This window comes from Oncorhynchus tshawytscha, linkage group LG16, assembly GCF_018296145.1.
Source record: "Oncorhynchus tshawytscha isolate Ot180627B linkage group LG16, Otsh_v2.0, whole genome shotgun sequence".
NCBI classification, from domain to species: domain Eukaryota; kingdom Metazoa; phylum Chordata; class Actinopteri; order Salmoniformes; family Salmonidae; genus Oncorhynchus; species Oncorhynchus tshawytscha.
Genome location: NC_056444.1, coordinates 17,309,745 through 17,374,618, shown reverse-complemented (window position 1 = coordinate 17,374,618; position 64,874 = coordinate 17,309,745). Strand labels below are relative to the sequence as shown.

Below are 64,874 nucleotides of genomic sequence, written 5' to 3'. Positions count from 1 at the left end.
CCCATCAGCCCCTGCCACCATGCCTGGATCTGTTCGCGGAAACACTATGTGTGTGATCAACTGGGTTCAAAACCCCAGATCTCCTGTGTGCCACAAGACTATGTTCACCCTTCAGTTATTTACATGCACCTGTACGTGTGTTTGTATGTTAGTAGTATCTGTATGGCCTTGCGGAGCTTGTATCCAGTCTCCTTTAGGTAGAGTTGTATAGCCCTGAGGCATAACTTCTACCAGAGGGTTGTAATTCAGCTGTAGAACCACCAGGTGTCACAGGAGAGGCATATATTTGGGCAGAGCTGATATCCTGCTATCCTGTGTATACAACTCTTTTAAAGCTGGGGGGAAAGGAGAGGAAAGAGGTAGGTGTGTGGTTACCAGGTGGCGAACATAGTGGTCAGTCCCCTCCTGTACTCCCTGTTCACTCATGACTGCACGGCCAGGCACGACTCCAACACCACTATTAAGTTTGCAGATGACACAACAGCAGTAGGCCTGATCAACTACCAGATAGCCTATAGGGAGGAGGTCAGAGACCTGGCCGTGTGGTGCCAGGACAATAACCTCTCCCTACAGGAAAAATAGGACAGAGTATGCCCCGCCCCCATTCTCATCGACGGGGCTGTAGTGGAGCAGGTTGAGAGCTTCAAGTTCCTTGGTGTCCACATCAACAACTAACTAATGGTCCAAGCACACCATGACAGTCGTGAAGAGGGCACAACAAAACCTATTCCCCCTCAGGAGACTAAAAAGATTTGACATGGGTCCTCAGATCCTCAAAAGCTTCTACAGCTGCACCATCGAGAGCATCCTGACCGGTTGCATCACTGCCTGGTAATGCAACTGCTTGGCCTCCGACCGCAAGGCCCTACAGAGGGTAGTGCGAACGGCCCAGTACATCACTGGGGCCAAGCTCCCTGCCATCCAGGACCTCTATACCAGGCAGTGTCAGAGGAAGGCCCTACAAATGGTCAAAGACTCCAGCCACCCTAGTCATAGACTGTTCTCTCTGCTTCCGCACGGCAAGTGGTACCAGAGCGCCAAGTCTAGGTCCAAGAGGCTTCTAAACAGCTTCTACCCCCAAGCCATAAGACTCCTGAACATCTAGTCAAATGGCTACCCTGACTATTTGCATTGTTCTCTCCCCCTCTTTACACCACTGCTACTCTCTGTTGTTATGTATGCATAGTCACTTTAATAACTCTACCTACATGTACATACTACCTCAACTAACAGGTGCCCCTGCACATTGACTCTGTATCGGTACCCCCCTGTATATGGTCTCACTATTGTTATTTTATTGCTGCTCTTTAATTACTTGTTACTTTTATCTCTCATTCTTTTCTGTATTTTTTGGAAACTGCATTGTTGGTTAGGGGCTCGTAAGTAAGCATTTCACTGGAAGGTCTACACCTGTTGTATTTGTCTGATTCTGCTCCAGCCATTACCATGAGCCCATCCTCCCCAATTAAGGTGCCACCAACCTCTGTGTTCCATATTCCCTAATATAGTGCCCAACTTTTGGCCAGAGCTCTATGTGGCAGCATATGAATCTTTGGCCAAAAGATCTGCACTATATTAGGGAATAGGGAGCCATAAAGTAGTGAATATGGTTTCATTTCAGTTTTGCTGAAGGTTGATGACATCACTCTCCAAGTGTGTAAAAATCGTCTGTCCTCGGTTGCAACACTCACTACCGAGTTCCAAACTGCCTCTGTAAGCAACGTCAGCACCAGAGCTGTTTGTTGGGTTCTTCATGATATGGGTTTCCATGGGCGAGTAGCCGCACACAAGCCTAAGACCACCATGCTCAATGCCAAGCGTTGGCTGGAGTGGTGTAAAGCTTGCCGCCATTGGACTCTGGAGGAGTGGAAACGCGTTCTCTGGAGTGATGAATCACACTTCACCATCTGGCAGTCCGATGGATGAATCTGGGTTTGGCGGATGCCAGGAGAACTCTACCTGGCCCAATGCATAGTGCCAACTGTACCGTTTGGTGGAGGAGAAATAATGGTTTGGGCCCCTTAGTTCCAATGAAGGGAAATCTTAATGCTACAGCATATAATGACATTCTAGAGTCTACACGATTCTGTGCTTCCAACTTTGTGGTATCAGTTTGGGGAAAACCCTTTCCTGTTTCAGCATGACAATGCCCCCGTGCACAAAGTAAGGTCCATTTAGAAATGGTTTGTCGATATCGGTGTGGAAGAACTTGACTGGCCTTCACAGAGCCCTGACTTCAAATCAAAAACCTTTGGGATGAATTGAAACACAGTCAGTGCCCGACCTCACTAATGCTCTTGTGGCTGAATGGAAGCAAGTCCCCGCAGCAATGTTCCAGCATCTAGTGGAAAGCCTTCCCAATAGAGTGGAGGCTGTTGTAGCAGCAAAGAGGGGACCAATTCCATATTAATGCCTAGGATTTTGGAATGAGATGTTCGAGCAGGTGTCCACATACTTGTGTGTGTATTGTATCTGACCTGCAGACAGAGTAGAGCTCCCTGTGTCTCTGGTACATTCTCCAGTGGGTTCTGGGTAACATACAGCTCCCTCAGCAGTCCCAGGCTGATGACCTCAGCAGGCAGGGTAGTCAGGCTGTTCTTTGATAGGCCCAACAGCTCCAGGTTGTAGAGGTTCTGACAGAGGCCATTAGATAGCCTCTCCAGCTCATTACCAAGGAACTGCAGCACGTTCTGCAGATGATCTCTTCCAGTCTTCCGTACCAGGCTGAGGTCCAGTGGGTTGCGGCTGAGGTCTAGAGAGCGTAGTTGCGGCAAGCATCCCAGCTCTTGGTACACGGTGCCCAACCGGTTGTAGGTAGAGAACCCACAGGCAGGTAAGGCAGGAGATGTCAGGTGGGATGTGTTGGAGCTGGTCCCTGTCCAGGTGGACTGGCTGGAACACCGGGGAGGGGAATGCCGTAAAGGCCCCATCCAGAACAGTCCCGGAACAGGATTTTAGCCCAACCGCCCGTCTCGCACCACCAGCTCTACGATTTCATAGAAGTGGATAGAGAGCATGATGCTACCTTTCATGATACCACAGAGGGGAGTTGGCACTATCTTTGTTAGCACCAGAGTTACAATTGCTAGAACTCAATCCAATACAGGTCAACGTTACGTGGTGGCTGAACAGGCTTTGAGGTACAACAAGGAACATTCAATGGATGTCTCCTTGGGAACGTTCAGGATTCATTGTGTGCTTTATTAACAACCAACCAACATATGAAAGTTAATGATTGCCATAGTAATTACCAGAGCCATAGCATTGTTCTATAGAGCAATCGAAAAGTATTCAAACTCCTTTTCCTTTTTCCACATTTTGTTACTTTCCAGCCTTATTCTAAAATGGATTAAATAAAACATTTTCTTCAATACTCCACACAGAATAATCCATAATGACAAAGCAAAAACAGGTTTTTAGACATTTTTACAAATGAATAAAAAAATTTAAAAACAGTATTCAGACCCTTTGCTATGAGACTCAAAATTGAGCTCAGGTGGATCCTGTTTCCAATGATTATCCTTGAGATGTTTCTACAACTTGATTGGAGTCCACCTGTGGCAAATTCAATTGATTGGACATGATTTGGAAACGCACACACCTGTCAATATAAGGTCCCACAGTTGACAGTGCATGTCAGAGCAAAAGCCAAACCATGAGGTCGAAGGAATTGTCCATAGAGCTCAGAGACAGGATTGTGTCGAGGCACAGATCTGGGGAAGGGTATCAAAACATTACTGCAGCATTGAAGGTCCCCAAAAACACAGTGGTCTCCATCGTTCCTAAATGGATGAAGTTTGGAAACACCAAGACTCTTCTGAGAGCTGGCCGCCTGGCCAAACTGAGCAATTGGGGGAGAAGGGCCATGGTCAGGGAGGTGAGCAAGAATCCGATGGTCACTCTGACAGAGCTCCAGAGTTCCTCTGTGGAGATGGGAGAACCTTCTAGAAGGACAACCATCTCTGTAGCACTCCACCAATCAGGCCTTTATGGTAGAGTGACGAGACGGAAGCCACTTCTCAGTAAAAGGCACATGACAGCTGCTAGGAGTTTGCCAAAAGGCACCCAAAGGACTCTCAGACCATGAGAAACAGGATTCTTTGGTCTGATGAAACCAAGATTGAACTCTTTGGCCTAAATGCCAAGCGTCATGTCTGGAGGAAACCTTGCATCATATCTACGGTGAAGCATGGTGGTGGCAACTTCATGCTGTGGGGATGTTGTTTAGCGGCAGGGACTGGGATACTAGTCAGGATCGAGGGAAAGATGAACAGAGCAAAGTACAGAGAGAATCTTGAAGAAAACCTGCTCCAGAGCACTCAGGAACTCAGACTGGGGCGAAGGTTCACCGTCCAGCAGGACAACAACCCTAAGCACACAGCCAAGACAACGCAGGAGTGGCTTTGGGACAAGTCTCAATGTCCTTGAGTGGCCCAGCCAGAGCCCGGACTTGATCGAACATCTCTGGAGAGACCTGAAAATAGCTGTTCGTTGCCAAAGGTGCTCCAACAAAGTAATGAGTAAAGGGTGAATACTTATGTAAATGTAATTTTTCTGTTTTTTTAACTGTTTTTGCTTTGCCATGATGGGCTATTATGTGTAGATCGATGGAAAAACGTTTTTTAATCCATTTTAGAATAAGGCTGTAACGTAACAAAATGTGAAAAAGTCAAGGGGTCAGAATACTTTCCGAATGCACTGTAGATGGAGAACATTGAGCAACCTAAACTTTTCTTAGTGTTCTATGCAAAAATGGTCATTACCATGGCAACTATATCACATCAACATGTCGGCCATATTTGTGGTACCAGCCATATTGTAAATGTATGAAAAGGATAATTTAGTTTTTATTTTATTTAACCTTTATATAACAGGAAAATATATTTTTGAGGTTACAAAACCTATTTTGGAAGTAGGGCCAGACAAGCGGTCAGCGTTAACATACAACACAAGAGCATGATACAAATAGGACATGAACAGAGAAGTTACTTAAAACAGTTTATTAGATATTTATTAGAGTGCATGTATGCATCAAGTTTAACTGAATGTGTGCCAGGTGGGTAGTATTATTAAGGGTTTAGGGTGTGTGTGAGGAGTTAGGATATAGTTGTGTATTTGTGAGGGCCACAGCTGCATTGCTAGCAGGATTTACATCCTGTCCGTAGCTGGGTGTCCAGTAGTAGTGCCTCTTCAGCCCATGGAAGACCTCAGCCAGACACACACACCCGTCCACCTCATACACACACACATCGGTCTGCTCCGACGACAGACGACCACTGGACAGCAGATCACTGAAAGCCTGGTGGAGGGGAGTAAGAGTGTGGCTTCGAGTGTGATTTTGATTTGTGTGTTTTATTATTTTATTTGATTTATTTCACCTTTATTTAACCAGGTAAGCTAGTTGAGAACAAGTTCTCATTTACAACTGCGACCTGGCCAAGATAAAGCAAAGCAGTTCGACACATACAACAACACAGAGTTACACATGGAGTAAAACAAACATACAGTCAATAATACAGTAGAAAAGGTCTATACACAGTGTGTGCAAATGAGGTAAGATAAGGGAGGTAAGGCAATAAATAGTGGCGAAGTAATTACAATATACCAATTAAACACTGGAGTGAATAGATGTGAGAGAAGATGAATGTACAAGTTGAGATACTGGGGTGCAAAGGAGCAAGATAAATAAATACAGTATTGGGATGAGGTAGTTGGATGGGCTATTTACAGATGGGCTATGTACAGGTGCAGTGATCTGTTATCTGCTCTGACAGCTTGTGCTTAAACCTAGTGAGGGAGATATGAGTCTCTAGCTTCAGTGATTTTTGCATTGGCAGCAGAGAACTGGAAGGAAAGGCGGCCAAAAAAGGAATTGGCTTTGCGGGTGACCAGTGAGATATACCTGCTGGAGCGCATGCTACGAGTGGGTGCTGCTATGGTGACCAGTGAGCTGAGATAAGGCGGGGCTTTACCTACCAGAGACTTGTAGATGACCTGGAGCCAATGGGTTTTGCGACGAGTATGAAGCGAGGGCCAGCCAACGAGAGCGTACAGGTAGCAGTGGTTGGTAGTACATGGGGTTTTGGTGACAAAATGGATGGCACTGTGATAGACTGCATCCAATTTGTTGGGTAGAGTGTTGGAGTCTATTTTGTAGATGACATCGCCGAAGTCGAGGATCGGTAGGATGATCAGTTTTACGAAGGTATGTTTGGCAGCATGAGTGAGGGAGGCTTTGTTGCGAAATAGGAAGCCGATTCTCGATTTAATTTTGGATTGGAGATGCTTAATGTGAGTCTGGAAGAAGAGTTTACAGTCTAGCCAGACACCTAGGTATTTGTAGCTGTCCACGTATTCTAAGTCAGAACCGTCCAGAGTAGTGATGCTGGACGGGCAGGCAGAGATCGGTTGAAGAGCATGCATTTAGTTTTACTTGCATTTAAGAGCAGTTGGAGGCCACGGAAGGAGAGTTGTATGGCATTGAAGCTCGCCTGGAGGTTAGTTAACACAGTGTCCAAAGAGGGGCCAGAAGTATACAGAATGGTGTTGTCTGCGTAGAGGTGGATCAGAGACTCACCAGCAGCAAGAGCGACATCATTGATGTATACAGAGAAGAGAGTCAGCCTGAGAATTGAACCTGTGGCACCCCAATAGAGACTGCCACAGTCCCTCCGATTTGACACACTGAACTCTATCAGAGAAGTAGTTGGTGAACCAGGCGAGGCAGTCATTTGAGAAACCAAGGCTGTTGAGTCTGCCGATAAGAATGTGGTGATTGACAGAGTCAAAAGCCTTGGCCAGGTTGATGAATACGGCTGCACAGTAATGTCTCTTATCGATGGCGGTTATGATATCGTTTAGGACCTTGAGCGTGGCTGAGGTGCACCCATGACCCATTCTGAAACCAGATTGCTGAGCGGAGAAGGTACGGTGGGATTTAAAATGGTCTGTAATCTGTTTGTTAACTTGGCTTTCAAAGACCTTAGAAAGGCAGGGTAGGATAGATATAGGTCTGTAGCAGTTTGGGTCTAGAGTGTCTCCCCCTTTGAAGAGGGGGATGATCGCGGCAGCTTTCCAATCTTTGGGAATCTCAGACGATACGAAAGAGAGGTTGAACAGGCTAGTAATAGGGGTTGCAACAATTTCGGCAGATCCTTTTAGAAAGAGAGGGTCCAGATTGTCTAGCCCGGCTGATTTGAAGGGGTCCAGATTTTGCAGCTCTTTCAGAACATCAGCTATCTGGATTTGGGTGAAGGAGAAATGGGGAGGCTTGGCGAGTTGCTGTGGGGGTGCAGGGCAGTTGACCGGGGTAGGGGTAGCCAGGTGGAAAGCATGGCCAGCCGTAGAAAATGCTTATTGAAATTCTCCATTATCGTGGACTTATCGGTGGTGACAATGTTTCCTAGCCTCAGTGCAGTGGGCAGCTGGGAGGAGGTGCTCTTATTCTCCATGGACTTTACTGTGTCCCAGAACTTTTTTGAGTTTGTGCTACAGGATGCAAATTTCTGTTTGAAACAGCTAGCATTAGCTTTCCTAACTGCCTGTGTATATTGGTTCCTAACTTCCCTGAAAAGCTGCATATCACGGGGGCTATTCGATGCTAATGCAGTACGCCACAGGATGTTTTTGTGCTCATCAAGGGCAGTCAGGTCTGGAGTGAACCAAGGGCTATTTCTGTTCCTGGTTCCACATTATTTGAACGGGGCATACTTATTTAAAATGGTGAGGAAGGCACTTTTAAAGAATAACCAGGCATCCTCTACTGATGGGATGAGGTCAATATCCTTCCAGGATACCTGGGCCAGGTCGATTTGAAAGGCCTGCTCGCTGAAGAGTTTTAGGGAGCATTTGACTGTGATGAGGGGTGGTCATTTGACCGCAGACCCATTACGGATGCAGGCAATGAGGCAGTGATCGCTGAGATCTTGGTTGAAAACAGCAGAGGTGTATTTGGAGGGCAAGTTGGTTAGGATGATATCTATGAGGGTTCCCGTGTTCTATGAGGGTGCCCCGTAGGTTCATTGATAATTTGTGTGAGATTGAGGACATCAAGCTTAGATTGTAGGATGGCTGGGGTGTTAAGCATGTCCCAGTTTAGGTCACCTAGCAGCACGAACTCTGAAGATAGATGGGGGGCAATCAATTAACATATGGTGTCCAGGGCACAGCTGGGGGCAGAGGGTGGTCTATAGCAAGCAGCAACGGTGAGAGACTTGTTTCTGGAAAGGTGGATTTTTAACAGTAGAAGCTCAAATTGTTTGGGTACAGACCTGGATAATAAGACAGAACTCTGCAGGCTATCTCTGCAGTAGATTGCAACTCAGCCCCCTTTGGCAGTTCTATCTTGTCGGAAAAAATGTTATAGTTAGGGATGGAAATTTCAGGGCTTTTGGTGGCCTTCCTAAGCCAGGATTCAGACACGGCTAAGACATCCGGGTTGGCAGAGTGTGCTAAAGCAGTGAATAAAACAATCTTAGGGAGGAGGCTTCTAATGTTAACATGCATGAAAGCCAAGGCTTTTACAGTTACAGAAGTCAACAAATGAGAGCACCTGGGGAATAGGAGTGGAGCTAGGCACTGCAGGGCCTGGATTAACCTCTACATTACCGGAGGAACAGAGGAGGAGTAGGATAAGGGTACAGCTAAAGGCTATAAGAACTGGTCGTCCAGTACGTTCGGAACAGAGAGTAAAAGGAGCAGGTTTCTGGGCACGATAGAATAGATTCAAGGCAAAATGTACAGACAAAGGTATGGTGGGATTGTCGTGGCAGAATCAGAATTATTTAGGTAACATTTATAAATAAGATGTTTTATTAATTTTCATTTGCATGCTTATGTGGGGAAAGTTACTTGGGCCCAGAGAGGGGAGAGGTCGGGTTAGTCTTATCTGTGAATGTGTCTGTAAACTATTTCTAAACCATGTGAAGGGATGGTGTGATTAATGGGGAACCAGTAAGGTGGCTCCACAATGTCTGTGTGCCAGTCACGTCTCTCTGTAAGCTTGTCCAGGAGGGGGTGTATTGTATATATGCCATTGGATGAGGTAATGTTTTTGGTTCTAAGTGGTACCAAGATAAGAGCTTTGGTTTAGGAGATCAAACTGAACGATAATTTATAGCTAGTGCTATAAATTATGGGATACTCCTTTTTCTGGTAAAAGGTTATTTGTATAATGTTCCTAAGATCTGTTATTCGTCATGTGAGTTTTGATGGGTGTGTCTTGGCTCTAAATAATACTAAGGACTGTTTTGTAAGCACTCTCAGATAATTAATTTACAGACACTGAATTGATCTGAGAGTCACAGGGTAGTGATGAAGCTCATATAATTAAAGATGGACTTTATGATAACTCTGACTTGTGTGTGGTTTGTTCTCTCATGATTTGGTAATACAGGAAATTTCCACGACAGGATGTGAATACATTGGAGGTAAACCTAGGCATTGCTGATGTCACCGCATGTGTGGGAGGTGGAACTAAAGGTTTGGCTAAGCCATATTGTGCAGGGCTAGAGGCTCTACAGTGAAATAAAACAATAATCACTAACCAGAACAGCAATGGACAAAGCATATTGACATTAGGGAGAGGCATGCGTAGCCAAGTGATCATAGGAGTCCAGTGAGTAGTTAGGCTGGCTGGAGACACGACGATTCAGACAGCTAGCAGGCCGGGGCTAGCAAGCTAGCAGAAGGGCCTTAGAGGGACGTCACGACAGAGGAAGTCTGTTATAGCCTAATCGTGCAGTTATATCGAATAGACCAGTCGTGATGGAGTACTAGGGTTCCGTGTAGCAAAGGGGTTCAGTCCAACTGGCAAAATAGGTATAGTGGCCGAAGAAATTGGCCAATGGATCTGTGCGTGTGCTTGCGTGCGTGCGTGTTACCTGACAGACCGGCTCCTCCAGTCTGTTCCCCCAAATGTAGATGTGTGTGAGAGTGTTGTTAGCCTGCATGGCCCGAGACAGAGACACCAGACCAACAGTAGCTATGTTATTATTGGGGATAGACAACCTGGAGAGACAGTAAGAGAGAGAGGGAGAAGAGAGAGTTGGATAAATCCTGGGTTGTGTTCAGTAGGAACAAAAATGTAGGAAAAGTTTTGAAACAAAGTGAAAAATGTAAGCACTAACTGAACTTGTCCAATAAGTAACACTCAAGGGTTGGGGGTGGGTTAAAGGTGAGGTGTGTGTGTGTGTGTGTGTATGAGTGTCTCACGCTTTGAGGTTGCAGGTGGGCAAGGCGATAGCCTGGCTGAGGTAGAGGGCACCATCGTCTTCGATGCGATTGGACGCCAGGTCCAGAATCTCCAAGGTTCCATTGTTCTTCAGGACCTTTGCTAGACACCGCGCCCCGTCACGAGTCACACGGTTACTGAGCAAAGGACAGACAGAGAGGAAGGGTGTATGGCGTGAGTAACTATGAGCGTGCTTATGGTGTATGTAAGTATGTGTATGGGCTTTGAGTGTATGACGTTTCTGTGCATGGTGCGTGTGTCTGTGTACGGTATGTGTGTACCAGCGTAAGTCCAGGTATTTGAGGGTGTAGTTGGTTCTCAGGGCATCAGTGAGTCTCTCCACTCCATAGTCAGTCATGCCCATCTTTCCCAGGTGCAGCTCCCTCAGACACTGATTAACTACCAACATACCTGACAGATGGACCGCTGTCTCCTCCTATGACAGAGAGAACCTGATGAAGGCAGCGTAGCTGTCGAAACATGGCTTTACTAAACGTATTGCATAGTAGCCATTCGAGTTTGCAGCTTTTATTTTCTCAGAAAGAGACAGAGCCACACAAAAGATGCAAATATGTTCTGACATGGTAGTCTTTCTGAAGACCACATCTTAGTACACGTTGTGTGCAGTGTACCTGGTGGCTGAAGAGTAGAGGTCTGCTGATGTTGACAGATCGGAGGCTCTTGTTGTTGTTCAAGACGATGGCAAACGCTATCACACTCTGAGTCCCCTATGCAGAGAGAGAGCACGAGACAGTGGCCATGGCCGAATACCTAAACTTGCATCCTAAATAGTAGGCCGTTTGAGCATGAGGAAAATTATGTTTAATAGTACGCCAAATTGTTTTAAAAAATTGAATATACTTTAAATACCCGGATGTCATACTCATTTTGGCTCTGACCACAGCTCATCAATTACATATGGAGATGCACTACTGAAATCAACAAATAGCGGGAAACAACACAATCGCGCATGACAAATTCTCAGTATGCGAAAATAGAATGTTTTATAGTATGTGAATTTTCAAAATTCATGTATGGTTTAAATGCCAGGATGTTATACTAATTTCAGCTCTTCATCTAGTAAAATTCAATGCACACGTTTCCACAATGCACAGGAAGATGTGGTCTGCGAGTGATAGGCCCTGGTTCTCTTCAAGTAACCAAACAACAAAACGAAGCTACTTAATTGGGAAGATGACGAATAGCAAAGCTTCTGCGGTGGTGTTCAAATGCAGGCTAAATATTTTTTGTTCTCCTTAAAATCTTACTTTTTGTTTTGTGGATTTCTGTTTTCTCATTTAAAAGTGTTGCTTGTTCTCTTGCCCTTCATCAGAGCTTTTAAAGTAAATACTAAACCATCTTTTGATTTGTGAATGTGTCGGCACTTGGGACGCAGGATGTGGCTGCGGTAATGATGTCCTGTTAATCAGGCTTTTTGATTTGTGAATGTGTCGGCACTTGGGACGCAGGATGTGGCTGCGGTAATGATGTCCTGTTAATCAGGCCTTTTGATTTGAACATATGGATTGTTTTAGTTTTGGGCAGATATCTAAGCTTGGACGTTGGCCCACCACCTTAAGCTTAACCTCGACAAGGTGGAGCTGCTCTTTCTCCCGGGGAAAGCCTGCCCGCTCCAAGACCTCCATCATGGTTGACAACTCCACGGTGTTCCCCTCCCAGAGCGCCAATAACCTTGGCGTGACCCTGGACAACACCCTGTAGTTCTCTGTAAACCTCAAAGCAGTGACTCGCTCCTGCAGGTTCATGGTCTACAACATCCGTAGAGTACGACCCTACCTCACACAGGAAGTGGTGCAGGTCCTAAACCTGGCACTTGTTGTTGGCTGTGCTCCGCGTTTGTACCGTCAAACCCCTGCAACTTATCCAGTACACTGCAGCCCACCTGGTGTTCAACCTTCCCAACTTCTCCCATGTCACCACACTCGTCCACACACTCCACTGGCTCGCATCCACCACAAGACCATGGTACTTGCCTATGGAGCAGCAAGAGGAACTGCTGCCCCCTACCTTCAGGCTCTGCTCAAACCCTACATCCCAACTCGGACACAGCCAGTATGTGTATGTGAGAGTGTGTGGCGCATGTGTTACCAGGTCAGAGTCGGCCACGTCCAGCTCCTGTAGTGTAGAGTTGACCTGCAGCATGCTGGCGAAGTGCATGGCTCCTCCGTTCCCTATCTTATTACCAGTCAGCCTCAGAGACAGGAGGGCATCATTAGACTGGAGATAGTGAAAAACACACACACTTTACATGGTGTATACAAATGGAGAAATCATGTATTGAAGACTTCCTGTATGTTCTTTTATGTGGTCTATATAGCTACTGCATAGTGTGTTTATAAATAATGTATATATACAGTTGAAGTGGGAAGTTTACATACACCTTAGCCAAATACATTTCAACTCTGTTTTTTTTTTTACAATTCCTGACATTTAATCCTAGTAACAATTAAGATCACCACTTTATTTTAAGAATGTGAAATGTCAGAATAATAGTAGAGAAAATGATTTAATTCAGCTTTTGTTTCTTTCATCACATTCCCAGTGGGTCAGAAGTTTACACACACTCAATTAGTATTTGGTAGGATTGCCTTTAAATTGTTTAACTTGGGTCAAATATTTCAGGTAGCCTTCCACAAGCTTCCCACAATCAGTTGTGTGAATGTTGGCCCATTCCTCCTGACAGAGCTGGTTTAACACACTTTTTCAGTTCTGCCGACAAATTTGCTATAGGATTAGGGTCGGGGCTTTGTGATGGCCACTCCAATACCTTGACTTTGTTGTCTTTAAGCCATTTTGCCACAACTTTGGAAGTATGCTTGGGGTCATTGCCCAATTGGAAGACCCATTTGCGACCAAGTTTTAACTTCCTGACTGATGTCTTGAGATGTTGCTTCAATATATCCACATCATTTTCCTTACTCATGATGCAATCTATTTTGTGAAGTGCACCAGTCCCTCCTGCAGCAAAGCACCCCCACAACATGACGCTGCTACCCCCGTGCTTCACGGTTGCGATGGTGTTCTTTGGCTTGCAAGCCTCCCCCTTTCCCTCCAAACACAACGATGGTCATTATGGCCAAACAGTTCTATTTTTGTTTCATCAGACCAGAGGACATTTCTCCAAAAAGTATGATCTTTGTCCCCATGTGCAGTTGCAAACCGTAGTCTGGCTTTTTTTATGGCGGTTTTGGAGCAGTGGCTTCCTCCTTGCTGAGCGGCCTTTCAGGTTATGTCGATATAGGACTTGTTTTACTGTGACTATAGATACTTTTGTACCTGTTTCCTCCAGCATCTTCACAAAGTCGTTTGCTGTTGTTCTGGGATTGATTTGCACTTTTCGCACCAAAGTACGTTCATCTCTAGGAGACAGAACGTGTCTCCTTCCTGAGCGGTATGACGGCTGCGTGGTCCCATGGTGTTTATACTTGCGCACTATTGTTTTTACAGATGAACGTGGTACCTTCAGGCATTTGGGAATTGCTCCCAAGGATGAACCAGACTTGTGGAGGTCTACAATTTCTTTTTTGAGGTCTTGGCTGATTTCTTTTGATTTTCCCATGATGTCAAGCAAAGAGGCACTGAGTTTGAAGGTAGGCCTTGATATACATCCACAGGTACATCTCTAATTGACTCAAATTATGTAATTTAGCCAAACAGAAGCTTCTAAATCCATGACATCATTTTCTGGAATTTTCCTGTTGTTTAAAGGCACAGTCAACTTAGTGTATGTAAACTTCTAACCCAATGGAATTGGGATACAGTGGGATACAATTATAAGTGAAATAATCTGTCTGTTAACAATTGTTGGAAAAATGACTTGTGTCATGCACAAAGTAGATGTCCTAACCGACTTGCCAAAACTATAGTTTGTTAACAAGAAATTTGTGGAGTGGATGAAAAACGAGTTTTAATGACTCCAACCTAAGTGTATGTAAACTTCAGACTTCAACTGTACATACAGTCAAACTCTTTGCAATGTATTCAGCTCCGTCTGTCTGAATGTCGTTACACGTCAGGTCCAGAAAGCGCAGACACACGTTCTCCTGACACAATATAACACACAACAACACACAGCTTAATACACACTTAACAACAGCATGTCCGGATTTTAGGAAATGGGACCAGTGTTCTAATCGACCTCCATTATATGTGACCAGGTTACCTTGAGGAGGTCAGCGAGGTGTCCCGCCCCCTCATCTGTGATGCAGTTGTACCTCAAATCCAGACCTGTCAATCAACAACACACCTGGATGAACAACAAGACACATGGACATAAGAGTGCATCTCAATATCTACAAGGGAAGTTCTCTCCTCTCCTTTATCTTCACTGATCTAAGCAGGATCAGCGTTATGGGCGGGCCTTTTGGGGGCCTGGCCCGCCCTACCGTACCTCTTTGCCCATCCAAATAAAACATTTTAATATTAATAATTTATTTCACAGAGACGCGCACCGACAGAAAGACATTAATTCAGTTAAAGAATCCAAGCGAGTGAAACAGCTCCCCTCTGTCTCAGTATGTGTCTGATGCTGTCTGGACAGTGAAACAGCTCCCCTCTGTCTCAGTATGTGTAGACCACGTATCTGATGCTGTCTGGACAGTGAAACAGCGCCCCTCTGTCTCAGTATGTGTACATATAGAGGAGTGCTGTTTTGCTCGCTCGGATGCTTTCTCCAGTGACATAGATTCAGCAAAGAGGAAGAGGCCAAGCGCGAGGGTTCACTCCTGTCAAAATCTGTCCAGAATAAGCCCAGAGTGGCGCAGCGGTCTAAGGTTTGATCCCGGGCTGTATCACAACCGTCCGTGATCGGGAGTCCCATAGGGCGGCACACAATTGGCCCAGCGTCGTCTGGGTTAGGGGAGGGTTTGGCCAGGGTAGGCCGTCATTGTAAATAAGAAATTGTTCTTAACTGACTTGCCTAGTTAAAAATAAACATTTTTCTTTATTTTTTCAAATGGAAATAATATGTAGACCTAAGCTTGTTGCCTGCCTTTCTGCCTTTGGCACAAAGTCTCCCATTGTCAGGGTGGAGACATGAGCATCTCATCATTATACAGTATACAGATCTCTGGTTTCAGCCTCTTGTGGATTGGAAAGGAAAGTTTGCGGTTGTACAGTGCACTGTCAGTAGCAGAGTCAGTGCAGTCAGCTCAGCTATCCTCATTGAGACCGTGTCTGTGCCACAATCTAGGTTGAGCAAAACTAAACATGGCGGAGTTCGCCTTCGCAATCTCACTGGAATAAAGACCTCCTCAATTTCTGTCATTATTGAAAGAGATTGTGAAAGCTTACATCTAAAAATAGGGTTACTTAATGTTAGATCCCTCACTTCCAAGGCAGTCATAGTCAATTAACGAATCACTGATCATAATCTTCATTTGATTGGCCTGCCTGAAACATGGCTCATGCCTGATGAATTTACTGTGTTAAATGAGGCCACTCCTGGTTACTCTATGCAGCCTACTCAATCACTTGTTATAGCTACTGTTTACAAGCCTCCTGGGCCATATTGTCACATTCTGACCTTAGTTCCTTTGTTATGTCTTTGTTTTAGTTTGGTCATGGTGTAAGTTGGGATGGGTAGTCTGTTCTTTTTTCTAGGTTGTGTTTATGTGTTTGGCCTGGTTTGGTTCTCAATCGAGGCAGGTGTAGTTCGTTGTCTCTGATTGAGAATCATACTTAGGTAGCCTTTTCCCACCTGTGTTTTGTGGGTGATTATTTTCTGTTGTGTGTCTGCACCATACAGAACTGTTTCGTTTTCGTTTCTGTCTTTCACTTGGTTGTTTTGTATTTTCAGTGTTCAGTTGATTTATTTAATATTAACATGGACACGCTGCGCATTGGTCCGACATTTCTTACTCCTCGTCAGAGGAGGACGAAGAATATCGTTACAGAATCACCCACCAACCAAGGACCAAGCAGTGTGGTATCGAGCAGCAGCAATCTCTGGACTCATGGACATGGGAGGAGATTTTGGACGGAAAAGGACCCTGGATACAGGCTGGGGAATATCGCCGCCCCAAGGAAGAACTGGAGGCAGCGAAAGCTGAGCAGCAGCAATATGAGGATGCAGAACGGCAGCGCGGCATGCGCGAGGCAGCCCCACCAAAAAAAAATTGGGGGGCACACGGGGAGAGTGGCAAAGTCAGGTTGGAGACCTGAGCCCACTCCTCGTCCTTACCGAAAGAAGCGCAGTACTGGTCAGGCACCGTGTTATGCGGTCAAGCGCACGGTGTCGCCAGTACGTGCTCACAGCCCGGTGGGCTATAGGCCAGTCCCCCATCATGCGCCAGCGCTGCGTGCTGTGTCTCCAGGGTGCTGGGAGGGTGCAGTGCGTCCTATGCCTGCGCTCCGTCAGTGCGAATGTGGGTATTGAGCCTAAGGGAGAGGTGCGAGTGGTATGCACCAGATCTCCAGTGCTCACCCACAGCCCGGTTCAACCTGTGCCTGCACTCTGGAGGGTCCGGGGTAAAGGGATCATCCAGCCTGGAGAAGTGGTGCCAAGGCTGCGCACCAGGGCTCCAGTGCTCCCCCACAGCCCGGTCCATCCGGTGCCTCCTCCAAGCACCAGGCCTCCTGTAGGTCTCCCCAGCCTTGTGGGTCCTGTGGCAGCCCCACGCACCAGGCTGTCTCTCCGTCTCCTCCCTCCAGGTTCGTCCGTCTGTCCTGAGTTGCCAGAGCCGCCCGTCTGTCCTGAGCTGCCAGAGCCGCCCGTCAGTCAGGAGCTGCCAGAGCCGCCCGTCAGTCAGGAGCTGCCAGAGCCGCCCGTCACTACGGCGCTGCCAGAGTCGCCCTTCCCTCCGGCGCTGCCGGAATCGCCCTTCCCTCCGGCGCTTCCGGAATCGCCCTTCACTCCGGCGCTGCCGGAGTCTCACGCCTGTCCGGTGCTGCCGGAATCTCCCGTCCATTCAGGACCTGCTGCAGGGGTCCCCAGTTCGAGGTCGACGGCGGGGGCCGCCGCGCCAGGGTCGCCACTTAAGTGGGCAGAGACTATGATGGAGTGGGGTCCACGTCCCGCGCCTGAGCCGCCACCTCGGACAGATGCCCACCCAGACCCTCCCCTATAGGTTCAGGTTTTGCGGCCGGAGTCCGCACCTTTGGGGGGATACTGTCATGTTCTGACCTTAGTTCCTTTGTTATGTCTTTGTTTTAGTATGGTCAGGGCGTGAGTTGGGATGGGTAGTCTATGTTCTTTTTTTTAGGTTGTGTTTACGTGTTTGGCCTGGTATGGTTCTCAATCAGAGGCAGGTGTCGTTCGTTGTCTCTGATTGAGAATCATACTTATGTAGCCGATGTGAAATGGCTAGCTAGTTAGCGGTGGTGCGCTCTAGTGGCGTTTCAATCGGTAACGTCACTTGCTCTGAGACCTTGAAGTAGTGGTTCCCCTTGCTCTGCATGGGCCGCGGCTTTTGTGGAACGATGGGTAACGATGCTTCGAGGGTGACTGTTGTCTGTGTGCAGAGCGTCCCTGGTTCGCGCCCAGGTCGGGGCGAGGGGACGGTATAAAGTTATACTGTTACATCTGCACCATACAGAACTGTTTCGTTTTCGTTTCTGTCTTTCACTTGGTTGTTTTGTATTTTCAGTGTTCAGTTGATTTATTAAATATTAACATGGACACATACCACGCTGCGCATTGGTCCGACATTTCTTACTCCTCGTCAGAGGAGGACGAAGAATATCATTACACATATAGAGCGTTCATCACTGAGTTCCCTGAATTCCTATCGGACCTTGTAGTCATGGCAGATGATATTCACATTTTTGGTGACTTCAATATTGACATGGAAAAGTCCACAAACCCACTCCAAAAGGCTTTCGGAGCCATCATTGTCTCAGTGGGTTTTGTCCAACATGTCTCCAGACCTACTCACTACCACAGTCATACCTTGGATCTAATTTTGCCCAGTGGAATAAATATTGTGGATCTAAATGTTTTTCCTCATAATCCTGGACTATCAAACCACCATTTTATGACGTTTGCAATCGCAACAACTAATCTGCTCAGACCCCAACTAAGGATCATCAAAAGCCGTGCTATAAATTCTTGGACAACAAAAATTGGTTAACCACCTGAGGATCTAAATTTAACCTTGCGTAATACCCTGGATGCAGTTGCACCCCTAAAAACAGAAAAACATTTGTAACAAGAAATTTGCTGCCTGGTATACAGAAAATACCCGAGCCCTGAAGAAAGCTTCCATAAAATTGGAACGGAAATGGTGCTACACCAAACTGGAAGTCTTCTAACTAGCTTGATAAGACAGTACCACACAATATCAAAGAGCCCCTCACTGCTGCTTGATCATCCTATTTTTCCAACCTAATGGAAGAGAATAAGAACAATCCTACATTTATTTTTGATACTGTCGCAAAGCTTACTAAAAAGCAGCATTCAACAAGAGAGGATGGCTTTCACTTCAGCAGTGATGAATTCATGAACTTCTTTGATAAAAAGATCATGATCATTAGAAAGCAAATTACGGACTCCTCTTTGAATCTGCGTATTTCTCCAAAGCTCAGTTGTCCTGAGTCTGCAAAGAACTGCTAGGACCTAGGATCAACGGAGACACTTACGTTTTTTTATCCTGTATCTCTTGACACATTCATGAAAATAGTCATGGCCTCTAATCCCTCTAACTGGATATTGGATCCTATTCCAACTAAACTACTCAAATAGCTGCTTCCTGTGCTTGGCCTTCCTATGTTGAACATAATAAATGTCTCCCTATCCACTGGATGTGTGCAAAACTCACTAAAAGTGGCAGTAATAAAGCCTCTCTTGAAAAAGCAAAACCTTGACCCAGAAAATGTAAAAGTCCTATATCGAATCTCCCATTCCACTCAATTTGTTTTGAAAAAGATGTTGCACAGCAACTCACTGACTTCCTGGAGACAAATAATATAGATCCCATCATAGCACTGAGACTGCACTCGTGAAGTTGGTCAATTACATTTTAATAGCTCCTAGACCTTAGTGCTGCAATTGACACCCTCGATCACCAGTCTAAATAATAATTCAAAATACTTCACCAGAGAGCATGACTTAGCCACAGAGGATCATTAGCTTCTTAAAAAAATAACTAGCTGTGGATTGTTTCCAATCACAAGTGTATTTGGGAAACCCGCTACTGCGTGGCAGTAGTTATAGCTGATTGAGTTGCGGCTGTCAGTGATACGCGTCTAAAATATGTGTGAAGATAATGTGTCTTGAGTATAACTTATAATGTTGCATCAAGAATAAGATGACGAAGATACGGTGCGTCTCTCTCCAGGATGCGAATGCATGCATATGTAGGAAAATGCCCATTTGGCATTGTCTGATTTCTGATTGTCTTAACTCACTACGTACACCACTAATAAAATGAGCTTCTCATACATTTTTTCTTCGCCTCACACAAGTCAACGAAGTCTGTTTTTCTTAACATACATTGCAAATGATAGTTCCTATTTGAAAAATCTTTCCAACACTCCCAGCCTCGATAATCACCAAGCTTCGGTGTGAAAGAGCAAAATATCATAATCTGATGATCCCATATATTCAGTGGAAACATCGTTAAAAAACAGCTGTCTGTTCTGAGCTAACTGGCTCAGGAAACTCTGAAGGCCAGGAATAAGTTCACTAGTGACAGTTTCGGCAGGACCCAGTGAGGATTTGATACAATGTTGCACCACACTTGCAATTGTTCAAGTCAAGATGGATATAAAGTGAGGCAGACAGGTGGAGTAGAGAGATTCATTTGATTGAAAGAACCGGAATTTTCATCAGGATTTTTTTTTTTTTACTGCTTTAGGCGTATGTATTTTACTTAGTTGACACCAGGCCTACTTCATAATTGCATTGGCTTATAGGTTATAACGGAGTTCTATGCTCTCATTTCTTTAGTCACCAATAGATCACAGTGTACCAATGTGTCCATATGGCAGAGGCTAGTGCTCTCGCCATAGCTGAATTTGAACTTTTAGATTTTTATCATTTTACTTAAGATGTTTATGATTAACCAAGTGACAATGATTTTGAGAACAAAAACGTTATTATTGAAATGAAACTGTTCCACGAAAATGCCCATATAACAAATAATCACAATTGACATAAATTGTAAGCTTAACCAACGTTGCAACTCGCGAACTGCCTGGTCTTTACTATTGACACCCGTAACAAAAAAATGTGAACGCGTAAGTGCGTGCACACGTGGGAGGTTCCTCAACAAACGTGCGCAGCTATGAAAATCACCTAAGAACCCGACAGGAGAAAGCATATCCCTGTGCTTGCATGTCTACAATGCGTTCACCTATCCTACCCTCTGACTTCGCAGACCAGTGATGAAGGAGAGGAGGATCCCACTTGAGGATTTTGTTAGAATGCAGGCTATCTATGGTCTCAACAGTACACATGTCTATCTACCTGTCACTGAGTCGTTGTCTCGGAGGGTTCTGGACAGAGCGAGAGCATCTTTGTTGGTCACTTGTTCTACCTTTCTCAGCCTGTCGTTCCCAGTCAGTTTGAGTGTGATGTCTCTACGGAATGCAGACAGGCAGGCAGGGCTTGGTAAAGCTCGTTCGTGAGAAACGTGAATGTCAGTATAAGAAGTTGCTTTTGCGGCTAGAAAATGAACTGCAGCGTGCCATGATGCTGCGAACCTACCCCGTCTTCCCCTCCGTCTCTTGCAGGACTTCTAAAATGTATCGATTAGTTCGTAGTTTTAGTTCTTTGCAGACAGAGGAGTAAACATCTGTAATACTTCCCATAGTAGCGAAACTTTAGGCTAGCTATGAATGCCAAACCACCAGTCAAGGCCAGAGGACAAGGAAATGTTTACATTCCTATGGCAACACAGGCGCGCCCTCGCGCTTGTAAAATCAAAAATGCAAGCGAAGAAACGCGCACCCAACATTCATTTGAATTATTAAATATCTGATGATAAAAAAACACACATTTTTTAAAACGTTAACTTTCTTCAATCCACACTAATGTCAAATGTTAAAAGGGTCAAATCTAAGCATAGTGGTGCATCTACAGTGCCTTCAGAAAGTATTCACACCCGTTGACTTTTTCAACATTTTGTTGTGTTACAGCCTGATTTTAAAATACATTAAACTGAGATTTTGTGTCACTGGCCTACACACAATACCAAATAATGTCAAAGTGGAGTTATGTTTTTCAAAATTTTTACAAATTAAAATCTGAACCAGCTATGACTGAGCAATCTTGGTATCAGATATATAAGGGAAAGCATGGTCTGTAAAGGGTAGGGACAATAATGACGGGTTTCTATATTGCAATAATTAATCAATATTGAATAAAGATGACTGTTTGAAGAAAAGAGAAAGAATATATATTCCAGGAATCAGTGACAGTGGCTGTGTGGTCCCAAATCTGGGATTAGGGGGCTCTTTTCCAAATTTAAAATAAATAACGTTCAACATCGGCCATGCTGTCAATGAAGCATGATTTGTGCCGCGCACCAAACAACTGTTAACTCGGAGGATCGCCACGCCACCTTCCTGTTCAACTGAGCCGAGTCCAAAAATGACTTGTATGCTGCTTCATAAATGATGTAATATGCCAGGGAGATATGTATACTGTAGCTTAGAAAGTAATACTAAGTGTATGCTGTGTAGTAAGATGTTAGTCCATGTGCCTCACCCTAATAATTTGGTCTATTTACCCCTCTTCATACAGATAAGAATAAGAGATATAAGTAACAAGTGATACTGATACAGAGTCAATGTGCAGGGAGCACCTGTTAGTTGAGGTAGTATGTACATGTACTGTAGGTAGAGTTATTAAAGTGACTATGCATTGATGACAACAGAGAGTAGCAGTGATGTAAGGGGGGCAATGCAAATAGTCTGGGTAGCCATTTGACTAGATGTTCAGGAGTCTTATGGCTTGGGGGTAGAAGCTGTTTAGAAGCCTCTTGAACCCAGGCTTGGCGCTCCGGTACCGCTTGCCGTGCGGTAGCAGAGAGAACAGTCTATGACTAGGGTGACTGGAGTCTGACAATTTTTAGGGCCTTCCTCTGACACCGCTTGGAATAGAGGTCCTGGATGGCAGGAAGCTTGGCCCCAGTGATGTACTAGGCCGTTCGCACTACCCTCTGTAGTGCCTTGCAGCCGGAGGCCGAGCTGTTGCCATACCAGGCAGTGATGCAACCAGTCAGAATGCTCCGGAACCTTTTGAGGATCTGAAGACCCATGCCAAATCTTTTCAGTCTCCTGAGGTGGAATATGTTTTGATGTGCCCTCTACACGACTGTCATGGTGTGCTAGGGTTTCTGGGATGATGGTGTTGATGTGAGCCATGACCAGCCTTTCAAAGCACTTCATGGTTACAGGCGTGAGTACTACGGGTCAGTAGTCATTTAGGCAGGTTACCTTAGTGTTCTTGGGCACAGGTACTATGGTGGTCTGCTTAAAACATGTTGGTATTACAGACAAGGACAGGGAGAGGTTGAAAATGTCAGTGAAGACACTTGCCAATTGGTCCGCACATGCTCGCAGTATACATCCTGGTAATCGTCTGGCCCTGCGGCCTTGTGAATGTTGTTTAAAGGTCTTACTGACATCGGCTGCAGAGAGCGTGATCACACAGTCTTCTGGAACAGCTGGTGCTCTCATGCATGTTTCAGTGTTACTTGCCTCGAAGCGAGCATAGAAGTACTTTAGCTCGTTTGGTAGGCTCGTGTCACTGGGCAGCTCTTGGCTGTGTTTCCCTTTGTAGTCTGCAATGGTTTGCATGCCCTGCCAGATTAGACAAGCATCAGAACCGGTCTAGTACAATTCAATCTTAGTCCTGTATTGATGCTTTGCCTGTTTGATGGTTCGTCGGAGGGCAAAGCGGGATTTCGTATAAGCTTCCGGGTTAGAGTCCCGCTCCTTGAAAACGGCAGCTCTAGCCTTTAGCTCAGTGCGGATGCTGCCTGTAATCAACGGCTTCTGGTTGGGGTATGTACGTACGGTCACTGTGGGGACGACATCATCGATGCACTTACAGATGAAGCCAATGACTGATGTGGTGTACTCCTCAGTTCCATCAGAAGAATCCCGAAACATATTCTAGTCTGTGCTAGCAAAACAGTCCTGTAGCTTAGCATCTGCTTCATCTGACCACTTTTTTTATTGATCTAGTCACTGGTGCTTCCTGCTTTCATTTTTGCTTATTAGCAGGAATCAGGTGGATAGAATTATGGTCAGATTTGCCGAATGGAGGGCGAAGGAGTCCTTTGTATGTGTCTCTGTGTGTGGAGTATAGAGTTATTTTTCCTCTGGTTACATATTTAACATGCTGATAGAAATTTGGCAAAACAGATTTAACTTTCCCTGCATTAAAGTCCCCGGCTACTAGGAGCACCGCCTCTGGGTGAGCGTTTTCTTGTCTGCTTATGGTGGAATATAACTCATTCAATGCAGCCTTAGTGCCAGCCTCTGACTGTGGTGGTATGTAAACAGCTACGAAGAATACAGATGAAAACTCTCTCGGTAGGTAGTGTGGTCTACAGCTAATCATGAGATACTCTTCCTCAGGCGAGCAATAGCTCGAGACTTCCTTCGATATCGTGCACCAGCTGTTATTTACAAAAATACATAGTCCGCCGCCCCTTGTCTTACCAGACGCCGCTGTTCTATCCTGTTCTAATAATCTAATATTTTAAGTGCTTTCATTGTCTGCTTACAGTATATGCCCCCTTTATTTATCCTATGGTTCTAACTTGGGGTATAGGGAGAGCACTGTAAAAACAGCGCATGCTCTGAATTCTGTCGCTGTACATTTCAAAAGTACAAAACAAATAGTTATATTGACTAACGTTACATGCGTCCTAGCGTGCTCATTGTCTTAATCGAAATTACGGACAATAACCTGAAACACAAGCCCAAATATAAACTCAGCAAAGAAAGAAACGTCCTCTCACCGTAAACTGCGTTTATTTTCAGCAAACTAAATGTGTAAATATTTGTTTGAACATAACAAGATTCAACAACTGAGACATAAACTGAACAAGTTCCAGACATGTGACTAACATAAATGGAATAATGTGTCCCTGAACGAAGGGGGGGGGGTCAAAATCAAAAGTAACCGTCAGTATCTGGTGTGGCCACCAGCTGTATTAAGTACTGCAGTGCATCTCCTCCTCATGGACTGCACCAGATTTGCCAGTTCTTGCTGTGAGATGTTACCCCATTCTTCCACCAAGGCACTTGCAAGCTCCTGGACATTTCTTGGGGGAATGGCCCTAGCCCTCACCCTCTGATCCAACAGGTCCCAGACGTGCTCAATGGGATTGCGATCCAGGCTCTTCGCTGGCCATGGCAGAACATTGACATTCTTGTCTTGCAGGAAATCACGCACAGAACGAGCAGTATGGCTGGTGGCATTGTCATACTGGAGGGTCATGTCAGGATGAGCCTGCAGGAAGGGTACCACGAGGGAGGAGAATGTCTTCTCTGTAATGCACAGCGTTGAGATTGCCTGCAATGACAACAAGCTCAGTCCGATGATTCTGTGACACACCGCCCCAGACCATGACGGACTCTCCAAATCGATCCCGCTCCAGAGTACAGGCCTCGGTATAACACTCACTCCTTCGACGATAAACGTGAAATCGACCATCACCCCTCGTGAGACAAAACCGCAACTCGTCATTGAAGAGCACTTTTTACCAGTCCTGTCTGGTCCAGCGATGGTGGGTTTGTGCCCATAGGCGAAGTTGTTGCCGGTGATGTCTGGTGAGGACCTGCCTTACAACAGGCCTACAAGCCCTCAGTCCAGCCTCTCTCAGCCTATTGCGGACAGTCTGAGCACTGATGGAGAGATTGTGCATTCCTGGTGTAACTCGGGCAGTTGTTGTTGACATCCTGTACCTGTCCCGCAGGTGTGATGTTCGGACGTACCGATCCTGTGCAGGTGTTGTTACACGTGGTTACACAGCTGTCCGTCCTGTCTCCCTGTAGGCTGTCTTAGGCGTCTCACAGTACGAACATTGCAATTTATTGCCCTGGCCACATTTGCAGTCCTCAGCATGCCGAAGGCACGTTCACGCAGATGAGCAGGGACCCCGGGCATCTTTCTTTTGGTGTTTTTCAGAGTCAGTAGAAAGGCCTCTTTAGTGTCCTAAGTTTTCATAACTGTGACCTTAATTGCCTACCGTCTGTAAGCTGTTAGTGTCTTAATGACCGTTCCACAGGTGAATGTTCATTAATTGTTTATGGTTCATTGTACAAGCATGGGAAACAGTGTTTATGAAACCCTTTACAATGAAGATCTGTGAAGTTATTTGGATTTTTAGGAATTATCTTTGAAAGACAGGGTCCTGAAAAAGGGACGTTTCTTTTTTTGCTGAGTTTACACTGGAGTTGCTTACCGAGACAATGTTCCTGAGTGGCCTAGTTACAGTTTTCACTTAAATCGGCTTGTAAGTTTTTTTACATTTTAATTTTACCTTTATTTTACTAGGCAAGTCAGTTAAGAACAAATTCTTATTTTCAATGACAGCCTAGGAACACTGCCTGTTCAGGGGCAGAACAACAGATTTTGTACCTTGTCAGCTCGGGGATTTGAACTTGCAACCTTTCGGTTACTAGTCCAATGCTCTAACCACTAGGCTACCCTGCCACCCCGGTCTATGACATTGCTAGCAACGATCAACAACCAACTTGTCAGAGCTTGAAGAATTTTGAAAATAATGTGCAAATATTGTACTATTCAAGTGTGCAAAGCTCGTAGAGACTTACCCAGAAAGATTCACAGCTGTAATCACTGTTAAAGGGGATTCTAATATGTATTGACTCAGGGGTTGTAATACTTATCTAATCAAGTTATATACAGTTGAAGTCGGAAGTTTACATACACCTTAGCCAAATACATTTCAACTTTTTTTTATTTTATTACAATTCCTGACATTTAAGTTGGGTGAATTTTGGCTCATTCCTCCTGACAGAGCTGGTGTAATTGAGTGAGGTTTGTAGGCCTCCTTGCTCGTACACTCTTTCTCTGTTCTGAGGTCAGGGCTTTGTGATGGCCACTCCAATACCTTGACTTTGTTGTCCTTAAGCCATTTTACCACAACTTTGGAAGTATACTTGGGGTCATTGTCCATTTGGAAGACTCATTTGCGACCAAGCTTTAACTTCCTGACTGATGTCTTGAGACGTTGCTTCAATATATCCACATACTTTTCCTTTCCTCATGATGCCATCTATTTTGTGAAGTGCACCAGTCCCTCCTGCAGCAAAGCACCCTCACAACATGATGCTGCCACCCCTATGCTTCACGGTTGGGATGGTGTTCTTCAGCTTGCAAGCCTCCCCCTTTTTCCTACAAACACAACGATGGTCATTATGGCCAAACTGTTCTATTTTTGTTTCATCACACCAGAGGACATTTCTCCAAAAAGTACGATCTTTGTCCCCATGTGCAGTTGCAAACTATAGTCTGGCTTTTTTATGGACGTTTTGGTGCAGTGGCTTCTTCCTTGCTGAGCGGCCTTTCAGGTTATGTCAATATAGGACTCGTTTTACTGTGGATATAGATACTTTTGTACCTGTTTCCTCCAGCATCTTCACAAGGTCCTTTGCTGTAGTTCTGGGATTGATTTGCACTTTTTGCACCAAAGTACATTCATCTCTCGGAGACAGAACGCATCTCCTTCCTGAGCGGTATGACGGCTGCGTGGTCCCATGGTGTTTATACTATTGTTTGTACAGATGAACGTGGTACATTCAGGCGTTTGGTAACCAGACTTGTAGAGGTCTACAAAATGTTTTATGAGGTCTTGGCTGATTTCTTTAGATTTGTTCCATGATGTCAATCAAAGAGGCACTGAGTATGAAGGTAGGCCTTGAAATACATCCACAGGTACACCTCCAATTGACTCAAATGATGTCAATTAGCCTATTAGAAGCTTCTAAAACCATAACATAATTTTCTGAAATTTTCCAAGCTGTTTAACAGCACAGTCAACTTTGTGTATGTAAACTTCTGACCCACTGGAATTGTGATACAGTAAATTATGAGTGATGCAGTGAATTATAATGTCTGTAAACAATTGTTGGAAAAATTACTTGTGTCATGCACAAAGCAAATGTCCTAACTGACTAGCCAAAACTATTGTTTGTTAACAAGAAATTTGTGGAGCGGTTGAAAAATGACTCCAACCTAAGTGTATGTAAACGTCCGACTTCAACTGTAAGTGTTGTATTTTTCACATATATTTTTTTACTCATCTTAGAATGTTTTTTTTCCAATTTGACATTACAGAGTATGTTGTGTAGATCATTGACACAAAATTACAATTAAATCCATTTTAATCCCACTTTGTAACACCAATTTTGGGGGGAAAAATTCAAGGTGTGTGAATAAAGAATAGAGCTGTTGAATTAAAAACCTTGACTTTTCATAAATATCCATCCATCTCAATACTACCTCTAGATTCCATAAGACATTAAACCCCATGTTACTGAGACGTGGGATTAAAACCAGAACATTGAACAGAGGACGATTCAGGATGTGTAGAGAAATGCAAAGCCAGGAGATGGTGAGCCTGGCTGTTCTGTGGGTAGGTCCTCAGTGATTATCTCTAGTAATAAACATTTCAAACATACAATAAAATAAATGTTTAGATCTGAATGAGTTCATTTCATTAAAAGATGGAGTGAATTACAAAAAGTTATGCACTCACTACTGTAAGTCGTTGTGGATGAGAGCGTCTGCTACCTTACTAAAATGTAAATGTAATTACATATATGATTTGTCAACATCCACACTATTCACAGTTCTATATCTGACACTACAGCTGATTCATATTGGATCCTGTAGGTCCCGTTGATCCATTCAAAAAGGTTGGATCCACTCCAAGCCTGAGAGAGTTCTGTTAGGATCTGGGTGAGGGGGTCAGAGGTGGTTGAGTCAGGGGTCAGGGCAGGGGTCATTGTCCAAAGTTCTAATGATGATGATCTGCTCCATGTCTTCGACAGGGTAGGCTGGATCACAGTGGGAGAGTGAGGAAGAGAAGTTGGAGGAAGATGTACGCAACTGTTCTACTAGAACACTGAGAGGGTTTGGGCTCAAGTTAGGGGTCGTTGGTTCAGGGTTGTCTGGCTCCTCGATGTCAGGGTTGCCTGGCTCCTCGGGGTCAGGGTTGCCTGGCTCCTCGGGGTCAGGGTTGCCTGGCTCCTCGGGGTCAGGGTTGCCTGGCTCCTCGGGGTCAGGGTTGCCTGGCTCCTCGGGGTCAGGGTTGCCTGGCTCCTCGGGGTCAGGGTTGCCTGGCTCCTCGGGGTCAGGGTTGCCTGGCTCCTCGTGCATGGGGCTGGGCGCATCGCGGGAGATTAGCCCTTGGTGGTCGATAGGAATGTTGTGGAGGAGAACCCATTCTGGAACCGCCATTGGAACTGGAGAACACACACACAGGTTAACATAGATGGCCAAAAGGATAAGTTGGCACACACACACACATCTCACCTAAGTGTTGTCTCTCTTGGTGTTTCTTCAGGCTGCTCAGGCCAGCGTAGGTGTTTCCACACAGCTCACATGTCACACGCTGCTTAACAGCTGAGTCTCCACCTACACACACATACAGCAAACACACACACCCAAATCTTTCCCCATTCTCTACAACTAGGCCCAGGAGTCTTTCCTGGTCAAGTCGCATGGTCAGGAAAAACTCAGCAACATCTATAATCTCCATATCAACTCCTTTATCAGTCTATCCATCGCTTCCATCTTCTACCTTCTTCCCGCTACACTTCTATATGGTCCCTTCTTCTCCATCCTCTATTCTTTACCTACATCTCTCTCTCTCCTCTTCCAAGTGACTCTCTCCATCTTGTGTTTACTCGCCACTCCAGGACAGGTGCCCTTCTAGAACACAGTAGATCTACACAACTAACAGACAGCTTGCTTGTCATCTTTTCTTTTGGATAGATTTAAGTATTCAAAGTGGTTGGTTCTCACGTGTGTGTGTGTTCGGTAGACTCACCGTTGTGGATGCGGGAGTGTTTGTTGAGTTCTCGTTTGGTAATGAAGGCCTTCTGACACACCAGACACTCGTGTGGAGCTTCACCTGGAAAACACACAGAAACGCGCACACACACGTCAGAGAATACAGGGACACATGATCTCACACACACGTCAGAGAATACAGGGACACATGATCTCACACACACGTCAGAGAATACAGGGACACATGATCTCACACACACGTCAGAGAATACAGGGACATATGATCACACACACGTCAGAGAAAACAGGGACACATGATCACACACACACCATCAATACTAATTTAACTGGTAATGTTTCTCTTTGCTTCAGTGTGTTACCTGTGTGTTTGCGTTTGTGTGTGATGAGAGAGGAAGAGACGGAGAAGGCCATCCCACAATCGTCACATTGGTAAGGTTTCTCTCCTGTGTGGATCCTCATGTGATAGGTCAGAGTGCTGGCCTGGGCAAAACCCTTCCCACACTGTTCACACACATAAGGCTTCTCTCCACTGTGCTTCCTATATGGACACACACACAGGTAGATAGATACACACAAATAGGTCTTCTCTCCAAACATGCATGCACACTCAGACACACACAGTCCTACCTGCAGTGTATCTTGTAGTTAGATGAGGTAGCGAACTGCAGCCCACATTGTTCACAGGTGTAAGGTTTCTCTTCTCCGTGGTACATTCGACAGTGAGCCACCAACTGACACTTCTGGGCAAAACCCTTGTCACACTGAGAACATGCAAACGGCTTCTCTCCTAGAAAGGCAGAGAGACAGTTAGGTTGTCTCACACCTGTACGTGTATGCGGAGGAGTGTGTATGTGTGTCTTACCCGTGTGTATGCTAGCTATGTGTGTGTCTCTTACCTGTGTGTATACGGAGGTGAGTCTTGAGCTGGTTTCCCTGTGTGAAGGCTCGGGAACAGAAGAGACACTGGAAAGGTTTCACTCCTTTATGGATCCTCATGTGTCTCCTCAGGCTACTGATCTCAGAGAACTCTTTGTTACACTCAGCACACACTGGCTTCTCTTTCACCTGTTGGTTCTTCAACCCAGCCTTCCACTCATCCCCCTCTCCATCGCTCGATCTGCTCTCCTTCAGTTTCCCTCTTCCTCTGCCTCTGCCTCTCCCTCTCTTCTTTCCTCTCCTCTCTCCACTGCTTCTCCTTTGCCTCTTGACAGGTTTCAATGATGAAGGGCTGAGGTCTGTCTCATTCTCCTCAACGATCTGAAGGTCTGACACCTTCAACGACAGATCCCTCCTCATTCCTCCTCCCCTCCCCCTTCCTCTGCCCCTCCCCCTCCCCCTGCCCCTCTGAGGCTGGGAGACTGTTGTGTCATCTTGGGTGTCGTCATGGCTAGGTGATGTTGGGTTGCTAGGCAAGGGTTGGTTTTGAGGTGTGGCCTTGGGCTTTCTTCCCTTTCTTTTCCTCGCTCCTCTTCGGGGAGATGTTGGGGGGCTTGGGGAGGGAGGGGTGTACTCTGGATCTCCCCGCTCTTCTTCCTCCTCCCTCTCTACCGAGCCCCCTCCAGAAACGCAGGACAAGGGCTTGAACGCCTCTGGGCTAGGGGGTGAAGCTAAGCAATGGGGGGAGGTGGTAGGTGAGGCTGACTCTATCCTCATCTCCCGTTGGCTGTCAGACTTGTCTATCAGGTGACGCTCTGCCTCCCTCATCCCCAGGAACACCGCCGCTCCCAGCACGGCCTCCGACCCATCACTGTTATCATGGCAACCACAAATAAACAAGAGATCAATAACTAAAACAGATAAACAACAGATTAACAACAATATCGTATCCTACATAGCACAGGAGTTTGGTGGCACCTTAATTTGGGAGGACGGGCTCATAGTAATGGCTGGAATGGAATAAAAGGAATGGTAATCGAACTCATCAAACACATGCTTTCCATGTGTTTGATACCATTCCATTCACTCCATTCCTGCCCTCAGCAGCCCCCTGTGATACATAGTTATTGTGATGGTATGATGGTGGTGTAGTCATATTATACAAAAGGAGTAGTAGGGGCACTTACACACCTTTTGATTTGATGAATAGTATTGCCACACCTATTGCTAAATTAGCTTCGTACACATCAGTGTAGTGATGTACCTACCTGTCAGTGAGTAGTTCTCCAGAATAGATGTATTTCAGCAGAGTGTTCAGGGCCTGCTCACTGACAAACTCCGGGTTAAGGGTTGTGACCAGGTGACCTCTGTCAGGCAGTGCGGAGAAGAACCCGCTGAACGCCGCCAGGACATTACGGTGCGCTCGGAACAGCGTGTCGCCCACGACGACCGTAATGTCACACAGAACGTTGCTTTCCCGCTGCCAACGCAGCTGCTCCAACAGGTGCTCGCTGTGGGCCAGCTGTGACATTACTGCTTCCGGGTTCACGCTGGGGTCAAACTGCAGGGAGGGGAATTCATTTCAACCAGATAGTTTTTTAACTAACAGTGCAATACCTTTACTAAGGAGGTCTTTATGTCAGAGGAGATAGTGTGCTTGCAAGGTTGTTGCTGTTTATATTTGAGAAAGGCTAGGACAGGTCCAACCTCAAACTGACAGTATTTAAAGGGGAAATCTACATCCATTTCTGGACGTATAAATGAATTATATATCCTCATGGATTCTTGAAGAATATATCTTAGAAATGCCTAATGAGCTTAGTTTACTGTCACACTTCATCAGAACCCAAAATATAAGCTTGTTTAACTCCAATGTTTGTAAACATTGTACATATAAACAAACACTGTAAAAGCTAAAAACATGATTAAAACTATGTTGATATCTTGGATGGTCAGTCCTTGCATCCATATTCCTATGAATTTGAGAGTGGTTACATTTCTCCATGTCCAGCCCTAATCTTTTTACCAAAACATTATTGTTTAAACAGTCAATCTTTTCTCTCCCCAAATAATAATAGCTTATCCATCTACCATTCTAGTTCTTTCCTTCTCTCCCTCAGCAAGATACACATAACACATTTACATAAACACACATGTACTCACCCTTTATAATAATGTTAATGTTTGGTTGAAAGTGTGTATCGGGTGTTCTGTTGGGATAAAAATAAGTGATTGAAATGAATACACAATTACAACCACAACACTCATCTCATCGAACAGTTTAGCCAACATTATGAAAATAAAAGTTCCTCAGTTCCATAGCTAACTGCCCTACAGCTAACCGCGAAAATCAGCTACGTTCTGTTGAACCATTACTCATATATCAATTTAATTGTGAATCATTTCCTATGCTATAATTATAAATGTACATTAAGATAAACGTTTATGAAGTTTGAAACCATTTAATCTCTCTTAAAATGTTGATTTCGCGGATAAATTACTGTTAATAACAAAGCGCTCTTATTTCGAAATACGACGAGCGCGGTAAACTAGCGAAGTTAGTCCATTTTAAAATGACGGGGCATTCAGGAGGGTAACCACATGTGCAAACATAACATTAAAAACCTCTGAAATGTAGAAACAGAGCATATAGACGGATTTAAAATGTGTAAAATGAGAATACCGTATTTTATAAATCCTTTTACGAAGTAGCCATCTTCGGATGACGTCAGACCACGACTCCAATCCACTGCTCAGGTCTCGCGTTGTTTGAAAATATACATTAAAACGTTTATATGAAGTGGAAAGACAAACTGGTTCATGTCTCTGTATTGAATAGAAATCATATTTACAATCCAAACAGGAACGTGACAGTGCATTTATTTAGTACTGTACAGAACAATCCCTACTTTCTTGCTGTTTGTGCCCAACAATGTTTGTACCGTTTTGTGCTGCTACCATGTTGTGTCGCTGCCATGCTATGTTGTCGTCTTATGTCTCTCTTGTCGTGATGTGTGTTTTGTCCTATATTTTTAATCCCAGCCCCCATCCACGCAGAGGCCTTTTGGTAGGGCGTCATTGTAAATAAGAATTTGTTCTTAACTGACTTGCCTAGTTAAATAAAGATTAAATAAAAATAAATAAAACAGTGTAGAGAAATAACAAAAACATGAACAACATTGAGTCCAATCTTTAAAATGTAATTGAGCTAATCTTCATAAAGCTAAAAAATAAACATTGTAAAATCAACTCTACTGTTTCCCTTTATTAAAATACAACCAGTTGTCCATGTATGATGCAGTATTCAGTTTTATTTAGTTAACAGCAACATTGCAGCCTGGGAGGGTTGAAGATCAGGGTTGGTCGATTGAGGTTTGATTAGTGTGTGTGTTTTTCTGAATGTGTGCGTGTAGGTAGTATGTAGGAAGGTATGCATGCGTATATATATGTATGTATGTGTTACAGAGGAGGAAGGCCTATGTGGTGCACGTTGCAGTATGGCTGTATGAGGTATCTGGCAGTAGACCAGAGGATATCGGTGCAGCTGAGTCCAGTACAGTGGTTGTAGCAGCCAGGGACCATGGAGACCAGCACACCCAGAGGAGCCAGGAAACCCAGGGTGAAACCTCCTGCTGCCTGGACATCTCCCACCAGATCTGACCACACACCTCTCTTCTCCTGTAACAGCTGTTTCTCCTCCTTGACCTCCTCATCTTTCTTCTCATTCTCCTCTCTTTCTATCCTCTCATCCACTCTCTGCTTCTCCTCTTTCTCTACCCTCTCATATCTTTGCTCCTGCACCTCCTCATCAGAGGACTCATCCTGGGATAGGAAGTGAACACATACATTTCGCAACAGAGCATCTCCCTAGTGTGTGTGAAGGCAGCCTGCCTCCCAGCTAAGTCCTACCCAACCCTAATCTCACACTGTCCTGTAGTACTACCTGATCACCAAACAGTGAAGGCAACACTACAGACAAGCACTTCTGCACTTTGGGGGAAGATGTGAAAAGAGTGATCGGTCATATGCTGTGTGTATGCGACCCACCATCCTACGTGGCAGTAGACCCATTTCCTCCGCTAGAGAGATGGAGCGCTGAGTGGCTGCAGACAGAGTCCCATCTAACGCCATGTAACGCCCCTCTCCTCCATTACTAAAAACAGAGAAAGAGATAGGGAAAGACAGGGGGAAAGAGAGAAAGGGTATTAAAAAAAGAGAGGGTATTACAAAGAACGTGCCAAAATTAGAGTGATTGTGTGAGGGATGTTATGATTGAGTGTGTGTGTGTTACACTAGGGCCTCTGCCAGTTGGCTCTCCAGATCCTTCATCTTCTCCTTCAGATCCTGAGAACAGAGAAACACACAACATAAAGCCCACAGTGTGTATCAGTTAGATGTATGAGGTCTACATCAGGCATATGTAAAATGTGTGTGTGTTGTACCTGTGCGATGGAGGAGTACTCTGTGAGGGACTGCTCCAGCTGCTCAATAACAAAGTCCTTCTGTAGGGGAGACACACAAAGAGATGTTGGGGACTGGCCAGCCAGCTAATAGACTGCAATGGACCTAATTTAAACTGGAAAGTCATATGGCATGTCTAAAGAACATTTATTGGGAATTTAGGGAATATTTGAAATGTAAACATTATTTTCAATATGTAGTTATCACATACCTTATGTATGACCTCATACCTCTGATCCAGGGCGAGTCTGCTCTCCTCTAGCCGTAGCTGTTTCACGCACACACACACACACACACACACACACACACACACACACACACACACACACACACACACACACACACACACACACACTTAACAGTTGGGCTGGAACAAAAGCATGTGGCCTCCCAGGAACACAATCACCGCCCTGTGATCTGGTGGAAGGACCACAATCACCACCCTCTGATCTGGTGGAAGGACCACAATCACCCTCCCGCCACAATCACCCTCCCATGATCTGGTGGAAGGACCACAATCACCCCTCTGTGATCTGGTGGAAAGACCACAATCACCCCTCTGTGATCTGGTGGAAAGACCACAATCACCCCTCTGTGATCTGGTGGAAGGATATCAATCACCCCCCTGTGATCTGGTGGAAGGATATCAATCACCCCCCTGTGATCTGGTGGAAGGATATCAATCACCCCCCTGTGATCTGGTGGAGGGATATCAATCACCCCCCTGTGATCTGGTGGAAGGATATCAATCACCCTCCTGTGATCTGGTGGTATCAGATGATATCCGAGCATGTATGTGTGCTACCTGTAAGGCCTGTAGAGCATTGCTGAGGTCAGCGATCTTCTTCTTGTCAGTGGCTCTATCTGGTATAATACGGGACATCTGAGGAGAGGGAGAGAGACAGAGCGAGAGAGAGAGACACAGAGAGAGAACAGAACAGTTCAGTGATGTTTTGAGGACAACAAATTAATATTATGCATCCATGTTGGCTGGCCAGTGAAACGTTCAGTTTGTCTGTTCTGACAGGGTCAAAGGTCAAGGCTTAAAGGTCATCATACCTCACTGCCAATGGTCTCGATCTGGTCTTCCAAAATCTCCTTCTCTTTCTCCTGCCGGAACAAGGGATGAAAACAACATCAGTTTATCAACACTCTATATCTTTCCTAGGCACTTCCTAACCGTATATATGGTTTCTTGGTTACTATTGCTCTACACCACTTCATGGTAACCCACCAGTTGTTTGATGTAGGACTCCAGGTTGCCCGTAGCGCCGTCCTTCTCAGCTGATAAGCTCCGGATCTCCTCCAGCTCATCCATCAGCTGCTCTGCATCATGGATCGACTGATTCATCCTGACAAACACACACAAATAATGATGAACATTTTGATTGATGGTTACATTTGACCAGGTTGTGCAGTGCAGTGTGTCTGCATGGTTGCTACTGTTACCCTTTGACTTGGTTGCGCAGTGCAGCGTTCTCAGTGCGTAGCAGTGTGTTGTTGTCATCGGCTAACTCCACTGTTCTCTGCAGCTCTGAGTTCAATTGCTTTAGTCTGCTTCGGGAATACACCAACTCTGCTAGAACGTCACTCCTCTCCTCTGCACTCCTACAACACACGTTAGAAAGTAGTAAATACACCAACTCTGCTATCACAACAGCACTACAACAGGCAATGAGAGTTGTCTGGGGCACTCACAGGTCTGCAGAGTTGAGGATTCTCTCCTCCTCTGACACGAACAGCCTGACAAACTCATCATTTTGCATACCTACACAGGGGACAGGAAAGAAGAGAGAAAGGACCAAGAGTTACCAATACTTCACTGATGTGTCAATGAATCTGACTACCAGCTGAATGTTTGGAACATCAAGAGCCATAGAGAGGAATAATCAGAATTGGAAAGAATGGCCGATTGCCCGACCAGTCGACTCTCACCAGTAGAAGAGGGCGTGACCACTAGCCCTCCCTCATCCTCCCATTGGCCTTCCTCGGCATGCCCCTGGTACCAGCCCCACCGTTCATCCTTCCATTGCCGTTGCCCATGGTGAGTGTTGAGGAGAGCTGGGAGGTCGAGCACCGAGCATGATGTCACACCGTGGGAGCCACAGCACTGTAGTCCCAGCTGCTGCAGCTGTCCCGCCTACATTAGAACCACAACTTCCTTAGGAAAGGCTTTCAGTCTACATACACAACTCTCAAAGAGCTAACAAATTACTATAAAGCAAAAACAATAGCAGGATACTAGTACAGTATTCAGGTGAGCTTTATTGACATTAAACTGAAATAACCCAATGTTGCCAAAGCAATAAAAAAGGACATTGAAAAAAAAAACATTTGTTGGCAGAATATGAACATATTCTAGCTGCAGACTTCTAGATATTACCTCAATGGGGAAGGAGACAGTCCGGCGCAGCATTCTCCTTCCAAGCCTCAATGCCAATGGAAATCTCTGTCCCCCTTGAGAGAGAATCAGAACACTTTTATTTCTAGGATTCAGACAGTGTTGTTTAGTCAGCTCTACTGATAAAAGTATAGTGGTATAATTTGAAATAAAATCAAGTCTGGAGATAAAGGCAAGTTAATAGCTATATACTTGGAAAGCTACATAATTTCTGAGCTTGAAAAATAATGCCAAATAAGTACAGCGTGCGTTTATGAAGTCATAGTATAAACATCGCCTTGATGTCGTCACAGTAGCTAACAAAGGACAAGCCTCCAAAGGCTAAGCTAAGTAGCTAGCTAGCTGTCATTTTCAACAGCCTGAAAGCGAACAACTGATGTTTTAGCTAGGAAAATGTGTTAAATTTCAGTTTCCAGCTACTTTTATAGCAATGTTGTTACTTTTATCTCTTAGTTAGCTAAGCTAACTTTAGTAAACATTAATTGCGATCCAGATTGCGATCCTGAGCTATCTAAAACTGTTAGCTACCTAACCAAGCTATCTAATGAATATGTTTCCATCAATTAGCTAACAGTGATGTAATATATTATTGGCCGATTCAAGTCTTTGTTGATTAAATACAATTATTTTAACTAGCTAATTATTCCAGTTCCATGTAACTACTCATCTGTCTCTCTCACCAAACGACCGTGGGCCACTGCCCTGGGCACAAGCAACTCAACATGTAGCCAATCAGTGCTCAGTTTCATTATTGTCCCCTCACTTGACTGATCACCCACCTCAACAGTCACCAGTCCAGTAGTAATACAATTTGGCCAAGCACTTTACACTCTTTTACGACTTAGAAGTGATTAAATATGTCTAAAGTTTTCAGACTAGCTTCTACGCTCGGTCGACCACAATTGAATGGACTGCCTGAGTTGGACAGCTTGCAGAACTGTTCGCAACACTGCCAATATTTTCATGATGTGGTGTAACCCATGTCGGATTGTTGTTGTGTTAACATATTAAAAACGCATAGGCTTCCTGTGTATCATGTCCATACAGACCTCCGTCAATGATTTGTATAACTAACACAAGATAGAATAGAGCCTGTCGTGTCCAAATAGCAAATTAATCAGTAAGCACAACATACAGGGAGGTGGCAGAGCTAGTGAGATCCTGTTGGCGCGTTCAAGCATTTATTTTTATATTTTCGTTAGGGAACGCCTTGTCTGTGAAGTGCGCATGTGCAATAACTCAATTCGCCCTACTAAACAGCGCATATTTGTGACATTTTGGCCGTACTCCTTTAAATCTCCATAATGTTTCAAATGTAGGTGCTACAAGGTAGAAATTGGTGTCACATGAAGCTTTACCATTTGCTCTGTAATATGAATAGTATAATGATTTCAATACAAATTTTCTTGCATTTATTTATTAATATAACAAAATATAAACATGAATGTTGGCTAATGTTTCAATATATTGTTGATCATAAAATAGCCTACTCTATAGATCCAGAGTGGGATTTCTGCTACTTTTAGAGTTATTACCAATTTGCAAGCGTTACCAACAGAGGGAATGTGAAAATGGGTTAAAAATGGTCGCCCTCTGCTGGTGATTTGAAGGATGTGTTATGAAGCAAAAGGAGAGCGGTTTTTCGTATTTTTTTAAATTTAACCCTTATTTAACTAGGCAAGCCAGTTAAGAACAAATTATTATTTACAATGATGGCCTACCCCAGCCAAACCCAGACGACGCTGGGCCAATTGGGAAATTTCTCAGAGTATAAAATGGGGGATAACTTTAAAACTATCAGAGATCCCACTCTGGGAATGTGATATGCCTGTACAGTATATTATGTTAAACAATATATAGAAACATTTGCCAAATATTCTTTATATTTTTAAATATTCATATATATATATATATATATATATATATATATATATATATATATATATATATATATGAATGTGTATGTAATATATGTTTTATTGTCACATAAATGAATATGATACAATTGTCTGCTACACCAGGTTGATGTGTCAGATGAGAGATATTGGAGAAAGGTTGATCATGGACATTTGGGAGAGTGCTGTGTGATCATGTTAACATTTCGTTTCTCCAAGAGAGCTGAGTGGCTACTGACTGAGAAAATATGCAGCCTTTGCAGGAACTGTGTGTCTTTATGTCTGTGTATGTATATAATGTATTATTTACACAGTAGTCTTAATTCCCTCTCAATTACCACTAACATTATGTGTGAGATTGCTGTGTGTTTTGTGTCTGATCATGTGTTTATGTGGCTAGGGACTGTGTGTTGTCCTGGTCACCTCATCGGTTGCACATGCTCAGACCTTTCACCTGGGAAGATGCCCCACACCCCCAATTCAACAGGACTTCAACATCTCCAAGATAACTGCACGCACACAGTGTTAATTGAGATGGAATTTATCACACATTAACACACACACACACACACACAGTAAAAAAGTCATAGTAACTCAAAATAACTTCTAGATAGTGTGTAATACCTGGTGTGTAATACCTGGGTAGGTGGTATGAGGCAGAGAAGCTGGACATCCTGGCCACTTGACCCCATCCCCTCATCCCTTCTCCAGACCATCTCCAATTCCTCACCTCATCAACTCATCCCTGACCACTGGATGCATCCCCTCTGACTTCAAGATAGCCAGAGTCGCTCCCCTCCTCAAGAAACCAACACTCAACCCCTATGAAGTAAAAAACGACAGACTGGTATCCCTTCTTTTTTTCAGCCAAAACCCTTGAGTGTGCTGTTTCTGACCAACACTCTAGTTATCTCTCTCAGAACAATCTTCTTGACTCTAACCAGTCAGGCTTCAAGGCGGCTCACTCAACTGAGACCACTCTTCTCTGTGTCACAGAGGCTCTCTGCCTTTCCCAAGCTGACTTCTCATGCTCACACTACTGTTTCCCCCAGGGCTTGGTTTTAAGCACTCTTTTCGCTATACATCAAGTCACTCGGCTCCGTCATATCTTCACATGGTCTCTCCTATCACTGCTATGTGGATGACACTTAACTACTCTTCTTCTCCCCTTTCTGACACTCAGGTGGTGACACACATCTCTGCGTGCCTGGCAGACACATCAGCTTGGATGTTGGTCCACCACCTTAAACCCAACCTCAAAAAAACAGCGCTGCTCTTCCTCCCAGGGAAGGTCTGCCTGCTCCAAGACCTCTCATCACGGTTGACAACTCCTTGGCATGACCCTGGACAACACCATCATTCACTACAAACATCAAAGCAGTGACTTGCTCCTGAAGTTTCATGCTCTACAGCTATGGCTGTTGCATTGACTGTATCACAGCCACACCGGCAGTCACAAACATTTGGTCACAGTAATCTCATCCAAAACTGTGCAAATTAACGACACTGATGGGTAGCCTACCAAACGGTCCTTGCACTCAGCTATTGTCACTCTAATCAATCTCAAACCACTTCATGATTGAATACATTTACATGTTTGTCATTTAGCAAACACTCGTATCCAGAGCGACATACAGTAGTGCATACATTTTCGTACTGGTCCCACGTGGGCATCAAATCCACAACCTTGGCGTTGCAAGCGCAATGCTCTACCATCGGACCTGTGATAAGGACAAAATTGTGATTGGAGTTAAGAGCTGCCGTTCCCTAGTTGACACAGTATATCCCCAGACCCAATATGCATAAATTGAGTGTTAAAACCTGTTCCGAAAGGACCTAAAGGACAACCGGTCCGTTCCGAGAAAGGGAGAGAGAGAGAGAGAGAGAGAGAGAGAGAGAGGCACAGTGCGAGCAGCTGTTGGCTACAAGGGAGCGGAGGCCGTGCGGTGTGTGTGAATAAGACACGTGAGGCTCAGTGCACAGGAGCAGACACAGAGGGAGAGACCGCAACCATGGTTATCTCGTGCTAGACTAACTTCTTGGTAGTTATTTATCATCCCATCTGATTACATAGCACCTGACTTGACAGCATCAAACCGAGAGAAGCTACCTAACTAGTCTAATGGAAGCTAGTCATAACGTTATTTCTCACCGTCCTACAGTTTGCCTACACATAAAACAACTCCATTCAGATTATAGCCTAAATTGTAGCCTACCTATTGGCGTTTGGTCATTGGAGCCTTTCTTTCTCATTTCACTTTTCATTTGAATTCCATCTTCCATTGATTGGATTCTCCCCTAACTTGCTTGCCACAAGAGCAGCAATGCAATTCTGTTTCTCTCGGCCTCAAGCCCAAGGAGAGTATCAGAGCGCATGACTTTTTAGCTATTTTTTTCTCTCCATATCATCAATATTGAGTCGCATGATGCAGTACTTATGTTTTGATTTCTACGACATTCCCAGGCTTATAGGCCTATCATAACTAAATAATTTTATTGGGATGGTGTAAACTATATTACATGGATTTAGCTATGTTCCAAAGGCACGCGTCAGCAGCATGTATGCGTGGAAGCCCGGAGATGCTGAACATGTTTATATAAATTATTTTTCATGACAATGAATGGCTGGAAGCCCGCTTGTGCCATCATACCCTTGCAATTCATCCAGAATGCCGCAAGCCGTCTGGTGCTCAACCATTCCAAATTCTCCCACGTAACCCCGCTCATCCGCACACTCCACTGGCTTCCAGTCGAAAGCTCGCATTTTCTTCGAGACCCTGGTGGTTGTATACAAAGCAACAAGGCAACTGCACCTTCTTTACCTTCTGGATATGCTCATCCATATATGTATATATTCATATCCCATCCTTTTACTTAGATGTGTGTGTATTAGGTAGTTGTTGTGAAATTGTTAGATTACTTAGACATTGTTGGAACTAGAAGCACTCCCTATTCATTCCCTACGCGCAGCTCGCTCTGCATGCACTCCGCTCATGGTGTCTGAGAGCATTTCGCCACACCAACAATAACATCTGCTAAATGTGTATGTGACCAATATAATTAGATTTTCTCAAACCCTATATACCAACCCGAACACTCCGTTCCGCCACCTCTGGTCTCTTGGCCCTCCCACTCCTACCGGAGGGCAGTTCCCGCTCAGCCCAGTCAAAGCTCTTCTCTGTCCTGGCACCCCAATGGTAGAACCAGCTTCCCCCTAAAGTCAGGACAGCGGAGTCCCTGTCTATCTCTCGAAAGCCCTACTAGAATATTTTAAATAATATAACTCTCACCGCGCCCCCGCCCCCCTCAACTCAACTACAAGTAGTGAGTGGAGTTACAAACGGACAATACTAACCCGTGATCAGGGTTGGGGAGTAAAACAATTACATGTAATCCGTTACATGTAAGCGATTACAAAAAGAACGGTAACTGTAATCAGTTACATTATCAGCAAAATTGTGTAATCATATTACAAATACATTGAAAAACAACCTTTAAATTCAGAAAGGATGTTTGCGAAAAAAAATCTTTGACACTTCTCTGTTTTCGCAATGACATTCAAATCAGCATTGAAAACAGGCGCACATTTAAATTGGTTTCACCTGAGCAAGTCTGACCACAAGTCAGAGACCACTATGATGACACACCAAATGTGTTTGATAGATCGCGGGAAAAGAGCAGGAATACACTTTTGTAGGCTACAGTCCAAGCTATGTCTTCCAATGCTGCGACTGCTGTCGGCATCCAAAGATTATCTAATTTGCTTAAACACTTGGAGGTAAGAATGACAGCAGTGGCGTAGTCTACGGCGATACGGATATCACTTATTATTGATATCTACATAGCGAATTCATGTGAAACACGGATTGGGGTTGTTGTGGATGCCTGTTCACAAATATACATGTGTATTTGAACCCAATAATGGTTGAATTCAAGACATTATTTAAACTGCCTATCAACCATTGTTTTTGAAACCAGTGTACAACCAGGGAAAAATGCGCTCTTTTGCAACAGTGTGGATCCAAGCCTATTGAATAAAAGTGGGGCTTTTATTGCTCGTTTTTTTTCAATGTTTGTAAACATTGTAAATGTAAATAAACACCATATAGCCCCATAACATGGTTGAAACAATAATTGTGATATCATGGATGGTCAGTCCTTGCATCCATAGCTCTATCTATTAATCTGAGAGTGGTTACATTTCTCCAGGCCCAACCCTCAGTTTTTTTACTAAAACAGAGGCGGGGCGGCTGTTTTGTTATTGTTTCATCTGTGGATTTGCCCTTTAAACATATTATCAATGTGTCACCAACAAAAAGGTAAACAATTAGGCCTACAGCAAATGCAACATATGGCATTAATCTTTCACATGTAAATATCACTTTTCAGTAGTGCTCAAAGCATGTCATTCCATGAGCGCAGCATTTATTTTTCAACTCGATTCAAAGAGCTCAATCAGTCCTCATGACAACAAACAAAAACAACAGAATATGGCTGGCTAATAAGTGCTTAGTTTTGGGGTCATGCTAATCTATACTTCCATATTTCCAAGTCCTATTCTTGAACATCAAGGGGTATAACATTTATTGGAATGACTGGAATTCTGCTAGACTTTGGTTTTTAATGTAAAGATATCATTTAACCATATAATTATATGTAGTAGAAAGCGATGGGTTAGAAGAAGCCATCTTAACCAACCCATAAAGTAAAATGTAACATCCATATATGGCCAGCTATGTAAACTTTAACATTGATTTATCCTGCAATAGATGTCGTTCAATTTGTAACATACATTTTTGTCTTCTTCTAATGCCTCTTAAGGGGAAAGTAATCTAAAAGTAATGGAATGTAATCAGATTACGCTACTGAGTTTGGGTAATGCAAATTTACATTACTGATTAAAATTCTGGACCGGTAACTATTAACTGTTACAGATTACATTTGGAAAGTAATCTATCCAACCCTGCCCGTGATGAAATGTTTTCCATGTAGTTTACATGGACACCAGGTCCCCACAATTTCCCAATCTTCCGCAAGGAATAGCCTGATGTCACAGGGCTCTTCTTACAGGCTCTATTTCCCTACCCGGGACCATTGCGAACCATAGGTCGGGATTTTGACCTGGTTACATGTACATTGAACAACACGGCAGCTTTTCAGCATGTTTTGTTATTTCTGTATAAAAAAAATCAACAACAAAGTTGGCACTTTTATAATGGGTGTAAATAGAAAATACTGTTTGTTCTCCCCAATGGGTGTGGTCTTCTTCTTCTATGGTATAATGGCGTACGCATCAATTAAATGTGCATTCAGCCACCTACTGCGGGTGGATAATAAGGATCCCCAAAAAGGAAAAAACATTTGGGTAAAAAGAAAATATCATACTAACTACCCCAGAAATGAATTAACCAAACAAAATCAAGATGCTTTTCTGTAAAAACCTAATTCTAATCAGATCCCAACACAGCCTCAGAATCCTCCTGTGAGGGTGGGACCCTTCCTAGCAACAAAAGTCCTTGTAGTGCTTCTGCCTTGAAGTCTTGGAACCCCAAACACTTCTCGGCTGCAGATATAATGACATCCAGCTTCTTTGACTTCTTAGACACTTGTGCTGTACAATTAATCACTGTGGTTATAAATGCCACAAAATCCACCTTCTTCACAATGAGTGTATCCAGATCACCTGATTTACTTAACACTATCAACTGGTTGCAATGTATCTACCACCATATCTTCAACACTGTTGCCTCTCGCCCCTTCGACCCTCTTCACCACCTCCACATAGGAGATCTGCTGGCAGCCCTGATCCTTGACACCTCGGCCTCCTTCACCCTTACAGGGCACTCAAGGAAGTCCGGAGTATGATCCCCACCACAGTCGCAACATTTTCCATTCACAGATTCTTCAATATTATACTTCTCCAGTCTTTAAACATTTGAAATGTGACCATATCCTTTACAATTTCCACACTGTAATAGTTTGGACACACATTTTCGCAATGCATACCTCACATATCCAAGCCTCACATATTCAGGTAGAGTTTCCTCAAACAACAATATCGACAGGATTTTTCTCCTTCTTTCCATTTACCATATGGGTCAGGTGACGTGCACTGACCACTCCTGGGATTTTCTGACTAAGGTACTCATCTACAGTACCAGTCAAAAGTTTGGACACACCTACTCATTCAAGGGTTTTTCATTATTTGTACTATTTTCTACATTGTAGAATAATAGTGAAGACATCAAAACCTTGAAATAACACACATGGAATCATGTAGTAAGCAAAAAAGCCAAGCTTACAGTGTAAATCTACAGTGTAATATGATGTTTTTGACTGCGTGTTTCGTGACCTTTAGGAGCAAAGCTTTCCATTGAAATCACACTGGCAGGTTTGAGATGTTGTTTTTCAATGTAGGAGGAAGGTAATAGGGCTGTTGAGGCGTGTATGTTTTGCATCCTGAGAGTTGGGCACAGTTACCATGGAGACACACAGGAAATGCTCCAGAATGCTAAACTTCTCTCTCTCCGTCTCTCTACCTCTCCCTCTTACAAATGCCAGAGCCTTCACCCCTGAAGGAGGTAAAATAGGGACACACGCAGGCACACAGGAAATGCTCCAGAATGCTAAACTTCTCTCTCTCCGTCTCTCTACCTCTCCCTCTTACAAATGCCAGAGCCTTCACCCCTGAAGGAGGTAAAATAGGGACACACGCAGGCACACAGGAAATGCTCCAGAATGCTAAACTTCTCTCTCTCCGTCTCTCTACCTCTCCCTCTTACAAATGCCAGAGCCTTCACCCCTGAAGGAGGTAAATAGGGACACACGAAGGCACAATGCACGCACACATACACACATTTCCCCATTATAGAAACAAGTTCACAGGGAAGGGATAAGAGATAAGAAAAGAGGACTACCTAGATAAGATACATCTAGGAATACCTAGATAAAAGCAATACCTATGTGAGAAGGCTGTTCATTGACTACAGTTCAGCGTTCAACACCATAGTCCCCTCCAAGCTCGTCACCAAGCTTAGAAGCCTGGGACTGAACACCTCCCCCTGCAACTGGATCCTGGCCTTCCTGACGGGTCGACCCCAGGTAGGCAACATCACCTCCACCACGCTGACCCTCAACACGGGGGTCCCACATGTGTGTGTGCTTAGTCCCCTCCTGTACTCCCTGTTCACCCATGACTGCGTGGTCAAGCACGACTCCAACACCATCAAGTTTGCTGACGACACGACGGTGGTAGGCCTGATCACCAGCGACGATGAGACAGCCTACAGGGAGGAGGTCAGTGACCTGGCAGTGTGGTTCATACTGGGTTCATACCTCTCCCTCAATGTCAATAAGACCAAGGAGCTGATCGCGGAGTACAGGAAACGGGGGGTGAGCACGCCTCCATCCCCATCGACGGGGCTGCAGTGGAGCAGGTCGAGAGTTTCAAGTTTCAAGAAGGCGCAACATCACTTCTTCATCAGGTTGAAAAGATTTGGATGGGCCCTCAAATCTACAGCTGCACCATTAAGAGCATCTTGACTGGCTACATTACTGCTTGGTATGGTAAATGCACCACCCTCGATCGCATGGCGCTACGGAGGGTGGCGCGGGCAACCCAGTACATTACTGGGCCGAGCTCCCTGCCATCCAGGACCTCTATATCAGGCGGTGTGAAAGGAAGGACCCTAAAATTGTTAGACTCCAGCCACCCAAGCCATAGACTTTTTTGTCTGCTTCCGCACGGCAAGTGGTACCGAAGCAACAAGTCTGACACCAACCGGCTACTGAACAGCTTATATCCCCAAGCCATAAGACTGCTAAATAGCTAACAAAATGGCTACACAGACTATCTGCAATGACCCATTTAATTGTTTCATTGACTCTATGCACAGTCACAAACTCGCTCTATGCACACTCTACAAACACTCACGCTGACACTCCAACACACACACTTCATTTTCTCACACACACACACACAACACACCCACTCTGTTTATCATATCCTGATGCCTAGTCACCTTACCCCTATAAATGCCTAGTCACGTTAACCCTGGAATCGTCCCTGTATATAGCTTACTTACTTTCTCATGTTCTTCTTACATCTATTTCTCACGTGTTTCTGTTGTACTTTACTTTTATTTTATAGTACTACTGATATTTATTACTGCATTGTTGGAAAGAGCAAGCAAGAAAGGCATTTCATTGTATTTGTGCATGTGACAATAAAAACTATAACTTGAACAGGTGAGGCAGTACAGGTGGTATGTAGACTGCCTGCAGAGTTCTACCGGTCAGATGACGTGTCCTGGGACACTTCATAGGCATACAGCTTTACTGTACCTTATGGCTTTACCTCTCGTCCCCTTCTCCCATCTCTCCTCTCATAAGAAAAAGGGTTCCTGTTTCCTCTCTTGTCCCGCTGGTCTCCGCTCAGACATACTACCACTGGGGTCCATTTGAATCGGACAGCAGCCAATCAAATTGTGCCAGCGAAGAAAAAGTTGCGCGTGGCAGTGCAGAGGAAGGTTGGCGGGTGAATTCAGACGAAGCCCTTGGAAAGATGTTATTGTTTTCGGATATAAAGACTACGCTGTAGTCAACAAAAAACTGGGGTGGACGGTGCGGTGCTACTGCCGCCACTCTATTTTTTGACAGACTTTTATGGAATTTGGTATTTTGCATCACAGGGCCCTGAGATAAGACAGAACATGAAAGTGTTTATGTATCAAATCAAATCAAATCAAATCAAATTTTATTTGTCACATACACATGGTTAGCAGATGTTAATGCGAGTGTAGCGAAATGCTTGTGCTTCTAGTTCCGACAATGCAGTAATAACGAGCAAGTAATCTAACTAACAATTCCAAAAAAACTACTGTCTTATACACAGTGTAAGGGGATAAAGAATATGTACATAAGAGATATATGAATGAGTGATGGTACAGAGCAGCATAGGCAAGATACAGTAGATGATATCGAGTACAGTATATACATATGAGATAAGTATGTAAACCAAGTGGCATAGTTAAAGTGGCTAGTGATACATGTAATTACATAAGGATGCAGTCGATGATATAGAGTACAGTATCAACGTATACATATGAGATGAACAATGTAGGGTATGTAACATTATATTAGGTAGCATTGTTTAAAGTGGCTAGTGATATATTTTCCATCATTTCCCATCAATTCCCATTATTAAAGTGGCTGGAGTTGAGTCAGTGTGTTGGCAGCAGCCACTCAATGTTAGTGGTGGCTGTTTAACAGTCTGATGGCCTTGAGATAGAAGCTGTTTTTCAGTCTCTCGGTCCCAGCTTTGATGCACCTGTACTGACCTCGCCTTCTGGATGATAGCGGGGTGAACAGGCAGTGGCTCGGGTGGTTGTATACTAACTATTACTCTGGTTAAAAATATGAAATGCTATTCAATTTGGTGAAGAGCACCTGATTTAGGACTCAAAACTCAAAGTTTAGGACTTGAGACTTGACTTGGGACTTGTCGGTCTTCACTTGAGACTTGACTCAGACTTGAGTGCTAAGACTTGAGACTTACTTGTAACTTGTAAAACAATGACTTGGTCCCACTTCTGCTACCTACAGATGTAGGATCTTAATTTGATAACATTTTTTTTGCTTAGAATTTTCATTTTCACTTTGAAATTTCAGACTTGATTTGCCCTAATGGAAAATGTATTAACCCTTACAAAATGGTCCATTAATTATAATCTACATAGTCATTTGAATATACTGTTGCTGCAGGATTATTTTCCTGCTGCAGCAAACTGACTCAAATTAAGATCCTACAGCCGTACCATCTAAGTTCTACTATCTATCTATCACATGATTTTATATTTATAGACTTTGCAGACTGTAGTGGTAGACCTGTTAATTTATAATGTGGTTTGATTGATTTAATGTCAAGCTATGTAACAATGGTGATGGTTGCTTTATGGGATTAATATAATGCCAACAGCATGAGTTAGTTCTCTGGCCTCAAACTGAAGACGTGTGGTTGTGACAAGGGTATGTGGGGAGGGCTGTGTGTATGTGTGTATTGGGTGGGACGTGTGATCTTATAACATGATCCTGCTGCTTCATTCCTGCCGTGAGCTTTAGACTCTTCTAGACCCCGAGACAGACAGCACCTCTGGACCGACACACACAGGTAAAAATAACAAGACTCTTCTAGACCCCGAGACAGACAGCACCTCTGGAACGACACACACAGGTAAAAAATAACAAGACTCTTCTCACTACAACCCAGTGTTGTTGTTTTGATTCTGATTAATATGTACAGTTTAGAGTTAGTCGTTTAGGGGGGTTTTCTTCAATGATCTCTAGGCTATGTGTATAATATGTGTTTTTACAATGTCCTCTCGGGCCGTTTAGAGTGTTCATTGAGGACGTAGTAGCTGAGAAATGTAACTGTTGTTTATGATTGTATTTTTTTATTTTGCGTATTTATGCATGTGTAGTTTTAAATGTGTATATTGTATCTCAATGTGTATTGTGTCCACAGGGCTCACCTGGAAATGAGACCCTCAGTCTCAGTGTTGACTCCCTGTGAAAATAAAGTTTAAAACAATTATAATAATGTGTTTGTGTTTTCAGAAGTCAAGATGAAGTTGCTGGTTCAGCTTAGTATTCTCTTCCTCTGTCTCATCACCTGTAAGCTCACTGGTGAGTCTCTCTGCCTCCATTAAAATGAGGCTGCAAATAGAAGTCTCCATCACAGCAGTGTTTCCTTAAACTATTACTAATCATCAGCAACCTCTGGGATACCCTCAGTTATTTTACCTTCTGCTTGCTCTTAGGGGGTTTAGGCCGGTACTGATGTTAAGCATTTTATGTCAAATCTATTAGTAAATAGTGCTATATGTGTCATCCATATTGTGGGTCGTTGTATGTAGTTAATCCATATTAAAGTGCTAGAATAAGTACACAGCATTAGAAGTTAACCGACTCAGAGCTGGAGATAACTATGACTTAATGGTGGATTCAGGAATTACCGCTTTCTGCATACATAAGGAGAGGCTTGTTATGAGAACTGCATGTGGACAAAGAGCACTGTGTGTGTGTGTGTGTGTGTGTGTGTGTGTGTGTGTGTGTGTGTGTGTGTGTGTGTGTGTGTGTGTGTGTGTGTGTGTGTGTGTGTGTGTGTGTGTGTGTGTGTGTGTGTGTGTGTGTGTGTGTGTGTGTGTGTGTGTAAACCCAGTGAGGAATAATATTTGAGGAGGAAGGAAGAAAGTTTCTTCAGGTATCCCAGAGCCCTCAGGGAGGGGCTAATTTTTCCGAACTCTCAATCCCTTCTTTGTGTGTGGAATACGTGAAATGCTCCAGAATGCTAAACTTCTCTCCATCTCTCCCCCTCTCCTCTTTACAGATGCCAGAGCCTTCACCCCTGAAGGAGGTAAAATAGACACACAAACACAGAGACCTTCTGTAGCATGTGCTGATAGGCCCTAAATCAAAATCAAATCAAATCAAATCAAATTTTATTTTATGTTAATGCGAGTGTATTGCAGTAATAACGATGTAACTAACAATTCCAAAAAAAACTACTGTCATACACAGTGTAAGGGGATAAAGAATATGTACATAAGGATATATGAATGAGTGATGGTACAGAGCAGCATAGGCTACAGTAGATGATATCGAGTACAGGGGTTGTCAGTCAGTGATGTGTTGTGATTTGTTTTTGTCTGTGTGTCTGTAGTTCCATATGATGAGCCCCCGGCAGTCCCATACTGGCCCTACACCACCTCAGACTTCTGGCACTATGTAGAGTACTTCAGGTCTATTGGAGCCTACAACCACATCAATGAAATGGCCCGGGCCTTCTATGCTCACCAACACCTGGGAGACACACTGGGATATGAGACCAACGAGGGACATGAACATTGAGGAGAGAGAGAGGGAGGGTAGCGGGAGAATGAGATCGAGAAGGTGGGGAGAGGGGCAGGAAGGGAGAAAATAGGGGGAGAATATAAGGAGAGGGGGAGGGAGGAAAAGAGGGCAACATAAGGATAAGTCATATTGTCAATTGAAATGCATTTAAAAAACAAGGTTATATAAATATGTATTTGGACCTATCATTAAATATATGAATGCATCTCACAGATGAGAAGAAAAAATAATAATTCCAAACACTGCTATAATCTAAAAAGTTATATCAATGTAATGTGCAATAATAATACATTTTGACAAGAAATGTGATCTCGTTGTCATAATTTACTGTCTTTAATTTGGATACTTGCAAGGATTGAAATGTAATAGGGATTTTGTATGTGAAATTTACACAAAATATAGATTTATTTTACAATTACCTATGAGTTTCCAATCCTAGGTATGTTACTCCTTTCATCACCTGGGTTTGTTTGTTTGTCCAATATTTGACATAGTTTTATCTACATTTTAGCCAACCTTCAATCTCCACCTACACCCAAACCACCGGTTGATTCCTTGTGACAGTCCAGCCCATTATATTGTTACCAAAAAAAAAGTGGTGTTACGAGAAAAGGAGATGAGTGTAGAGCAGGGCTCTCCAATCATGTTCCTGGAGAGCTACCCTCCTGTAGGGTTTCCCTTTAACCCTACATGTAACTAACCTAATTCAGCTACTCAACCAGCCAATTCTTAGAATCAGGTGGGCTAGATTAGGGTTGGAGTGAAAACGTACAGGATGGTAGCTCTCCAGGAACAGGGTTAAGGAGCCCTGGTGTAGAGGCAAGCGGTGGTGAGGACGATTGGTGTCAAGCACAAAAAGAAAGAAAAAAATTACTCTGGTAGGTCAGAAATGGAACTTGACAAGAGTGAGAATGAATTACCTGTGGAGGCAGGTAATCGTCCCTATGTGGGAGTGAGATGTTTGGAATGAATGGATCCTTGCCTTCTGGCTAGTCCATATGTGGTGTCAGGTTGGGTGGAGAAGAGGTTGGGGACTGTGGAGTCTGTGAAAGTAACTCAAAGTGGACTCGTGATGATATTTTGCGTTTCTTCCATCCAGAAGGAGCAGGCACTCTGCACCATGTGCCTCGGGAAAAGAATGGACTTAAAGGTCCTCTCTGTTGGCCTTCCATAAGTCAATATATTCACCTTGTCAGCGTAAAATAAGTATGCTATGGGCTATGCAGAGCCGAGGTCGGGTCCATTCAGGTCTATCAGCTGTAGTTACATAGACCCGAGACCTGATGTCAATCAAACAGGACCTGACCAGGACCCGAGGGAAAAGTTAGAATTTTGGACCCACTTAGGTCCCGGGTTGGGTCTCAGGGATTCGTGTTCAGGTGGACCCGTGAAGATGGCAACTGTGACAGTCTGCTGTGACTGCGGAGGCAGTGAAGAGAGTAGTAGAGGAAGATGGGTCCAGGGCGATGGGTCCTCCTAAGAGGCTCCCTGTGAGTAGGTCGAGGCCAATAGAGAGTGATAGGAATAACGTGCTTCTTCAGTAAGGTTGGTTTCTTAGCATTCATAACCAATGGTTATCAACCTTACTGCAGAAATGGAACGTAAATCACAGAAAATAGATGTGGTGGCAGCTGCAGAGAGGTTCTTGGGTGTACAGGATTTTACTGCAGAAAAGTTACAAGGTGTGCTGAACGATAGCGTCCCGTCCTCTCAGGCTGCCGGGCTGGTGTAGGATCAGATAGGGCCAAGTAGTGGAATAGTGGTGAGGTTTTAATGGGTGTAGTTGATAGGGATGAATGGGGAGGCCGTGACCCACCTCACACTCCAGTACAGTAGGTGGCGGTGTATGCAAATTTAAAGAAGAATGTCACATTCGTCGTAAGGATCGGACCAAGGCGCAGCGTGAGTAGAGTTCCACATCATTTTAATACATCGAAACTCAATGAACAAAACAACCAAACAAAACGTGAAGCTACTGATGTGCACTAAGGCAACTATATAGATCCCACACCAGAAAGTTGGGGAAAAGTGCTGCCTAAATATGATATCCAATCAGAGACAATGATAAACAGCTGTCTCTGATTGGGAACCATATCAGACCAACATAGAAATACAAAACATAGAATGTACAAAAACTACAGTACCCACCCTAGTCACAACCTGACCTAACCAAAATATATAGAAAAACCGGGATATCAAAGGTCAGGGCGTGACAAAGAATAAGAAGAAGTGGCGTTGATCTATGCTAGGGGAAACTTTGATGGGGAGGCTGATTGTCGGGAACTTGTTGTTGGAAGATGGCGGAAGCAGATGTTCTGTTTGAATCAGATGGCGTGTCGAGTGGAGATGAGAAGAATTGGAATACAGTGGCGAATACATAAGGAAATTAGAGAAGTAAAATAGTAGTGTAATCTTGTAAATCCAAGCCTAGTTTTTTTTTTATGGTCGGAGTAAGGGTTTTGGATCGATGGAGTTACCTCGGAGATCCGTTTGGAGTCTCTATGAAAATCGCGGATGCATTGGGTAAGGTGGTGTTGGTGAGAGTAACGAGAAGTGGCCTCAAGAAAATATCAGATTGGAATGTGTGATGTGTGGATCTTCGAAGCAGGGCGCCTATGAAGGGTGTTATCTCTGAGGTGCCGCATGAGGTGAATGCAAAGGATATACTTGATGGTGTTGGAGTCGTGCTTGGAGTCGTGCTTGACCACGCAGTCATGGGTGAACAGGGAGTACAGGAGGGGACTAAGCACACACCTGTGGGACCCCCGTGTTGAGGGTCAGCGTGGTGGAGGTGATGTTGCCTACCTTTTGGGGTATCTGTACTTTACTATTTATATTTTTGACAACTTTTACTTCATTACATTCCTAAAGAAAATAATGTACTTTTTACTCCATCCATGGAGTAAAGGAAAATGGTCTAATTCATACACTTATCAAGAGAACATCCCTTGTTATCCCTACTGACTCTGATCTGGTGGACTACCTAAACACAAATAGTTAATTTGTAAATTAATGTCTGAGTGTTGGTGTGTGCCCCTGGCTATCCGTCAATAAAACATGCAATACAAATTATGCCATCTGGTTTGCATAATATAAGGAATTTGAGACTATTAATACTTTTACTTTTAGCAATTTCATTTACTTTGACTTTGACTTTTACATTAGTCATTTTCTATTAAGGTATATTTACTTTTTCTCAAGTATGACATTTGAGTACGTTTTCCACCACTGAGATACCCTGTGAGAGCCTACGTGACCAAACCCATGCATGTGTAAAGTGTATGTAAGACGGGAGGAGTATCATATGCCAGCTAAATCTAAATGCTGCAATTGTGGTAGTGAACATGCACCCAAATTCCTGAAGTTTCCTGTTCGGGTGAAGGAGACAGAGGTGGCAAGAATAAGGCCTGTCCAGAATGTCTCCTATTCGGAGGAAGCGAGAAGAGTGGAAGAAAGGAGTGAAATAATGTTAGTAGGTGTAGAGACACTAGAGGGATACTGACATCCTGCATGCTAAGGTGGATTTTGTTGCATTTATTGCATTGGTTTTCAACTGCACAGCGCAAACAGAGAGAAAATCAGAGAAAATAGTCATCATTGTGAGTGCGGCTGAGGCATTACAAGGAATCCTGTCAATTAATGCTTCGTCCTCATAGGCCCCTAAGCCTGTGTATGGATGTGTTTTGAATTGTGACTGAAGGAGTGGGATTATTTATTTATTTTTGTTACATTTTGTATGATGTTATTTTTGTTTCGCTACCCTGTACAGTAGGTGGCGGCAATACACCCACCTTAAAGAAGAAGAAGTGAGTAGGCTCATATTCCATGTCAGCAGTGAATAGTTTATCATCTGGTAAATCTAATAGGAGTGACCTACTATTGGAGATATTAATGGTATTATAGAGAATTGAGAGACTGGGTGTAGTAGTGAGATTCTGCTGGGTCCCAGCACATTCGGGTGTGGAAGGGAATGAAGTTGTAGACCAGATAGTTAAAGAGCTTTGAAACAAGATATAATTGATATTAATGTTCCACTGGGTAGTGATGAGGCCAAATGTAAGATCAGAGCCATTTTGATAGATGTGTGGCAGAAGAGATGGGACTCTGAGCCCAAGGGACAACATTTATATGAAAGAAAGGTCGGTGGACCAAGATTAAAAAGTCAGATTAGGAAGGAAGAGGTGGTGTTTGCTCGATTACACCTAGGACATTGTACTCGTCATTACATCTGGTTGGCAAGCATGTGAATGGTTTGTGTCAGGAGTGTATTGTTGATGAAACAGTAGAGCATGTGTTATTATATTGTTGTTAGTATGTTGAGAGAGAAAGATTGAAGTGTAGGGTCATTGAGGTTGGACGGGTTTGAGGGGGGTTGGAAGGGATTTGGGGATGGTCTATTAGAAGTTAGTAGGGCTCTTTTTTATTTTCTTAGAAGTACTGCTTTAGGTAGGAGGATTTAGAAATGTGGAGCTAATGTTGTAAACCGTGATTGATCACACACTTCAGCACAGTAGGTGGCGGCATGCACCTTTAACGGTTGTTTTCGGGCCGCCATATATCATAGAAGAAGAAAGGTCCGATTTGTTTTGTTTACTTTGACAGAAAACAGCTTGGTAGCTAACGTTAATATTCATTACGGTAACTCGTCAAAGACAGAAACTATCATGAAACCAGCGGTGGACGAGATGTTCCCTGAAGGCGCCGGGCCTTATGTGGATCTAGACGAGGTTAGTAATCATCAGGAAAGAACCACCGACCTAGCTAGCTAACGTTACCATGTTAACGCCAACGGTCATCTAGCCACCTACAGTAACTACAGTAAGGGACTCGGATACAAAAAACGCCCGCTGTTATCCAGTCATCTTGTTCAACACACAGTTGTTGGGAACTTGCTACTACTAACGTTAGCTAGCTAGCTATGTTTAGAAGGTATATATCTGCATTGTGTCAGAGGCTAGAATGTTGTGTAGCTGTAGCGTTAGCACATATAACGTTAGTTGTCTTTAACCTAAAGTTAGCTAGTTACACGGGTACCCTTTTGTCTGTAGACTGAACGAACTGTCTTTGATTTATTGTACTTTTCGTGTTGAGCTCATGTGTTTTATGTACGTTGATAAATGGCTAACATTATGAAACTGTACCTGGTGTGTGTTCTTCAGGCAGGGGGCAGCAGCGGTCTGCTCATGGACCTGGCAGCAAATGAGAAAGCAGTGCACTCAGACTTCTTCAACGGTGAGATACACACACACACACACACACACACACACACACACACACACACACTAACACGGTAGGCAGGGCAGGAGGCTAGAATAGACCCGTTTTTCTCAAACCTATTATTGAGTAACTCTAGTCATTACACTTATTTGTTATATTCTGATACTAGAATTCCTGATTTAATCTAATAGAGTGCTGATCACCTGTTGAATCAGGTGTATTGCTGCAGAGACACTGGGCTAGACTGTGTAGAGGCTATGTCAAGGATCTATGTGACTAGGGAGGGGTCTACTAAAAGTGTTCTGTGTAGGGATGTGCATCTTTCCCTTTCAAGACGGTTCCATACATATCTAGATACATGGGCTCCAATACGATACAGGAAAGATATGTTTTAGTTTGAAACTAATCGATTCGATTCGGTATAATGTGATACGATGCACTAAATTTTTTTTGCATAAACACATTCATTTCCCATTCTAAATTCAAATCTACTGCTGATAAAGCGTGTGTGTGTGTGTGTGTGTGTGTGTGTGTAAATGATATATGTATATGGTGCATGTACTATGTAGGCACCTGAGTCATAAGGGAGACTAGGCATCTACCACCCCACTATCAGATTAGTTTTTTGTCCCCACTTTGGTTCTGAAATCACCATCACCCACATTAACTTGTCCTTTTTGCAGATTAAGTGTTTGAGCTAGTAATGGATCAATATTTATCATTTACAAATGCGCTATGACATAGCCAATGAATATATAGCACAATTTTGGATTTCACCCCGATCTCATTTGGACGTTTTTACGGAGGGATCTTCTCGTTTCGGTCATGCAAAAGTGCTCGTCACCCAATGTGTAGATACACATAGTTGAAGTCAAACGTTTAGCCAAATACATTTAAACTCAGTTTTTGACAATTCCTGACATTTAATCCTGGTAAAAAATTCCCTGTCTTAGGTCAGTTAGGATCACCACTTTATTTTAAGAATGTGAAATGTCAGAATAATAGTAGACAATGATTTTATTTCATTTTTTTCATCACATTCCCAGTGGGCCAGAAGTTTACATACACTCAATTAGTATTTGGTAGCATAGCCTTTACATTGTTTAACTTGGGTCAAACATTTTGGGTAGTCTTCCACAAGCTTCCCACAATAAGTTGTGTGAATTTTGGCCCATTCCTCCTGACAGCTGTTGTAACTGAGTTAGGTTTGTAGGCCTCCTTGCTCGCACATGCTTTTTCAGTTCTGTCCACAAATTTTCTATAGGATTGAGGTCAGAGCTTTGTGATGGCCACTCCAATACCTTGACTTTGTTGTCCTTAAGCCATTTTGCCACAACTTTGGAAGTATGCTTGGGGTCATTGTCCATTTGGAAGACCCATTCGCTACCAAGTTTTAACTTCCTGACTGATGTCTTGAGATGCTGCTTCAATATATCCACATAATTTTCCTCCCTCATGATGCCATCTATTTTGTGAAGTGCACCAGTCCCTCCTGCAGCAAAGCACCCACACAACATGATGCTGCCACCCCCGTGCTTCACGGTTGGGATGGTGTTCTTCGGCTTGCAACATTATGGCCAAACAGTTCTATTTTTGTTTCATCAGACCAGAGGACATTTCTCCAAAAAGTACGATCTTTGTCCCCATGTGCAGTTGCAAACCGTAGTCTGGCTTTTTTATAGAAGTTTTGGAGCAGTGGCTTCTTCCTTGCTGAGCAGCCTTTCAGGTTATGTCGATATAGGACTTGTTTTACTGTGGATATAGATACTTTTGTACCCGTTTCCTCCAGCATCTTCACAAGGTCCTTTGCTGTTGTTCCAACATCGATTTAAATTGCACCAAAGTACGTTAATCTCTAGGAGACAGAACGCGTCTCCTTCCTGAGCGGTATGACGGCTACGTGGTCCCCTGATGTTTATAATTGCATACTATTGTTTGTACAGATGAACATGGTACCTTCAGGCGTTTGGAAATTGCTCCCAAGGGTGAACCAGACTTGTAGAGGTCTACAATTTCTTTTTTGAGGTCTTGGCTGATTTATTTTGATTTTCCCATGATGTCAAGCAAAGAGGCACTGAGTTTGAAGGTAGGCCTTGATATACATCCACAGGTACACCTCCAATTGACTCAAATGATGTAAATTTGCCTATCAGAAGCTTCTAAAGCCATAACATCCTTTTCTGGTATGTTCCAAGCTGTTTAAAGGCACAGTCAATTTAGTGTATGTAAACCTCTGACCCACTGGAATTGTGATACAGTGAAATAATCTGTCTGTAAACAATTGTTGGAAAAATGACTTGTGTCATGCACAAAGTAGATGTCCTAACCGACTTGCCAAAACTATAGTTTGTTAACAAGAAATTTGTGGAGTGTTTGAAAAATGACTCCAACATAAGTGTATGTAAACTTCCGACTTCAACTGTATATATATCTTTTTTTTTTAAAGACAAATAATATTTTTCGAAAATCAAATGTTATTTGTTACACAATAGGTAGACCTTACAGTGAAATGACACTGACTGTGTAAATCCAAACAATTGCTGATGAACCTGAATAATCCAAATAATATCGGTTCTAAGCCCCGTTCAGAGTTCTGTCTCCCATTCTTTTTGTTCTCTCCGATAAAACACTATTTTTAACAGCGCATAGATAACAATAACCTAGCAAATGACACCGGTTGTCACTCCACTATTAAAGCCAGATATCACTCAAACTGTTTAAGCATTTGAATGCTGAAGAACAGGCCGCCTACCTGGCGTTGGTCAGAGAGTGGAGCAGGGCACAGTGCGCAGGCAGTTTGACTAGGCTACTGGTATTACCTGGGGTTGTTGCCTGGGGTTGTTGTCTGGCATGCAAAATGACTTGTAGATCAATGACTGTCAAAGCAGTTCCATGCAGTTCCACACTGAAACAGAGGACGCTTCAGTTGTCACAAAAGAATAGAGGTATTTTAGGATGGTAGAAATAACGTAATATGTGCAAACACAAAAATGTGAACCGGAGATTCACAACATTTGAATCGGTTTTCTGACCATTGCACGCTACATTTGGATCAGTTTGGGATCCGCGATACACTTGCATCCTTAAACATTTGAACCGGGGACTGATGCGTGTTGGTGAATCGTTACATCCCTAGTTCTGTTTGTGTTTGTTTTGCCAACAGGGCCGTATCTCAGTAACTAACACACGTATTTTCCATGTAAACCTCAATTTACACAAACGCAGACACACACCACACAATGTAGCTAATGTGTTTTTCATCTGGCAGTTAGCTACAGGACAAACAGTTTGTCTCAGTAGCACATGACCTAGAAACTGATCATTAAAAAGAGGAAAGGAACGCTAAAGAAGGAGATGTAAGGGGTAGTAGTAGGTGAAGGGGGAATGGGAGGAGTGGGGGAGTAGGAATGGCAGATGAGATGGTTAAGTATGTAAAGTAAGCGAGGAGAGGGGAGTAGGACAAGGAGGAGAAGAGAGGGGGAGGAGGACAAGGAGGAGAAGAGAGGGGGAGGAGGACAAGGAGGAGAAGAGAGGGGGAGGAGGACAAGGAGGAGAAGAGAGGGGGAGGAGGACAAGGAGGAGAAGAGAGGGGGAGGAGGACAAGGAGGAGAAGAGAGGGGAGGAGGACAAGGAGGAGAAGGAGGGGAGGAGGAGAAGAGAGGGGGAGGAGGACAAGGAGGAGAAGGAGGACAAGGGGAGAGGAGGGGGGACAAGGAGGAGAAGAGAGGGGAGGGAGGACAAGGAGGAGAAGAGAGGGGGAGGAGGACAAGGAGGAGAAGAGAGGGGGAGGAGGACAAGGAGGAGAAGAGAGGGGAGGAGGACAAGGAGGAGAAGAGAGGGGGGAGGAGGAGAAGAGAGGGGGAGGAGGACAAGGAGGAGAAGAGAGGGGGAGGACAAGGAGGAGAAGAGAGGGGGAGGAGGACAAGGAGGAGGAGAGAGAGGGGGAGGAGGACAAGGAGGAGAAGAGAGGGGGAGGAGGACAAGGAGGAGAAGAGAGGGGAGGAGGACAAGGAGGAGAGGAGGAGGAGAAGAGAGGGGAGGAGGACAAGGAGGAGAAGAGGGGGGAGGAGGACAAGGAGGAGAAGAGAGGGGGAGGAGGACAAGGAGGAGAAGAGAGGGGGAGGAGGACAAGGAGGAGAAGAGAGGGGGAGGAGGACAAGGAGGAGGACAAGGAGGAGAAGAGAGGGGGAGGGAGGACAAGGAGGAGAAGAGAGGGGAGGAGAGGGGGGAGGAGGACAAGGAGGAGAAGAGAGGGGGAGGAGGACAAGGAGGAGAAGGAGGACAGGAGAAGAGAGGGGAGGAGGACAAGGAGGAGGAGGACAAGGAGGAGAAGGAGGGGGAGGACAAGGAGGAGAAGAGAGGGGGAGGAGGACAGGAGGAGAAGAGAGGGGGAGGAGGACAAGGAGGAGAAGAGAGGGGGAGGAGGACAAGGAGGAGAAGAGAGGGGGGAGGAGGAGAAGAGAGGGGAGGAGGACAAGGAGGAGAAGAGGGGGGAGGAGGACAAGGAGGAGAAGAGAGGGGAGGAGGACAAGGAGGAGAAGAGAGGGGAAGGAGGAGGAGAGGGGGGAGGACAAGGAGGAGAAGAGGGGGAGGAGGACAAGGAGGAGAAGAGAGGGGGAGGAGGACAAGGAGGAGAAGAGGGGGAGGAGGACAAGGAGGAGAGAGGGGGAGGAGGACAAGGAGGAGAAGGAGGAGGGAGGAGGACAAGGAGGAGAAGAGGGGGAGGAGGACAAGGAGGAGAAGAGAGGGGGAGGAGGACAAGGAGGAGAAGAGATGGGGAGGAGGACAAGGAGGACAAGGAGGAGAAGAGGGGGAGGAGGACAAGGAGGAGAAGGGGGAGGAGGAGAGGAGAGGGGAGCAGGACAGGTAGAGGGGGAGTAGGACAAGGAGGAGGACAGGTAGAGGGGGAGGAGAACAAGGAAGAGGGGAGAAGGACAGGTAGAGTAGGACAAGGCGTAGAGGAGAGGGCAGGTAGAGGGGGAGTAGGACAAGGAACAGGACAGGTAGAGGGGAGGAGAACGGAGAGGAGGGGGAGAAGGACAGGTTAAGGGGGAGTAGGACAAGGTGGAGGACAGGTAGAGGGGGAGTAGGACAAGGAGGAGGACAAGTAGAGGGGGAGGAGAACAAGGAGTAGAGGAGAGGACAGGTAGAGGGGGAGTAGGACAAGTAGGAGGACAGGTAGAAGGGGAGGAGGAGGACAGGTAGAGGGGGATGATAAAGGGGTTTATGGTTCCTGTTAGACTGAAACTCAGCAGGACACTTAGCCAGCCTGCCGCTTTGAACACATATACACACCACGTTTCACACACGCACACCCAGCAGAAAAACACGTAGCTCCCCTAAAGCAGCACTCACATCTGTTAACACCAAACCCCTCCTAGAACCTGAAGTCTTGAGAGCCCAGATACTACATACCAAATACTAACATATGGTACTACTGCATGTTCTGTTATGAATCATACATAACTATTTTAGGATGTTTTCAAACTTCAGCATGCCTATCATGTCAGTCATCTAAGTGACAGCACATAGGAGCTGTCAATCAAATCAGAAACTCACTGACCTATCCTTTCTGTCTGTCTCTGTTTCTCTGTCTCTCTCTGTCTCTCTGTTTCTCTGTCTCTCTGTCTGTCTCTGTTTCTCTGTCTCTCTGTTTCTCTGTCTCTCTGTTTCTGTCTCTGTCTGTCTCTGTTTCTCTGTCTCTCTGTTTCTCTGTCTCTCTGTCTGTCTCTGCTTCTCTCTGTTTTTCTCTATCTGTTTCTCTCAGACTTCGAGGATTTGTTTGATGATGAGGACCTGCAGTGAATGAAGAAGACCCCCCACTGCCACTGTGTTTGTTAAAAAATAAAGTATCTTTTAAAAAGCAGATGTGTGTGTGAATTCTGTGGATCCCATACATTCCATAGCTGAGCTAAATGATCAGTGTGGGTTTAGAGTGGTCGTGCTTCAATGTGCTGCGGCAGGCAGGTCTTTAGGCGCTGAGAAACACCTGTTAGTGGACTAATAATTACATACTCCATAATATCACATGCACACTCATACCTAGAAGAAATATATAGGACATCCCCAGTTAACATTTCCAGTATGTTGATTGCTACTGGACAGCAGCTCTAAAAGTTTTTTTAAGGCCTTAGACGGTGTCAATGGGTTGTATTCAGTAGTGCACACTGTAGCACCATAACAAGTTGGATACAAAACACACCGGTGACAAATGGGTTGTATTCAGTAGTGCACACTGTAGCACCATAACAAGTTGGATACAAAACACACCGGTGACAAATGGGTTGTATTCAGTAGTGCACACTGTAGCACCATAACAAGTTGGATACAAAACACACTGGTGACAAATGGGTTGTATTCAGTAGTGCACACTGTAGCACCATAACAAGTTGGATACAAAACACACTGGTGACAAATGGGTTGTATTCAGTAGTGCACACTGTAGCACCATAACAAGTTGGATACAAAACACACCGGTGACAAATGGGTTGTATTCAGTAGTGCACACTGTAGCACCATAACAAGTTGGATACAAAACACACTGGTGACAAATGGGTTGTATTCAGTAGTGCACACTGTAGCACCATAACAAGTTGGATACAAAACACACCGGTGACAAATGCATATATTTATATCCATCTTTGTGTGGCTGCGACCTAGTTGGAGTGTTTGGTGTGTCTGAAACCATCACCTGTTAGGTTTGGGTGCTATTGCATCTTACAGGGACGTTGCTCGAGAGTACAGATGCAGGACCTGTGTGTGTAAACCCTCAGTTACAGGGCAGATGTGTCTGAACAGTAGAACTAATGAGGAAACTAGCACCTGAAATGACTGATGGGCAGACCAGCTGTCAGTGTGTGCCAACAGAGCTGTCTAACAGCAGCTAGCAGGCAGGGTTTTGGGCCTTCCTCCTACAAAATGGGTTCTGGGAAGTGCTTATGTGGCGCCTTTACCCCTTCATTATTTCCCCTCTATTTCCTTGTCTCCCTCTCAGTTGTTTTAGCTCTCTTTCTTTCTCTCTCTCTCTCTCTCTCTCTGTAATTACAGAGTCTCTGATTGGTCGGGTGGTTGAGCTGGCAGCAGCCAATAGCAGCTCTGGTAGCAGTGCCCCTCGATCTCCTGGAAAGGTTTGTGTGTGTTAATTATTAGGGGTCTGTTTAAAACCAGACCTAACCATTTTAGGGGGCACAGTCTGTCAGTAGAGCCAGAGGGACAGGGTGCACCAGGAGCCTCACATACACACTTAAACATCCAGCCTCTGAACCGGCCAGTGGGCTTCGTCTGATACAGCCTCTCCTCAAGATCCAACAGAGACTCCACTACACACAACTACAGGTAAGACAACATCAAGGTTTGGTTTAAGTCCAGTTTAAGGTCAGGTTTGAGTGCTCTGAAACACCTGTAGCCTGTGTAGGAGAATCAACCAGCAGAGCAGCCTAAACCCCCTGATGAGACTCAGACAGAAGACCCTCTGAGGAAGCAGTTTAGACGGGTGGAAGCAGACACACTGGTGGATGTAGACTGGAAACATTGTTATCATTTTTTCTTATGGGAAGCAAGACAACTAAATGTGATTTAGCAGGACGAGGGTACTACCTGTCTTCTACAGCATTCACTAGTCTTGGTTTGGAATGGCATGGGTATAGGAAACACTTTATTTGACAGTAAACTGTTTCCACTGGTATTTACCTGAAATTGTCCGTAGGAGAGGAGGAGGCCATGGCTGGAAGGAGCAGAACGTCGTTCTCCGGTGTGTTGACTGCTGCTCTGCTGGCCACCATACTGCTGCCTGGTGAGTCACACATGCAGTCATGCTCAAGCAGACATAGTGGTTTCTGATGGATGGACTTTGTGAATATTGATCCTCTCCTACCGTAGTCCTCCTGTCCTCACCTTGCCTATTCGCAAGCCCTTGACTAGTTGAATCAGGGCTGTTATTGCTGGGCTGGAACTAAAATGTCCAGTCCTGAGGGTAACCAAAGAACAGATTCAGAAACATTGTCCTAACCCTAACTAAAACTCAGAACAGTCTCTGTCTGCCTCTAATTATTACCTGTTGTAATAACCTCTATTATAACCTCACCATATGGATCTGCCTCGGATATCTGCCTCGGATATCTGCCTCGGATGTCTGCCTCGGATAACTGCCACCAGACCAGCTGTTTCTGGTTCTGTGTTGACATGATTGACAGTTCCCCTCAGGGGAATCTTTAGTCAATCTCCTCTTTCCTCTAAAACTGTTTCTCAACAGACCCATAATCCTAACCTTAACCCATCATGTATTTACAGGGATGGAGGAGGGGGAGGAGAAGGAATTCTTTCATCGTTCCAGCACTTGTAAAAGATTATTACCTGTCAGCATCAGAGTCCCGCCTCCTGCACCCCCTCCTCCCCCCTCCCTCTGTCCCGTAAAGACTGTTGTTTACAGATGTTCCGGTCTTTTACTGGCTCATTAAATATAATACAGCGGATACACTGAGACAGAAACATTTACCCCAACACCACACACACCTCCCTCCATCCATGCATCTCTCTCTCCTTCTCTTCCTCCATCCCTCTTTCTCCCTCCTTTCATCTCTTCTCTCTCTACCTCCACCCCACGCTGTCCTTCCCTCTAAAAACTGCTAGCACATTTTCCCCTGTGGAGATGAAAGAGCATGCAAAGCTGTGTCTACTGTTTCTCTCTCACTCTCTCTCTCTCTCTCTCTCTCTCACACACACACACACACACATGGAGCTCTGTAAGGTAGCTAGCCTAGTTGGGGTCCACTGTTACATGCTCACCTATAAAATCTACAAAGGGCCGTAGTCACCGAACATCCAGGCACGGCCAATAACCCCTGCCCTGTAAACCTGTGTGTGTTTATTCCCACACCTTTCCACCTGTATATTACACTTGCAGTG

The 64,874-nt window shown here is 44.4% G+C and overlaps 6 protein-coding genes across 15 annotated transcripts in view; 3 read left to right on the top strand and 3 right to left on the bottom strand.

Annotated features, from left to right (window-relative positions):
• Positions 1-5,011: 5,011 nt before the first annotated feature.
• lrrc34 (leucine rich repeat containing 34) lies at positions 5,012-21,060 on the bottom strand. Its single transcript, XM_024376530.2, has 10 exons — positions 20,898-21,060; positions 20,658-20,770; positions 14,415-14,479; positions 14,212-14,295; positions 12,341-12,469; positions 10,864-10,959; positions 10,513-10,667; positions 10,213-10,368; positions 9,882-10,008; positions 5,012-5,299 (listed from the first exon to the last, which is right to left on the bottom strand). The coding sequence occupies exons 1-10, from the start codon at positions 20,999-21,001 to the stop codon at positions 5,078-5,080; spliced, it is 1,251 nt and encodes a 416-aa protein (XP_024232298.1). The 5' UTR covers positions 21,002-21,060; the 3' UTR covers positions 5,012-5,077.
• A 6,478-nt stretch (positions 21,061-27,538) lies between these two features.
• Positions 27,539-33,027, bottom strand: LOC112215427 (myoneurin). The gene is made up of 9 exons (XM_024374458.2): positions 32,770-33,027; positions 32,250-32,296; positions 31,355-31,647; positions 30,107-30,957; positions 29,838-29,997; positions 29,570-29,748; positions 29,227-29,310; positions 28,710-28,811; positions 27,539-28,639 (listed from the first exon to the last, which is right to left on the bottom strand). The coding sequence occupies exons 3-9, from the start codon at positions 31,615-31,617 to the stop codon at positions 28,158-28,160; spliced, it is 2,121 nt and encodes a 706-aa protein (XP_024230226.1). The 5' UTR covers positions 31,618-31,647; positions 32,250-32,296; positions 32,770-33,027; the 3' UTR covers positions 27,539-28,157.
• Positions 33,028-33,381: 354 nt separating this feature from the next.
• Positions 33,382-42,153, bottom strand: LOC112215426 (golgin subfamily A member 6-like protein 22). Of its 5 annotated transcripts, none has more exons than XM_042298879.1 (13): positions 41,933-42,153; positions 36,931-37,004; positions 36,483-36,687; positions 36,246-36,315; positions 35,997-36,155; positions 35,782-35,899; positions 35,607-35,657; positions 35,353-35,430; positions 34,759-34,815; positions 34,529-34,588; positions 34,378-34,430; positions 34,134-34,239; positions 33,382-33,908 (listed from the first exon to the last, which is right to left on the bottom strand). In XM_042298879.1, exons 2-13 carry the CDS (start codon positions 36,961-36,963, stop codon positions 33,546-33,548), a joined length of 1,353 nt encoding a protein of 450 aa, XP_042154813.1. In that variant the 5' UTR covers positions 36,964-37,004; positions 41,933-42,153; the 3' UTR covers positions 33,382-33,545. The 5 variants fall into 5 exon arrangements, with proteins under 5 accessions (XP_042154813.1, XP_042154811.1, XP_042154812.1 ...); XM_042298877.1 differs by lacking the exon at positions 41,933-42,153 and adding an exon at positions 41,495-41,583; XM_042298878.1 differs by lacking the exon at positions 41,933-42,153 and adding an exon at positions 41,060-41,182.
• A 6,770-nt stretch (positions 42,154-48,923) lies between these two features.
• otos (otospiralin) lies at positions 48,924-51,057 on the top strand. Of its 2 annotated transcripts, none has more exons than XM_042298597.1 (4): positions 48,924-49,074; positions 49,458-49,526; positions 50,230-50,256; positions 50,563-51,057. In XM_042298597.1, exons 2-4 carry the CDS (start codon positions 49,466-49,468, stop codon positions 50,748-50,750), a joined length of 276 nt encoding a protein of 91 aa, XP_042154531.1. In that variant the 5' UTR covers positions 48,924-49,074; positions 49,458-49,465; the 3' UTR covers positions 50,751-51,057. The 2 variants fall into 2 exon arrangements, with proteins under 2 accessions (XP_042154531.1, XP_042154532.1); XM_042298598.1 differs by having other exon boundaries at positions 48,941-49,011.
• Positions 51,058-55,270: 4,213 nt separating this feature from the next.
• On the top strand, positions 55,271-61,785 carry cops9 (COP9 signalosome subunit 9). Its single transcript, XM_042298876.1, has 3 exons — positions 55,271-55,480; positions 55,913-55,985; positions 61,738-61,785. The coding sequence occupies exons 1-3, from the start codon at positions 55,418-55,420 to the stop codon at positions 61,773-61,775; spliced, it is 174 nt and encodes a 57-aa protein (XP_042154810.1). The 5' UTR covers positions 55,271-55,417; the 3' UTR covers positions 61,776-61,785.
• A 46-nt stretch (positions 61,786-61,831) lies between these two features.
• Positions 61,832-64,874, top strand: part of and1 (actinodin1) — a 6,456-nt gene continuing 3,413 nt past the window's right edge. For 2 of the 5 annotated variants that reach the window (XM_042298875.1, XM_042298874.1), the window contains exon 1: positions 61,834-63,762. In XM_042298875.1, the coding sequence (XP_042154809.1) occupies positions 63,690-63,762 (73 nt within the window). In that variant the 5' untranslated portion in view covers positions 61,834-63,689. Of the gene's footprint in view, positions 63,763-64,874 lie in introns of all 5 variants that reach the window. The other 3 variants (XM_042298873.1, XM_042298872.1, XM_042298871.1) reach the window with 3 other exon arrangements.

Excerpts from the sequence above, each read along its gene's own strand:
- lrrc34 (XM_024376530.2), bottom strand. The coding sequence starts at position 21,001 with ATGGGAAGTATTACAGATGTTTACTCCTCTGTCTGCAAAGAACTAAAA. Across the intron at positions 10,960-12,340 it reads ACGTGGCCGACTCTGACCTG|GGGACTCAGAGTGTGATAGC; the intron begins GTAACACATGCG and ends CTCTCTGCATAG. Across the intron at positions 10,009-10,212 it reads CCCACCTGCAACCTCAAAGC|GTTGTCTATCCCCAATAATA; the intron begins GTGAGACACTCA and ends CTGTCTCTCCAG.
- LOC112215427 (XM_024374458.2), bottom strand. The coding sequence starts at position 31,617 with ATGTCACAGCTGGCCCACAGCGAGCACCTGTTGGAGCAGCTGCGTTGG. Across the intron at positions 29,998-30,106 it reads TCACCTCCGTATACACACAG|GAGAGAAGCCGTTTGCATGT; the intron begins GTAAGAGACACA and ends CTGCCTTTCTAG. Across the intron at positions 28,812-29,226 it reads ACACTCCCGCATCCACAACG|GTGGAGACTCAGCTGTTAAG; the intron begins GTGAGTCTACCG and ends ATGTGTGTGTAG.
- LOC112215426 (XM_042298877.1), bottom strand. The coding sequence starts at position 41,570 with ATGAGCGGGGTTACGTGGGAGAATTTGGAATGGTTGAGCACCAGACGG. Across the intron at positions 35,431-35,606 it reads TCGAGACCATTGGCAGTGAG|ATGTCCCGTATTATACCAGA; the intron begins GTATGATGACCT and ends CCCTCTCCTCAG. Across the intron at positions 34,240-34,377 it reads CAACTGGCAGAGGCCCTAGT|TAATGGAGGAGAGGGGCGTT; the intron begins GTAACACACACA and ends CTCTGTTTTTAG.
- otos (XM_042298597.1), top strand. The coding sequence starts at position 49,466 with ATGAAGTTGCTGGTTCAGCTTAGTATTCTCTTCCTCTGTCTCATCACC. Across the intron at positions 49,527-50,229 it reads CATCACCTGTAAGCTCACTG|ATGCCAGAGCCTTCACCCCT; the intron begins GTGAGTCTCTCT and ends TCCTCTTTACAG. Across the intron at positions 50,257-50,562 it reads AGCCTTCACCCCTGAAGGAG|TTCCATATGATGAGCCCCCG; the intron begins GTAAAATAGACA and ends GTGTGTCTGTAG.
- cops9 (XM_042298876.1), top strand. The coding sequence starts at position 55,418 with ATGAAACCAGCGGTGGACGAGATGTTCCCTGAAGGCGCCGGGCCTTAT. Across the intron at positions 55,481-55,912 it reads CTTATGTGGATCTAGACGAG|GCAGGGGGCAGCAGCGGTCT; the intron begins GTTAGTAATCAT and ends TGTGTTCTTCAG. Across the intron at positions 55,986-61,737 it reads GCACTCAGACTTCTTCAACG|ACTTCGAGGATTTGTTTGAT; the intron begins GTGAGATACACA and ends TGTTTCTCTCAG.